Source organism: Aegilops tauschii, chromosome 2, assembly GCF_002575655.3.
Source record: "Aegilops tauschii subsp. strangulata cultivar AL8/78 chromosome 2, Aet v6.0, whole genome shotgun sequence".
Lineage (NCBI taxonomy): Eukaryota > Viridiplantae > Streptophyta > Magnoliopsida > Poales > Poaceae > Aegilops > Aegilops tauschii.
The window spans coordinates 557,232,223-557,304,311 of record NC_053036.3 but is presented as its reverse complement, the minus strand read 5'-3'; the positions used below and the strand labels follow the sequence as shown (position 1 = coordinate 557,304,311).

The window sequence follows — 72,089 nt, the reverse complement described above, 5'->3', positions numbered from 1 at the left end:
GCTTTCTGTGCTTATTTTGATGAATCTTTGGACTTTATCGGGGGGGGGGGGGTATAAGCCATAGAAAAGTTGGAATACAGTAGACATAATGGAAAAATAAAATATGAATGGGTTTGCGACAGTACTTAGAGTGGTGATCTGCTTTGTTATACTAACGGATCTCCCGAAGGTTTTGTTAAGTTTTGTGTGATTGAAGTTTTCAAGTTTTGGGTGAGATCACGATGGATGAAGGAATAAGGAGAAGCAAGAGCCTAAGCTTGGGGATGCCCCACGGCACCCCAAGATAATATTCAAGGATGAACAAGCAACTAAGCTTGGGTATGCCCCGAGTGGCATCCCCTCTTTCTTCTAACGACCATCCGTATTTTACTTGGAGCTATATTTTTATTCGTCACATATCATGAGTTTTGCTTGGAGCGTCTTGTATTATATGAGTCTTTGCTTGTTTGGCTTTTTGTATTGTGTCAAGTATCCTTGCGGAACACACCTATTTGAGAGAGCCGAAATTATGCTATGATTTGTTAGAATTGCTCTTTATGATTCACTTAAATCTTTTGAGGTATGGAATTGCTCTAGTGCTTCACTTATATCTTTTTGAGCATGGTGTGCTTTAATATTTTGAAGAAATGCTCTCATGCTTCACTTAGATCTATTTGAGAGTTAGTAATTTTTGAAGAAATTCTCTCATGCTTCACTTATATTATTTTGAGAGATGAAAATCTTTATGCTCATGTTCTTCACTTAAATTTGTTTGAGCTTATCAAAAAGCAATTGCAACATATGAAACTAGTCCCAAAGTGATAGATATTCAAGAGGGATATAATAAAAACTTTCATGAAGATCATTGCAAAAAATAAACTTGATTCGTTGTAATAGTTTTGCGATATGATGATAGTGATATGTGAGTCATGTTAATGAGTAATTATGCTTTAGTATGAATATTGGTGTTAAGACTTATGATTCCCTATGCAAGCATGAAAATCAATAGTTATGCAATGACATTACATCCTACTTGTGGTGCATTATTCGGTGTTAGTTATGCTCAATGCTCGCTTATGTGATTTTTCGTTTGCTTGGTTGGATGCTTCTCAATCTTTTTGCTAGCCTTCACTTGTACTAAGTAGAAATACTACTTGTGCATCCAAAATCCTTAAAACCAGTTTTGCCATATGAGTCCACCATACCTACCTATATGCGGTATTTCCGTGCCGTTCTAAGCAAATTTGTATGTTCCATCTCTTATTTTCAAAATAAATTTCCTTTTTGTGTGCTCGTACTGCTCATGAAGCGGCAGGGGGTGGCAATATTTTCCATGCTAGATGTGTTATTCTCAAGATGAGTATTTATTCACTTGTCATTGCACAAGAGTACGACAAAGGTATTAGGGATGCCCAGTCCCGAAATGAAAAATGAATTTACTTTATGTTGTCTAATAATAAATTCCTTGGAAAGTGTTGGTATGGAGGGCACCCGTGAATATAGCTAGCCATGGATTGTGAAAGAACGGTGGGAAAAGGAGTAAACTTTATTTTCTGTTTGGGAACCACCGATGATATATCTAGCATGGAAAGTGTTGGGAATTTCTCGGTCGTTTTCGTTGACGGGAAAAGTATACCACCCAAAATGTTTTTATCTCTCTTTTTCGCTTGGAGCTCTGGCACCTCTACAAATCTCTACTTCCCTCTGTGAAGGGCCTTTCTATTTGCTTTATGCAATTTTTATTTTTATTCAGTCTCCATATTCTCTTATAAAGCACCAACTAAGGGGCACTCTGATCGTACTTGAGCATTGGATGTAGCTAATATGCGATTGTGTTTCATGAATGGATCAATGATTGAGCATGATGGGCTAGGGATAACTTGCTTTTGCGTTGATATTTTGAAAGACATGGTTGCTTGTTGATATGCTTGAGTATTGAAATCTTCATGTCAAAACTAGACTATTGCTTCGAACCATATAAAAGTCCATATGTCCATGCTCCAAAAGAAAAGAATATGTGATGGACATGTTAGGCAGCATTCCAAATCAAAAATTCTGTTTTTATCATTTACCTACTCAAGGACGAGCAGGAATTAAGCTTGGGGATGCTGATACATCTCCAACGTATCTATAATTCTTGATTGTTCCATGCTGTTATATCATCATTCTTGGATGTTTTACAATCATTTTATAGCAACTTTACATCATTTTTTAGGACTAACCTATTGACATAGTGCATAGTGCCAATTGTTGTTTTTTGCTTGTTTTTTTACTTCGCAGAATATCAGTACCAAACGGAGTCGAAACGCAGTGAAACTTTCTGGAGAATTTTTCTGGACCAGAAGACACCTGTTGGGCCAAAGAAGTACCAGAGGGGGCTCCGAGGGGAGCACCACCCACCTGGGCGCGCCCTGGTGGGTTGTGCCCACCGAGGCCGCCTCCCGCACCGCCTCTTTGCTCTATAAATACCCCGAAAATCCAAAAAGCCTAGGGGAGTCGATGAAACACAATTCCAGCGGCCGCAAGTTCCAGAAACACCAGATCCAATCTATATACCATCACGGAGGGGTTCATCATCCTCATTGGTTCCTCTCCGATGATGTGTGAGTAGTTAATTGTACACCTACGGGTCCGTAGTTAGTAGCTAGATGGCTTCCTCTCTCTCGTTTGATTCTCAATACAATGGTCTCTTGGAGATCTATCTGATGTAACTCTTTTTGCGGTGTGTTTGTTGAGATCCGATGAACTTTGAGTTTATGATCAGATCTTTTATCCATGAAAGTTATTTGAGTTTCCTTGATCTCTTATATGCGTGATTACTTATAGCCTTGTATTTCTTCTTCGAATCTTTGGTTTAGGCTGACTAAATCGATTTTCCCTGCCATGGGAAGAGGTGCTTTGTGATGGGTTCGATCGTGCGGTGTTCTTTCCCAGTGACAAAAGGGGCAGCAAGACATGTATTGATCGTTGCTATTAAGGATAACAAGATGGGGTCTATTCCTACATAACTAGATTTTGTCTACATCATGTCATCGTTCTTATTGCATTACTCCGTTTCTCCATGAACTTAATACACTAGATGCATGCTGGATAGCGGTCAATGTGTGGAGTAATAGTAGTAGATGCAGGCAGGAGTCGGTCTACTAGTCTTGGACGTGATGCATATATAATAATCATTGCCTGGATATCGTCATAATTATTTGAAGTTCTATCAATTGCCCAATAGTAATTTGTTTACCCACCGTATGCTATTTTCTCGAGAGAAGAAACTAGTAAAATCTGTTGGGGAACGTAGCATGTAATTTCAAAAAAAATCCTACGATCACGCACGATCTATTCTAGGAGATGTATAGCTACGAGTGGGGAGAGTGTGTCCACGTACCCTCGTAGACCGAAAGCAGAAGCGTTAGCTTAACGCGGTTGATGTAGTCGAACGTCTTCTCGATTCAACCGATCAAGCACCGAACGTACGGCACCTCCGAGTTCTGCACACGTTCAGCTCGATGACGTCCCTCGAACTCTTAATCCTGCAAAGTATCGAGGGAGAGTTTTGTCAGCATGACGACGTGGTGACGGTGATGGTGATGTGATCCGCGCAGGGCTTCGCCTAAGCACTACGACGCTATGACCGGAGGAGTAAACTGTGGAGGGGGGCACCGCACACGGCTAAGAGAACAATTGATGTGCTTTGGGGTGCCCCCTGCCCTCGTATATAAAGGAGGAGGGGAGGAGGCCGCCGGCCCTAGGGGGCGCGCCATGAGGGGAAACCGACTAGGACTCCGAGTCCAAGTCGCCCCCTTCCTTTCTTTCGGAGGGGGAAAAGGGAAGGATAGGGAGAGGGACAGGGAGAAGGAAAGGGGGCCGCGGCCCCTCCCCCTTGTCCAATTCGGACTCCCATGGGGGGTGCCACCCCTTGCGGGCTCCCCTCTCTCTCCCCGATGGCCCATGTTGGCCCATTACTTCCCCGGGGGCGGGGGGGTCCGGTAACCTCCCGGTACTCCAAAAAATACCCGAAACATACTAGAACTATTCCGATGTCCGAATACCATCGTCCAATATATCAATCTTTACCTCTCGACTATTTTGAGACTCCTCGTCATGTCTGTGATCTCATCCGGGACTACGAACAATCTTCGGTCACAGAAACACATAACTCATAATACAAACAATCATCGAACATTAAGCGCGCGGACCCTATGGGTTCGAGAACTATGTAGACATGACCGAGACACCTCTCTGGTCAATAACCAATAGTAGAACCTGGATGCTCATATTGTCTCCCACATATTCTACGAAGATCTTTATCGGTCGAACCGTTATGACAACATACGTTATTCCCTTTGTCATCGGTATGTTACTTGCCCGAGATTTGATCGTCGGTATCCTCATACCCAGTTCAATCTCACCGGCAAGTCCCTTTACTCGTTCCTTAATGCATCATCTCGTAACTAACTCATTAGTCACATTGCTTGCAAGGCTTATCATGATGTGCATTACCGAGAGGGCCCAGAGATACCTCTCCGATACTCGGAGTGACAAATCCTAATCGCGATCTATGCCAACCCAACAAAACACCTTCGGAGATACCTGTAGAGCATCTTTATAATCATCCTTTTATGTTGTGACGTTTGATAGCACACAAGGTATTCCTCTGGTATTCGGGAGTTGCATAATCTCATAGTCAAAGGAATATGCATAAGTCATGAAGAAAGCAGTAGCAATAAAACTTAGCGACCATTATGCTAAGCTAACGGATGGGTCTTGTCCATCACATCATTCTCCTAATGATATGATCCCATTCATCAAATGACAACACATGTCTATGGTTAGGAAACTTAACCATCTTTGATTAACGAGATAGTCTAGTAGAGGCTTACTAGGGACATTGTGTTTTGTCTATGTATCCACACATGTATCAAGTTTTCGGTTAATACAATTCTAGCATGAATAATAGATATTTATCATGAAATAAGGAAATATAAATAACAACTTTAATATTGCCTCTAGGGCATATCTCCTTCAAAATCTACGGCCCCCTGGTAAAAACACAGTAGATTTATTTCATCATATTGCTTGAGTTTATCCCTCTACATAATGTCATCTTACTTAATGCGTTACTCTGTTCTCTTGAACTTAATACTCTTGAACTTAATATTGCCTCTAGGGCATATTGTTCTCTTGAACTTAATTCAGTCATTATGCTTCATATCTATATTGCTATTTGCCTTTTTATTTATTTGCATCTTTTATTTTTAGATCTATATTATCAAAAACCCAAAAATATCTCGCTGAATTCTATTTGCTTTTATTTGATTTGCATCTACCAATCTTTTACCCGAGAGGGATTGACAACCCCTCTTTTGCTTCGAGTTGCAAGTATTTGTTCTTTGTGTGCAGGTACCGTTTACATAGTGTTGCTTGGTTCTCCTACTGGTTCGATAACCTTGGTTTCATAACTAAGGGAAATATCTACCTTCGTCGTACTGCATCATCCCTTCCTCCTTGGGGAAAATGCTGACGCGGATACAATACAAGAAAGGATCATGACATACACATCAATACAATCAAGCAGGACGTAGGGTTTTACCTCTTCGAATCGGCCCGAACCTGGGCAAATACTGTCTCTATGTTCCTTGTTCCCCATCGATCCAAGATCTATAGCTCGGGAGCCCCTACCCCAGATTTGCCAGTTTTGACACCGACAAGGGGGTAATCATAAGTGGGAGGCTTGTTCAAGTAAGAAAAACACCCAAGCACCGGTCCACCCACATATCAAATTATCAAAGTAGCGAACGCGAATCAAATAAACATGATGAAGGTGACTAGATGCAATTTCCATTTGTCCTCGTCTCCTCGAGAACACTTTGCTTATTATAAGAGAATGTTCCAGCCTATCCTCTGTTGTAAAAGGATTGGGCTACCTTGCTGCACCTTTGTTATCGTTGCTACTTGTCACTTGTTACGGATTACCTTGCTATCAAACTATCTGTTACCGATAATTTCAGTACTTGCAGAGAATACCTTGCTGAAAACCGCATGTCATTTCCTTCCGCTCGTCGTGTGGTTCGACACTCTTACTTATCGAAAGGACTACGATTGACCCCCTATACTTGTGGTTCATCAGGGAGGGGCTGAGACTCCCACCTCTGTGTCCTCTCTGGGGTCGGCGACGATGACCAGCATGGCCACTGACGCTGACGGATCTGAGGTCTGCCTGCATCATCTCACCGTCGCGGCCGATCCGCCACTAGCGGGAGGAGCACGGGTAGCATCGGTGCCTCCTGAATCCACCATGAAGGTGGGGCTGATGAGACCCTGGCCTTCCACGGATTCAAGCGACCCCCGAGTTGCTCACCGGACTATGGCCACGACAGAGGGAAGGGATGCCGGAGTTGAATCCAGCGGATCTCAGGTAGGGGGTCCCTAGCTCGTGATCTTAGCTAGATGGTAACATGAGAAAAAAGGACACGATGCTTTAGCCAGGTTGGGCCCTCTCGAGGAGGTAAAACCCCACTCCTGCTCTTGTTTATATTGCGTGGATGGAGTACAAAGTACATTATGATCTAGCTCGAGGTCTTATGCGAATGTGTGATTCTCTACCCTATGATCTGAAACCCCTCGGCTTATATAGACACTGGAGGTTACTAGGGTTACAAGTAGGTCGGCTACATCAAGACATAAACATACGTACAATTCAAATGTGCCTTGCGGTTTGCGCCAAGTCTTCACAGGATTCCATCATGAGTACGTCATAGGGAAAACATGGCCCACACATCGTCTTCTTGGGGGTGCTCGGCCCAGCCCATGGACAAGGGGCCAACATGGTTAGCACCCCTTAGTCCAGGACACCGTCAAGGGGCGTGAAGGGTGGTGCGGTGCTACTTCTTGAGCTTGCGTTGGTTTTTCCCTTGAAGAGGAAAGTGTGATGCAGCAAAGTAGAGATAATTATTTCCCTCAGTTAGAGAACCAAGGTATCAATCCAGTAGGAGGCACAAGCATGTCTCCAATCTATGCACCTACACAAACAATCAAACACTTGCACCCAACGCGATAAAGGGTTTGTCATACCCTTCACGGTCAATTGCATGGTGAGATCAGATAGAGATAGATATAAAAGATAACTAAAACGTAAAACAAAATAAAAGTAAATAAATTGCAGCAAGATATTTTTGGGGTTTTTGGTTTATAGATCTGAAAATATATAAGGGAAATAGACCCGGGGGCCATAGGTTTCACTAGGGGCTTCTCTCTTGAAGGAAAATAATACGGTGGGTGAACAAATTACTGTCGAGCAATTGATAGAAAAGCGCAAAGTTATGACGATATCCAAGGCAATGATTATGAATATAGGCATCATGTCCGTGTCAAGTAGACCGAAACGATTCTGCATCTACTACTATTACTCCACACATCGAGCGACTCCTGCCTGATCTAGAGTATTAAGTTCAAGAGAACAGAGTAACACATTAAGTAAGATGACATTATGTAGAGGGATAAACTCAAGCAATATGATGAAAACCCCATCTTTTTATCCTTGATGGCAACAATACAAATACGTGCCTCGCTACCCCTACTTTGTCACTGGGTGAGGACACCGCCAGATTGAACCCAAAACTAAGCACCTCTCCCATTGCAAGAAATACCAATCTAGTTGGCCAAACCAAACCGATAATTCGAACAGAAATACAAAGATATCAAATCACACATATAAGAATTCAGAGAAGATTTAAATAATATTCATAGATAATATGATCATAAATCCACAATTCGTCGGATCTCGACAAACACACCGCAAAAGAATATTACATCGGATAGAACTCCAAGAACATCAAGGAGAACATGGTATTGAAGATCATAGAGAGAGAAGAAGCCATCTATCTAGCTACTAGCTATGGACCCGTAGGTCTGAGGTAAACTCCTCACGCTTCATCGGAAGGTCAATAGGGTTGATGTAGATGCCCTCCGTGATCGAATCCCCCTCCGACAGATCGCCGGAAAAGGCCCCAAGATGGGGTCTCACGGGAACAGAGGCTTGCGGCGGCGGAAAAGTATTTTTGTGGACGCTTCTGGTGGTTTGGGAATATTTGGGAATTTATAGGCCAAGAATAGGGTTAGAGGAGCTCCGAGGGACCCACAAGGCAGGGGGCACGCCCTGCACCCTTGTCGTCGCTTCGGGACTCCTTTTCCTTGGTCTCCAAGTCCTACGTGTGTCTTCTGGTCCAAGAAAACTCATCGTAAAGTTTTATTCCGTTTGGACTCCGTTTGACATTCCTTTTCTGCGAAACTCAAAAACAAGGAGAAAAACAGAAGCTGGCACTGGGCTCTGGGTTAATAGGTTAGTCCCAAAAATAATATAAAATAACATATTAATGCATATAAAACATCCAAAACAGATAATATAATAGCATGGAACAATCAAAAATTATAGATACGTTGGAGACGTGTCAAGCATCCCCAAGCTTAATTCCTGCTCGTCCTCGAGTAGGTAAATGATAAAAATAGAATTTTTGATGTGGAATGCTACCTAACATATTTATCCATGTAATTTTCTTTATTCTGGCATGAATATTCAGATCCATAAGATTCAAAACAAAAGTTTAATATTGACATAAAAACAATAATACTTCAAGCATACTAATGAAGCAATCATGTCTTCTCAAAATAACATGGCCAAAGAAAGTTATCCCTAAAAAATCATATGGTCTGGCTATGCTCCATCTACATCACACAAAGTATTTCATCATGCACATCCCTGGTGTTAGCCAAGCAATTGTTTCATACTTTTATTTCTCAAACCTTTTCAACTTTCACGCAATACATGAGCGTGAGCCATGGATATAGCACTATAGGTGGAATAGAATATGGTGGTTGTGGAGAAGACAAAAAGGAAGGAGATAGTCTCACATCAACTAGGCGTATCAACAGGCTATGGAGATGCCTCATCAATAGATATCAATCTGAGTGAGTAGGGATTGCCATGCAATAGATGCACTAGAGCTATAAGTGTATGCAAACTCAAAAGAAACTAAGTGGGTGTGCATCCAACTCGCTTGCTCACGAAGACCTAGGGCAATTTGAGGAAGCCAATCACGGGAATATACAAGCCAAGTTCTATAATGGAAAATTCCCACTAGTATATGAAGGTGACAATATAGGAGACTCTCTATCATGGAGATCATGGTGCTACTTTGAAGCACAAGTGTGGAAAAAGGATAGTAACATTGTCCCTTCTCTCTTTTCTCTCATTTTTATATTTTTTTCTTTCCCTTTATTCCTTTTTTCTTTTTGGTGGGCTTCTTTGGCCTCTTTTTTTTATTTGGGCTTCTTTGGCCTCTTTTATTTTCATAAAGTCCGGAGACTCATCCCAACTTGTGAGGGAATCATAGCTTCCATCATCCTTTCCTCACATGGGGCAATGCTCTAATAATGATGATCATCACACTTTTATTTACTTACAACTCAAGAATTACAACTCGATACCTAGAACAAAATGTGACTCTATATGAATGCCTCATGCATATGAGAACAATATGACAATGATGGTGTGTGTCATAATAAAACAGAACGGTGGAAGTTGCATGGCTATATATCTCGGAATGGCTATGGAAATGCCACAATAGGTAGGTATGGTGGCTGTTTTGAGGAAGGGTATATGGTGGGTGTAATGCACCCACGAAAGTTGCGCGATACTAGAGAGGCTAGCAATGGTGGAAGGGTGAGAGTGCGTATAATCCATGGACTCAACATTAGTCATAAAGAACTCACATACTTATTGCAAAAGTCTATTAGCTATCGAAACAAAGTACTACACGCATGCTCCTAGGGGAAGGGTTGGTAGGAGTTAACCATCGCGCGATCCCGACCTCCACACCAAGGATGGCAATCAAAAAATAAATCATGCTCCGACTTCATCACATAACGGTTCACCATATGTGCATGCTATGTGAATCACAAAATTTAACACAAGTATTTCTACCAATCCATAATTACTTACTAGCATGTCTCTAATATCACCATTTTCATATCTCAAAACAATCATAAGGAATCAAACTTCTCATAGTATTCAATGCACTTAATATGAAAGTTTTTATTATACCCCTCTTGGATGCCCATCATATTAGGACTAAATTCATAACCTAAGCAAATTACCATGCTGTTTAGAGAGACTCTCAAAATAATATAAGTGAAGCATGAGAGTTCAACAATTTCTATAAAATAAAACCACCACCGTGCTCTAAAAATATATAAGTGAAGTACTAGAGCATATCGCCTAGCTCAAAAGATATAAGTGAAGCACATAGAGTATTCTAATAAATTCACGATTTAAGCGTGTCCCTCTCAAAAAGGTGTGTACAACAAGGATTATTGTGGCAAACTAAAAATCAAAGACTCATATCATACAAGACGCTCCAAGCAAAACACAAATCATGTGGTGAATAAAAATATTGCCTCAAGTAAATTTACCAATGGATTGAAGACGAAAGAGGGGATGCCTTATGGGGCATCCCCAAGCTTAGGCTCTTGGTTGTCCTTGAATATTACCTTGGGGTGCCTTGGGAATCCCCAAGCTTAGGCTCTTGCCACTCCGTATTCCATAGTCCATCAAATCTTTACCCAAAACTTGAAAACTTCATAACACAAAACTCAACAGAAAACTCATGAGATCCGTTAGTATAAGAAAATAAATCACCACTTTTGGTACTATTGTGAACTCATAATTTATTTATATTGGTGTAATATCTACTGTATTCCAACTTCTCCATGGTTCATACCTCCCGATACTACCCATAGATTCATCAAAATAGGCAAACAACACATAGAAAACAGAATCTGTCAAAAACAGAACAGTCTGTAGTAATCTGTAAACTTCGAATACTTATTTAACTCCAAATATTCTGAAACATTAGGACAACCTGTACAATTTGTATATAAATCTTGTGTAAAAAATTCAGATCAAAAGCACACTTATGTGATTTCTAAAAATTGTTTTACTGGGCGCAAAAGTTTCTGTTTTTCAGCATGATCAAATCAACTATCACCGTAAGCCATCCCAAAGGTCTTACTCGGGTCAAACACTAATTAAAACACCAAAACACAATTACTACAGAGGTAACAATATGTATTTTATTCAAGAATAGAAGCAAAACAAAAAACATAAAAATAAAATTGGGTTGCCTCCCAACAAGCGCTATTGTTTAACGCCCCTAGCTAGGCATAATGCAATAGATCTAGGCATTGCCATCTTTACTATGCAATCCATAAGTAGCTCTCATAATAGATTCATATGGTAACTTAATTTATTTCTTGGAAAGTGTTCCATGCCCTTTCTTAATGGAAATTGAAATATAATATTTCCTTCTTTCATATCAATAGTTGCGCCAATCATTCTAAGGAAAGGTCTATAAAGAATAATAGGGCTTGTAGGATTGCAATCTATATCAAGAACAATGAAATCTACGGGCACATAATTCCTATTTGCAACAATAAGAACATCATTAATCCTTCCCATAGGTTTTTAATAGTGGAATCCATTAGATGCAAATTTAAATAGGAATCATCAAATTCACGGAAACCTAGCACATCACATAAAGGTTTCGGAATCGTGGAAACGCTAGCACCCAAATCACACAAAGCATGGTACTCATATCTTTAATTTTAATCTTAATAGTAGGTTCCCACTAATCATAAAGCTTTCTAGGGATAGAAACTTCCAACTCAAGTTTTTCTTCAAAAGATTTCATCATAGCATCAACGATATGTTTAGTAAAAGCTTTATTTTGATTATAAGCATGAGGAGAATTCAAGATGGATTGCAACAAGGAAATACTATCTATTAAAGAACAATTATCATAATTAAAGTCCTTGAGTGGGTTCATTGCTACTTAAAGTTTTGACCTCTTCAATCCCACTTTTATCAATTTTTGCATCAAGATCTATAAGCTCCGAATCATTGGGACGCCTTCTAGCTAAAGTTGACTCATCTCCAGTCCCATATTTATCAAGATTTATATTAGAAACCAAAGATTCAATAGGAGTCACATCAATCACCTTAAGATCTTCATCATTATTTTCTCGAGAAATTGAAGAACAAATTTTACAAGCCGATCTCGCTTAGCACGCATCCTAGCGGTTCTTTCTTTACATTCATCAATAGAAATTCTTATAGCTTTTAAAGACTCATTGATATCATGCTTGGGTGGAATAGATCAAATTTCAAAGAATCAATCTCAGGCGAAATTCTATCAACGTTCCTAGCCAAATCATCAATCTTGAGCAATTTTTCTTCAACCATAGCATTGAAAACTTTTTGGGAACTAATAAATTCTTTAATATTGTTCTCAAGATCAGAGGGCATCTTATTATAATTTCCATAAGAATTGTTGTAGGAATTACCATAATTATTAGAGGAATTACTAGGAAACGGCCTAGGGTTGAAATTACCTCTATACGCGTTATTACCAAAATTGTTCCTACCAACAAAATTCACATCCATAGATTCATTATTATTCCAATTAAATAATACAAAAGGCATATCATTAGGATCAATAGGAGCACTTTTACTAGCAAACAATTTCATTAATTTATCCATCTTTCCACTCAAAGTATTTATTTCTTAAATTGCATGCACTTTTTTACTAGTGTAAGATCTTTCGGTATGTCATTGAGAGTAATTTGCCATAATATTATCTAGGAATTTAGTAGCTTATCCTAATGTGATTTCCATAAAAGTACCACCCGCGGCGGAATCCAAAAGATTTCTATATGCAAAATTCAATCCGGCATATTTTTTTGTATAATCATCCATAAACTCAAACCATGCGTAGGGCAATTTCTGATCATCAATTTCATCCTCTCCCAAGATTGTGCAACATGCTCATGATCAAGTTCTTAAAATTCATTATAACGTTCCTAAGGGAGATGATCTTAGCAGGAGGAAAATACTTGGAAATAAAAGCATCTTTACACTTATTCCATGAATCAATACTATTTTTAGGTAAGATGAAAACCAAGTTTTAGCACGATCTCGTAGTGAGAATGGAAATAGCTTCAATTTAACAATATAATTATCCACATCTTTCTTCTTTTTCATATCACACAATTCAACGAAAGTATTTAGATGGGATGCGGCATCTTCACTAGGAAGGCCGGAAAATTGTTCTTTCATAACAAGATTCAGCAAAGCAGCATTAATTTCATAAGATTCCGCACTAGTGGCGGGAGCAATCGGGGTACTAATAAAATCATTATTATTAGTGTTGGAAAAATCACACAACTTCGTATTCTCTTGAGTCATCGTGACAAAGCAAGCAATCTAACACACAAGCAAACGAAAAGACGAATGAAGGAAGGGTGAATAAAAAGGCAAATCTTTTTGTATTTTTCTGAAACTCGTTTTAATTAGAAGTGGAGGAGAGGAAAACGAGAGGCAAATGGCAAATAATGTAATGAAAGAGATGAGAGTTTATGATGGGTACTTGGTAGGCTTGATGTAGAACCTCCCCGGCAACGGCGCCAGAAATTCTTCCTGCTACTTCTTGAGCTTACGTTGGTTTTTTCCTTGAAGACGAAAGGGTGATGCAGCAAAGTAGAGATAAGTATTTCCCTCAGTTATAGAACCAAGGTATCAATCCAGTAGGAGGCACAAGCAAGTCTCCAATCTATACACCTACACAAACAATCAAACACTTGCACCCAACGCAATAAAGGGTTGTCAATCCCTTCACGGTCCATTGCAATAGTGAGATCTGATAGAGATAGATATAAAAGGTAACTAAAACGTAAAACAAAATAAAAGTAAATAAATTGCAGCAAGATATTTTTGGGTTTTTTGGTTTATAGATCTGAAAATAAATAAGGGAAAATAGACTCTGGGGCCATAGGTTTCACTAGAGGCTTCTCTCTTGAAGGAAAATAATACGGTGGGTGGACAAATTACTGTCGAGCAATTGATATAAAAACGCAAAGTTATAACGATATCCAAGGCAATGATTATGAATATAGGCATCACGTCCGTGTCAAGTAGACCGAAACGATTCTGCATCTACTACTATTACTCCACCCATCGACCGACTCCTGCCTGCATCTAAAGTATTTTCAAGAGAACAGAGTAACGCATTAAGTAAGCTGACATGATGCAGAGGGATAAAGTCAAGCGATATGATGAAAACCCCATCTTTTTATCCTTGATGGCAATAATACAAATACGTGCCTCGCTACCCCTACTTTTTCACTGGGTGAGGACACCGCAAGATTGAACCCAAAACTAAGCACCTCTCCCATTGAAAGAAATACCAATCTAGTTGGCCAAACCAAACCGATAATTCGAAGAGAAATACAAAGATATCAAATTATGCATATAAGAATTCAGAGAAGATTCAAATAATATTCATAGATAATCTGATCATAAATCCACAATTCATCGGATCTCGATAAACACACCGCAAAAGAATATTACATCGAATAGAACTCAAAGAACATCGAGGAGAACATGGTATTGAAGATCATAGAGAGAGAAGAAGCCATCTAGCTACTAGTTATGGACCCGTAGGTCTGAGGTAAACTACTCACGCTTCATCGGAAGAGCAATAGGGTTCATGTAGATGCCCTCTGTGATTAAATCCCCCTTCGGTAGATCGCCGAAAAAGGCCCCAAGATGGGATCTTACAAGAACAGAGGCTTGCGGCGGCGGAAAAGTATTTTTGTGGACGCTTCTGGTGGTTTAGGAATATTTGAGAATTTATTATAGGCCGAAAAATAGGGTTAGAGGAGCTCCGAGGGACCCACAAGGCAGGGGGCACCCCCCCCCCCCCCCCCGCCGGCGCGCCCTGCACCCTTGCCGTCGCTTCAGGACTCCTTTTCCTTGGTCTCCAAGTCCTACGTGTGTCTTCTGGTCCAAGAAAAATCATCGTAAAGTTTTATTCCGTTTGGACTCCGTTTGATATTCCTTTTCTGTGAAACTTAAAAACAAAGAAAAAATAGAAACTGGCACTGAGCTCTGGGTTAATAGGTTAGTCCTAAAAATAATATAAAATAGCATATTAATGCATATAAAACATCCAAAACAGATAATATAATAGCATGGAACAATAAAAAATTATAGATATGTTGGAGACGTATCATGCGGCCGGGATGTGGTGAGGTGATGCAGGCGGGGTGTGGCAGGGCGGTGCCCAACTAGGGTTGGGGCAGGTGAATGGCACGGCAACGCACGAACAACAGCACAAAAGGATGGTTTGGTGGGGGTAGGGTGTGAGTGGCGGCGCAAATAGGTGGTCGGTTTTCCTAGGTGACGGGCGGGTAGATGACGCAACTTGAGGAGAGAGAAAAATCGAGAAAGGTGGCTAGTTTTCTACACTAGTCTAGTTTTGGACTAATTGTGTCTGGTTTTGAGACTTGAGGGACCAAATGTCGCTCAAAAATTGTTGAGGGACTAGATGTATACTTTTGGTAATCTTGAGGGTTGAAAAGTATACTTTTCTCTATTGTATATATTCATACTATGAAAATTGATATATTTTTATATACTCGACAAGAGTTTATAAAGTTTGAGCAAGATAATTAAAATCCCTACGCCAGCATGGAACCGGTGCGCCTTCACCTCCATGCCATCCCATAACGTCTGCAACCCGCGTCGCCGCACCGCGAGGCAGCCATGTTCGCGCCAGTCCACCACACTAGTCCCTCACGCACATCCCTCTGCGAACACCGTGGCCTCTCGCGTCCACCATTGACACGCCTAGCACCTCTGAAGCCTAACGTCACCGCACCGAACCCAGGCCCCCGCCTAGTTGAGCTACCCGCACCACTTGAACTGTGCGAGAGGGAAACGAACAAAAGACCGCACTGCCGCCGATGCCAGGCGGGCTTTGCTTGGCAACGCCCTCTGGCAGTAGCGAGGGGAGGTGGTTGATGTGGGAGGTGGTAGCCGGTGGCAGCAAGGGTTCTCGGGCTGACGGGAGAGATTCGCCTAATTTTTCGATAATTAACTGGGCAACTCTTTTCTTCTAAATTAATGGATGACGCAAATATTTTGTTGGCTCTTGAAAAAAAATGTCATTTTTTCGCAGAAACAACGATAGAAGAGGAAAATGTGTTAGTTTATCAAATCACTCAAGAATCAAGGGAATTTTGCTCCAAAAAGAATCAAGGACAGATTACTACGTTCTCTTTTTCTCGTGGTGGATATGGAAGAGGGACCGTTATGGATACGCCCTCCCGTCCGGCTCCGTACTTTTGACAGTCCTCGTCCCGTACTTGACTAGGCAAAAGGTCCCAGCACAAGCAGCTGCCCGGGTGTTCTTGGAAGAAGAAGAAGAAGAAGGTCTAGCTCCTACTGTCAGCATCGCCTGTCGTATCCAAGCACTCCGGCGTTTCTCTGCGGCGGTTAGCGACTGGCACATCCTCCAGGTTAAAATCAAAGCATATCATTACAGTCTCACGGTCACAGCGACAAAGCCTTCGCCTGACCTTTTTCACATGGAAAACGCACCGCACGCATAACATTCCCCTGCGGGAGCGAGGAGCCACCGAGGTCCGAGGGCTACGTCCGCCAGCCGGTACAGGTACTGCATAGTGGTTTGGTTGGCACGTCGGCGTCGTCGCTTCGGTAAACGCGGCGTGCGTGCGTGCGTGAAATCTCTCGCCGGCCGGCGACGGCGAGACGTGCGTCGCCATTTTTCAAGGTGCATGCGGTGGTGACCCGACGAACGGCAGTCAAATACGTTTCCCTTTATCAGCGACCCGATCCATCAGTTACTGTTTTTTAAGGTTTATTATAGGGTTTAGCAGAGGGGTAGCTTCGGGTAGAATCTTCACCGGTTGCCCGCATTCACAAGCATTTTGCAGTTCGTGGGGGTTTCGTGCAGGGCTAAGTAAAACAGATATTTCGCCATCGTTCCTCCTGTCTCCCTTCGTCAATTGTTGCCGTCATCATAATCCCATCGATCATTTTCACCGATCGAGACCATGTAACGCCATCATTTTGTGCGTCTACAAAAACTCTCCGCAAAAGATTCATGTTGACTTCGCTTAGATTCGCCGTTTCACCTTTTACCTCATTGATCATAATTAGCCAATATGACCACAGGCTAGGTCCTGCTAAGTGTCAGTTTTCGGTCATTCACACTGGAAAATGCCTTTGCCGCTCAATAGTGAAATACATGCGATCATGCCCTTGGCCATTCAGCATTCTACACTTCCTGTTGCCGTTCAGAAAATTCTTCGTAGCCAAAATAGAGTTGCAGATCGGCTAGCCAAATATAACCGTACCGAGAGTACAACTGCTGTGTGGTTGGTCTCGGCTCCACCTTGTATTGAGGATTTGTAGCCTTTAGACTATAACACTTACCTTGCAATAAAACTCCCTTTACCTCGTAAAATAAATAGTTCCACTCCATTTCCTATTCAGCTCCAAGAAGCCCAGCGGAGAGGACATATAGTCTCTAGTTTGCACGAGCAGCAAAAGTCAGCACAGTTCGTTTAACCTTCTGCTTAAAAAATGCTACCAGTCATTATCCATTGAAACGACACAAAGGACTTCCTTAAAGCTCGAAGGACAGAATAACCCAATAATCATATTGATCAATCACATCAATCCTTCTCCGTTCCTTCTTTTGTTGGGACAAGTCAATGGCTTCAAACATCGGGCAAGCCTTTAACCTACCAAACTGCTAACTATAAACGAGCTTTTGCTGCGATTGTATGGATCAGATAGAGCGCCAAGTCACCGATGAAGGCATCACTTGTACAGACTTAACACTGTCATTAGATTTAATCAATGTTGTTACATGACCGGAGATAGTACTCTTCGTCTATCCTTCGGTGTCAGCTCTAGAAGGCCGCGCGTCGGTCTCAAGGTGCTTGAGCTAGCTCCATCACCTTTCAACACTGCAAAAACAACTTCCTACCCCAACTAACAAGATATCAGACAGAAACAGGACAATGCATCAATTGGATGGTGTATACGTCCATAAAATGTAAGCCTCATAGAGAGATAGATCACCCATAATTAATAACTCGGAGCTTTTACGTTATATCGGTTGAGATGGTAACGTTAGCTCATTTTGTAGTTTTATTCCTCTACATGTTGATGTTCATTAGAACAAAATTGTAGATCAATTGTCTCGGCTAGGGTACAAATAAGTTTAACAGATTGAATATGATATTTGTGACAAAGCAACATGTTGAAGCATGTTTCTTTGTGTCACTGCATCAGATTAGCACAATTAATTCTTTTTATTTTGAAACACATTTTTTAGGTTAAAGGATGTTTTCGTGTGTCACTGCATCCGACTTAATAGATTTTTAGGTTGCCTAGGACTTGAAAGAACTGGCCCACATACCAATGTATTATGGCGAAGGCATGTGTAATGTGGACCGACCAGTCTTGAACCAAATTGTTGTTTTCTGTTAGAGGCTTAGAGCATGGTTAATAGTATAGCCAACAATAGACTATATGGAGTTGCCATGTCACTTATGGACAATCCGATAGCTCACTCATACAATAGTTAGTCAAACTAGTAGTGTTTATACCATTAATATATGGTCCACCTCCTTCTCTCACAAAGGGTGTTAGAGTTCATGCTACAGCCGACTGTAAGTTTATAGCTCGTTTCACTTATCTCTCATCTTTTCTCCCCTCCAACTAAGCATAAATCTTATGTGGCATCTCTTATCTCCCGCTTATGTCAGTCTATTGTACTTGCTCTTAGGGCAGGTTGGGGTTAGCCTTTTGCTCTTGGAGTTATAAGCTGGCCTTGATTACATGTTGCCCACCCATAGCCCCAGGTTGGAACAACATCTAAGAGTGATAATATAGATACAATGAACCAACCAGAACGGCGGGGGTTAGACGATTTGGCTTTCACTAGTAGAAAACAGGGCTTTCGTTTGGGCCTGGCCAGCCCATTAGTCCCGGTTCTGCATGAACCGGGACCCATGGGGTGCATTAGTCCCGGTTCGTGAGCCCAGGGGGGTGGCCGGGCCACGTGGGCCACTGGTCCCGGTTCGTCTGGACCTTTTGGTCCCGGTTCCACGCACGAACCGGGACCAATGCGCCTCGCCCCTGGCCCATGACCATTAGTCCCGGTTTGTGCCACAAACCGGGACTAAAGGGTTGGTCCTCGTTGCGGTTAGAGTTTAGTCCCACCTCGCCAACCGAATGGCGCTCACACCGGTTTATAAGCCCGTCCCTCTCTGCCTTGTTGAGCTCCTCTCAAAATGAAAATAGATGCCCTTATACAGGGAATTTGACCTAAATTCAGAGTGAATTTCTCTGAAATTCACAGAAATTTATTATGAATTTAGGTTGAATTCTCTCTATAGGCGCATCTATGCTCATTTTTTTATGTTGGGGTTGGCGATCTTTACAGACTTTTTGTGTGTTGAATATGCACCATTCAAAATCAGTCTCTGCTTTGAATGGTTCATTTTGAACACACAAAAAGTATGGAGTTCAAATAAGTTCAAGAAAATGAAATCCCTTTGTAACAGATGAGTTTTCGTCCGAAACCCTCATACTTCGAAAGAGATTGTCCATTTTGTTCACGAAGTGCATCCACCTTTTGTCGGGGCCCTCTCAACTTTTTAGCACATGCTATGTGGGTGAAATGATGATACCATGCCAACTTTCAACCTTGTCAGAGTTCATTTGAAATGCTTTTCAATTTTAGGGTCTTATAGCTCAAACTAATTACTAAATGCATGAAAAATAACAAATGAAGTCAGAAAGGATTGAAAAAGATGATGTGGCTTTGAATGGTGCATTTTGAACACACAAAAAGTCAGGAGTTCAAATAAGTTTTTCAAAAATGAAATCTCTTTGTAACAGACGAGTTTCCGTATGAAATCCTGATACTTTGAAAGAGATTGTCCGTTTTGTACACGAAGTGCATCCACCTTTTGCCGGGACCCTCTCAACTTTCTTGCACATGCTATGTGGATGAAATGATGATACCGGCCATGCCAAATTTCAACCTTTTCAGAGTTCATTTGAAATGCTTTTCAATTTTAGGGTCTTATAGCTCAAAATAATTAGTAAATGCATGAAAAATAACAAATGAAGTTGGAAAGGATTGAAAATTGATGATGTGGCTTTGAATGGTGCATTTTGAACACACAAAAAGTCAGGAGTTCAAATAAGTTTTAAAAATTTAAATCCCTTTGTAACAGACGAGTTTCCGTATGAAATCCTGAAACTTCGAAACAGATTGTCCGTTTTGTACACGAAGTGCATCCAGTTTTTGCCGTAACCCTCTCTACTTTCTTGCACATGCTATGTGAATGAAATGATGATACCATGCCAACTTTCAACCTTTTCAGAGTTCATTTGAAATGCTTTTCAGTTTTAGGGTCCTATAGCTCAAAATATTTAGTAAATGCATGAAAAATAACAAATGAAGTCAGAAAGGATTGTAAAATGATGATGTGGCCTTGAATGGTGCATTTTGAACACACAAAAAGTCAGGAGTTCAAATAAGTTTTAAAAAATGAAATCCCTTTGTAACAGACGAGTTTCCGTATGAAATCCTGATACTTTGAAAGAGATTGTCCGTTTTGTACACGAAGTGCATCCACCTTTTGTTGGGACCCTCTCAACTTTCTTGCACATGCTATGTGGCTGAAATGATGATACCATGCCAACTTTCAACATTTTCAGAGTTCATTTGAAATGCTTTTCAATTTTAGGGTCTTATAGCTCAAAATAATTAGTAAATGCATGAAAAATAACTAATGAAGTCAGAAAGGATTGAAAATAGATGATGTGGCTTTGAATGGTGCATTTTGAACACACAAAAAGTCAGGAGTTCAAATCAGTTTTTAAAAATGAAATCCCTTTGTAACAGACGAGTTTTCGTATGAAATCCTGATACTTCGAAACAGATTGTCCGTTTTGTACACGAAGAGCATCCAGTTTTTGCCGTAACCCTCTCTACTTTCTTGCACATGCTATATGGATGAAATGATGATACCATGCCAACTTTCAACCTTTTCAGAGTTCATTTGAAATGCTTTTCAATTTTAGGGTCTTATAGCTCAAAATAATTAGTAAATGCATGAAAAATAACAAATGAAGTCAGAAAGGATTGAAAAATGATGATGTGGCTTTGAATGGTGCATTTTGAACACACAAAAAGTCAGGAGTTCAAATGAGTTTAAAAAAAATGAAATCCCTTTGTAACAGACGAGTTTCCGTATGAAATCCTGATACTTTGAAAAAGATTGTCCGTTTTGTACACGAAGTGCATCCACCTTTTGCCGGGACCCTCTCAACTTTCTTGCACATGCTATGTGGATGAAATGATGATACCATGCCAACTTTCAACCTTTTCAGAGTTCATTTGAAATGCTTTTCAATTTTAGGGTCTTATAGCTCAAAATAATTAGTAAATGCATGAAAAATAACAAATGAAGTAAGAAAGGATTGAAAATTGATGATGTGGCTTTGAATGGTGCATTTTGAACAAAAAAAAGTCAGGAGTTCAAATAAGTTTTAAAAAATGAAATCCCTTTGTAACAGACGAGTTTCCGTATGAAATCCTGATACTTCAAAACAGATTGTCCGTTTTGTACACGAAGTGCATCCAGTTTTTGCCGTAACCCTCTCTACTTTCTTGCACATGCTATGTGGATGAAATGATGATACCATGCCAACTTTCAACCTTTTCAGAGTTTATTTCAAATGCTTTTCAATTTTACGGTCTTATAGCTCAAAATTATTAGTAAATGCATGAAAAATAACAAATGAAGTCAGAAAGGATTGAAAATTGATGATGTGGCTTTGAATGGTGCATTTTGAACACACAAAAAGTCAGGAGTTCAAATCAGTTTTAAAAAATGAAATCCCTTTGTAACAGACGAGTTTCCGTATGAAATCCTGATACTTTGAAAGAGATTGTCCGTTTTGTACACGAAGTGCATCCACCTTTTGCCGGGACCCTCTCAACTTTCTTGCACATGCTGTGTGGATGAAATGATGATACCATGCCAACTTTCAACCTTTTCAGAGTTCATTTGAAATGCTTTTCAATTTTAGGGTCTGATAGCTCAAAATAATTAGTTATGCATGAAAAATTACAAATGAAGTCAGAAAGGATTGAAAAATGATGATGTGGCTCTGAATAGTGCATTTTGAACACAAAAAAAGTCAGGAGTTCAAATAAGTTTTAAAAAATGAAATCCCTTTGTAACAGACGAGATTCCGTATGAAATCCTGATACTTCGAAACAGATTGTCCGTTTTGTACACGAAGTGCATCCAGTTTTTGCCGTAACCAGCTCTACTTTCTTGCACATGCTATGTGGATGAAATGATGATACCATGCCAACTTTCAACCTTTTCATAGTTCATTTGAAATGCTTTTCAATTTTAGGGTCTTATAGCTCAAAATAATTAGTAAATGCATGAAAAATAACTAATGAAGTCAGAAAAGATTGAAAAATGATGATGTGGCTTTGAATGGTGCATTTTGAACACACAAAAAGTCAGGAGTTCAAATAAGTTTTAAAAAATGAAATCCCTTTGTAACAGACGAGTTTCCGTATGAAATCCTGATACTTCGAAACAGATTGTCCGTTTTGTACACGAAGAGCATCCAGTTTTTGCCGTTACCCTCTCTACTTTCTTGCACATGCTATGTGGATGAAATGATGATACCATGCCAACTTTCAACCTTTTCAGAGTTCATTTGAAATGCTTTTCAATTTTAGGGTCTTATAGCTCAAAATAATTAGTAAATGCATGAAAAATAACAAATGAAGTCAGAAAGGATTGAAAATTGATGATGTGGCTTTGAATGGTGCATTTTGAACACACAAAAAGTCAGGAGTTCAAATGAATTTTAAAAAATGAAATCCCTTTGTAACAGACGAGTTTCCGTATGAAATCCTGATACTTTGAAAGAGATTGTCCGTTTTGTACAGGAAGTGCATCCACCTTTTGCCGGGACCCTCTCAACTTTCTTGCACATGCTATGTGGATGAAATGATGATACCATGCCAACTTTCAACCTTTCAGAGTTCATTTGAAATGCTTTTCAATTTTAGGGTCTTATAGCTCAAAATAATTAGTAAATGCATGAAAAATTACAAGTGAAGTCAGAAAGGATTGAAAATTGATGATGTGGCTTTGAATGGTGCATTTTGAACACACAAAAAGTCAGGAGTTCAAATAAGTTTTAAAAAATGAAATCCCTTTGTAACAGACGAGTTTCCGTATGAAATCCTGATACTTCGAAACAGATTGTCCGTTTTGTACACGAAGTGCATCCAGTTTTTGCCGTAACCCTCTCTACTTTCTTGCACAAGCTATGTGGATGAAATGATGATACCATGCCAACTTTCAACCTTTTCAGAGTTCATTTGAAATGCTTTTCAATTTTAGGGTCTTATAGCTCAAAATAATTAGTAAATGCATGAAAAATAACAAATAAAGTCAGAAAGGATTGAAAAATGATGATGTGGCTTTGAATGGTGCATTTTGAACACACAAAAAGTCAGGAGTTCAAATAAGTTTTAAAAAATGAAATCCCTTTGTAACAGACGAGTTTCCGTATGAAATCCTGGTACTTCGAAACAGATTGTCCGTTTTGTACACGAAGTGCATCCAGTTTTTGCAGTAACCCTCTCTACTTTTTTACACATGCTGTGTGGGTGAAATGATGATACCATGTCAACTGTCAATCTTTTCAGAGTTCATTTCTAGTGCTTTTCAATTTCAGGGTCTTCTAGCTCAAAATAATCAGTAAATGCATGGAAAATAACAAATGAAGTCAGAAAGGGTTAAAAATTGATGATGTTGCTTTGAATGGTGCATTTTGAACACACAAGAAGTCTGGAGTTCAAATAAGTTCAAAAAATGATATCCCTTTGTAACAGATGAGCTTTCGTCTGAAACCCTGATACTTTGAAAGGGATTGTCCGTTTTGTACACGAAGTGCATCTAGTTTTTGCCGTAACCCTCTCAACTTTCTTGCACATGCTATGTGGGTGAAGTGATGATACCATGCCAATTTTCAACATTTTTGGAGTTCATTTGAAATGCTTTTCAATTTCCGGGTCTTATAGCACAAAACATTAATAGCAAAAAGAATTTAATAGCAAAAAAATTAACAAAATCTGGTTTTGATTAAAATAGATATTTAAAATAACCTAAAATTACCAAATTGAGTATAATGATAAAACATATTAATATTAAATAGCAGGAAATGGAATCACTCAAAAATCTATTTTTATAGTAAATTTATTCATAAAACTAGTTATTCACATACATTTTAAAAAATAAATTTTAAAACTAATTGCATTAACAAAAACTTTATAATTTTTGTGACCTAAAAGCAAAAAAGAAATCACTAAAAAACTATAAGTATTCAGTTTTAAGTAGAAATAAAAAAAAGAAAAAGAAAAAAAGGAAAAAATGCCACCTACTGGACCACCACGGCCTGAATACGACTTGAAACCCTACAATGGGCCAGGATTCAGGCCCGCAAAAGGCCCAATAGGCCCAACAGGCATGGCAAAGTAGAGATTAGGCCCGTAAGCCTGCAATAGAGAGGAGCTCGAGAGGGTGGCGGCAGCAAAGCTTATAAACCACTCCGAGTCCCTCTCAACTAGCGAGGTGGGACTAAACTTCCCACCGCACCGTGCCAGCACAAGGCCTATGGTCCCGATTCTTGCCACCAACCGGGACCATAGGTGGGCATTTGTACCGGTTCGTGGCACCAACCGGTACCAATGGTCCCGGTTCGTGGCACCAACCGGTACCAATGCCCACCAATGGTCCCGGTTCGTGCCACCAACCGGGACCATAGGCCTCAGTTTCCCGCCCTTTGGGCTGCCGAAAAGAGACCTTTGGTCCCGGTTCGTGGCACTAACCGGGACCATAGGTGGGCATTGGTACCGGTTGATACCACGAACCGGTACCATTGGTTTTGCTATATAAGGTAGCACTTGTGAAAATTTCGCCAACTGCTCCCATTCCCCCCGACGCCGCCAGGCCGTTCCTCGTCGTCGTCGTCGTCGCCGCCCGGAGCCCCTGCCCCGATGCCGTCGCCCCGCCCCTGACCCGCTGTCGACGTCGTCCTCACCGTCGCCATCGCCGCCCCCGAGCCGCTCCTCCCCGAGCCCTCGCCGCGCGCGTAACCCCTCCCCCACGAGCCCGCCGTCCTCGTCGCCGTCATCGTCGCCGGCCTCGTCGCCGTCCTCGTCACCGGCCTCGTCGCCGTCCAGCCTCGAGCCCCCAGTGAGCCCCTTCCCATCCCGATCCGTGCGCTGCCGCGGCTGCCGCCGCCCCTGTGTGCTGCCGCCGCCCCCCTGCGCCACGCCGCAGCCCCTGTTTTTATATGTATCTATGTATATGGATGTATGTATGTATGGATGGATGGATGGATGTATGTGTATGTGTTCATAGTTTTTTTTTGTTCATAGCATTTTTAGGTTGTATAGTTTTATTTTTGTTCAATGTTTATGGTTAGAAGAGGAGAGGAAAAAATTGTGTTGCAAAAGTTACATTTAAGGTTAGTTGATTTAGTGCATTTTAGGTTATTAGTTCTACTGTTAGTGCATTTAAAGTTAGTTTATTTTTAGTTGAACTAGTTTATTAATTAATAAAACTACTTTATTTTACTATATATAGAAGTAGTTTATTTTTAGTAAGTACTACTTTATTTTATTTATAGTAAGTGCTTAATTAGTAGTTGAACTAATTGATTTAACAAAACTAGTTTATTTTACTATAGAAGTAGTTTATTTTTAGCAAGGAAATTAATAAAACTAGTTTGTTTTTAGTTAAAGCAATTATTCCCGCATCGACGTCGACGATGCCTATCCCGCATCCTCGTCGTCGACTCGGCGGAGGAGGCCGGCTTGATCAGAGGGGCCATGTCCGGGACTGGGCTCCGCCGGGCTGGTTTTGGGAGGTGCTACCTTCCAGTGGGCGTTAGGTTGGTGAGGAGCCAGCCCGCGTTGACCTGATCCTTGTTTGGTGGCGGTCGCGTGGGCCAGTGACGGTGCCGAGGCTTCCGGACACTGCAGAGGTGGTACGTCACCGTGTCAGCGAGAAGGACCAGCACGTCCGTCGCTACATGGTTGCGTTGGAGGGCAGGTTCGACAATACCTGGCAGGTTCTTCAGGGGTCTCACTGGAGCTATGATCCTATGATGGTTCCGTCCCTTTGGGTGTCCACCGCCCACGCCGATACCCGTCGGGCGCTACGGTTCTAGCTGTACTAGCGATGCTATATGTATGATAGTATTCGAGGTGTATTAGTGATAATATTCGACGATGTACGGACGCATGGAGATGATGTAGTTTTGCTTATAATTGAATGCATCCTAATTTGAATACTACTTTATTTTGTGATTTGATTTTGCTTATTGAATGCTCAAAGTGGAAAACTACTCCTACTTTGAATGCTAAAATTGGAGAGCACTATGCAAGGCGTATGCATATGATTAGTTGATAGCTTATAGGGTTTTTGTTTTCGCAGAAATCTAGGAGCCCCCGGCCCCTCCATCATCCCCGCCGTCGTCCCCGTCACCGCCCCCTCCGACATCGAGGTGAGACCAGCCAAATCCTCTTTTAGAAAGATAATTAAACGATATTTCGGGTTGACTTTAAGTCTGTCGAGTCTCCACCATATATGAGAGGACGAAGAATCCCGACTGTTGTCGTGGGGGTAGCTTCTCCTTCGTTCCCGTGTGCTAGACAATTTGGTGTAAGGCACTCGAGAATGAAAAGAGGAGCTACCATCACCGACGGTCGCAAATGTCAGAGAGGAATCAGTGAGGGAGAGTTCCACCACATTTATATGAGAGGACGAAGAATCCCGACTGTTGTCGTGGGGGTCGCTTCTCCTTTGTTCCCGTGTGCTAGACATTTTCGTGTAATGCACTCGGGGACAAATGGAGGAGCGACCATCACCAACGGTCGAATGTATACACCACGTGAGCTGAGAGTTTTCAAGAAAAGACTCGACAAACCGATAGTCAACCCGTGATGAATAATAATGATCTAACTTAGGTTTTTTAGTACATATATTTAATTGTAGACGTTTAATATTTGAATTATGAACATAGGAAATGTCGTACTCGGACGACGAAAGTCTCCCGGGTGAGTGCGACTGGTGCCACGACGACCGAGGTCAGTGCGACAGGCCTCACTTGGACGAAGATCGGCGCTTCAGTATTAAGCTGGAGGAGACCTTCGATGTTGAAATGGTATGCAACGACGACAAGTGTTATTTTTTCATAATTAAGCACGACTTCAACTATTTCAACGTGTACATTTCATCTTTTACAATTCGACTAGCTTATCCCATGCCATGCAAGACGCTACGTCTTGGAGAGGATGGGTTTTGAAGACCATGGAAGTATGGAAACAAAGAAAATTCACCTAAGGACCCATCATGATATAGATTTTGAAGTAAATCTGTATAATTCTAAGAGCGTAACCCATTTTGGTTGCAAAAAATTGGGAAGCATTTTGCAAGATGTATGGTTTTGGTGAGGGTATGCTTGTCACCATGGATCTTGCTGGTCCTGACATCGAGCAAGACAATATGGACATTTGGGTCCTTGTTGATACGCCTCCAATTCTACCGCTATGTGAGTTTCTCAAACATAGTTATTAGCTAATTTATATTGTTCATTTCAAAATAATTGACAGCTTATTTTCATTGACAGCTTATTTTGATTGTTCAAACAATGTGCGGAACATGGTAGACAGAACCTACTACACCGATGGCTCTGAGTTAACTTATAAGGAGAAAACTCATCTGGTCGGATTTTGTACTGATCTTGAGAATTACAATATGTATTGTAAAACTCCTCCACATTATGGTCAATACGTGCCACTAGTGCACGTGTTGAACTACGGTAACTACTATGGAAATACCCTGGTAAGATTTCTTACTATTACGACATCCGTGCATCTTTTGCATACTTCTAAAACTAGTACATCATTGCTAACTATGAAGTTATTACTATGTTTTTCAACAGATAAGCCCAGAGGATTGTGTGCCTCATTTGATGTATCAGAATGGTAGGCTTGATGTTTTGAACATACAACCAGGTCATCCTACGAATCTCAACTGTCCATACCGGATTTCTAAAAGAAGTGGAGACATGAAAATCAAAGAATGGAAAAAAATGTATGGACAGTCGCAAGGAGGTTCTTGGAAGCAAAAGGAAGCGAAGCGCAAAAATTGGAGACAGGATGATCTCCATTCTCCATAATGGAGAGTCGGGGTCTATATTGTTTTATGCTATTTTACCTTAAAGAGGGTATTTAGGTCCTACCTAATACTGATGATCATGTGCTAAGAACAATTAAGTAGGGTTGGTTCGATGACTATGAGGATGATGATCGTATGACTTGTTATTAATAACGAGTAGAAGTTGTATGATGATGGTTAGTAGGACTTGTTATTATGATGATGCATGATGCGGGCATGAAGAGTTATTATATATCAGTGGGTGAAATGAACATGGATTGGAATGAAGTGAAGGCAACAAGCATGTAGTGCATGTCGAAAGTAGTACTAATCCAAACTTGATCAAGTTAGGATTAATATTACTTTCGACATGCACCACATGTTGCCTTCACTTTAATCTAAGCCATGTTTAGGCATAGCAGTAGCGTTGGTAAATCAAGCACAGAAATAAGAGCGGACAGTTCTCTCTGTTAGCTAGCTTACACACCCTAAATTACCCCCTAAACCCTCCCCCCTTTAAAAAAAACAAAAACCCCAGCCACTGAAATGCTGACGCGTGGATGCCTTTTGGTCCCAGTTGGTGTCACCAACCGGGACCAAAGGCCCTCCTGCCTGGGTTGGCCGCAGCGGCCACGTGGAGGCCCATCTGTCCCGGTTCATGTAAGAACCGGGACTAAAGGGCTAGGGCATTAGTAACGACCCTTTAGTCCCAGTTCAACAACCGGGACAAAAGGCCCTTACCAACCGGGACAGATGACCCTTTTTCTACTAGTGTTTATCTCCTCAAACCAGCCACACCGAATGTGTCCTACAAAAATAGGCTTCTATTTCGCCATGTGCCCTCTGCGACATGTCCAATCGAATGCGTCATGTTACTTTGAATGTGACCATCATGTGAAAACTGTCCAATTGTTAAGTGTGGTTCTATTCAAAATGGTTTGGACTAAATTTGGCTTTAAAGTTGCCACTGAATTTGCTAGAAATTACAAGATTCCATGTGGAACTTTTTTAGGAAACTACGTTAGACGAAAACCATCCTGAACCAATTTTAAATCCGGAAACAAAAGGTGGTTTTGCTATTTTCAAGGTGACCGAGGAATGTCTATTTATTTTAAATCATCGCTACTGTTTTCCGTATGGTTATCTTGTGAATATGTTTGTAAGAAGAAATGTACGGTTTCGGCAAGTTTGCCTCAAAATTTGCAGCTCTATAGATAAATTTTCCTTTTCTTCTTTTATGAAAATGCAATGCTCTTGTTGGTTCCTCGAAATAAAAGTTTTGTATTGAAAATGAAATGTACTCAGCTTTTTAATACTTACATCTTAGGTCCGTTCGTATTAGCTAAATGGGCTGTGAGTAAGCCAGTATAACACTATCGCTAAGGCCGGATTGTAACCAAATTATATCTTAAGCGCCACCGTTATTGCGACGAAAATGTTTCAGTTATCTTGAATCTCATTTTACTTAGATGGTCCTCGCGTTTGTGTCAACTGGCAACATGTTAACTTATAAGAGCATCTCCAACATGCGCCCAAAAAGAGCTCCGCGCACTAAAATTTTGTTTTTCGACGCCGAACAGCTCCAGCAGATGCTGTAGCACTAAAAAGTTTTGGGCGCGCGCTGAAAAACGCTATCGCGCGCAGCATATTTTGGGCTCCGGATTGCGCGCGCTTCACAATTTGCACTGTGTGCTTTTTGTGCGCGCGTTTTTGGGCGTCTGCTAAAGTGATGTTGGTCCAGGCGCATTTAAAGTGCTAAGAGCATCTCCAGCCGTTGGCCCCCTAGGCGGCGCTTTTACGCGCCCCCTGGGGGCAAGCCGGTGCAAAAAATGGGCGAGGGGGCGAGCGGGTTCCCAGCCGCTCGCCCCAGGGTCGCCCCAGACGCGGTTTTTTTTTAATTTTAAAAAATCAGAATTCGGCGAAGTTCGGCTAAAATTCGGCAAACTAGACATTCATATTCAACATGTTCGGCGTTTTCATAAATTATTTAAAAAAAAGCATCTACGGGGCGAAGAATTCGATCAGCCGTGCCCAGTCGCCGACGTCGCCGTCGTCCTCCTCGGAGTCGTCGGCCTTCTCCTTCTTGATGGTGCGGCCGCCCCTGCTGGACCCCTCCCCGACGTCTCCATGGCGGACCGGTGGTGGTGGCGCGTCATCGTCGTCGTCACTGTCCTCGAGGACGACGATGCCTCCCTCGTGCCGGCCACGGCGACGAGCTTCGAACCGCGCGAAGGCGGCATACTGGCGTTCCCTCTCCGTCTACAGCCAGTCGTCGCGCGCCCATTTGAGGGCCGCTTCGTCATCGAGCGCCTCCTCCTTGACGCCGCCGGCGAGCCCCAGCTCCGTCTTCACGATGGGGAGCCCCGGCTCCGTCTTCGGCTTGACGAGTCGGGGAGGAGCCGAGGACGAGGCGCGGCCGCCGCCTTCGTTGATGACGATGTCGGCCGAGCGGGTGCGCCGGCCGAGCGCGGTCCCCGCTGCAGGCTCGGCCTTGACACCGAACACTGCCGGAGAGCCGGAGGAGTGGGAAGAGGAGTGGGAGGAGGAGCGGGACGAGGACGACGAGCCAGAGACAAACCTCCTTGGCATCCATTGCCCTGCGCCGCGGCGGGGGACCGGGGCGGCGGCCGGGTATGTGAGCGGTGGGTTGTTGCCGCCCTCTAGGTGCGCGAGAACCTCGCGGAGCGTCCGGCCGGAGACGGACCACCACAGGCGTCGACCGTCGCTGTTCCACCGGCCGCCCCCCACCACCGGTGCCCCGTTGGTGGAGGCGAGGCGTTGCTCCTGACGGCGCTTGAAGTACGCCGCCCACGCCTCGTGGTTGTTGGCGGCGTACTGCGGGGAGGCGCACTGCTCCTCGGTCAGCGACGACCGAACGCGGTCGACCTCGCCGACGAAGTAGTCGGGGCGCGCGACGGCGTCCGGTAGGGGGGAATGGGGACGCCTCCGGCGCTGAGCCTCCATCCTGTCGGCCCAGCGCGCATGTCTGGAGGCGTCGGGATATTGGCCTCGAAAAGCAGGTGCGCCTCCCACGATTGCAGCAAACGGCGGCCGAAGCCGTTGGCCGCCGCTCCGTCGCCGGGGAAGCGCTCGCACATTGTCGTGGCTGGGGCTGGGAGAGAGGAGAGATTCGTCGGTGGCGGATAGAGGCAGAGAGCACGGCGTCTGTGGCCAGCTAGCGGGGGGGGGGGGGACGCTTTTTATAGCCGCCGGGGAGGCGTGTGTACGCGGGGCGGGGAGTGAGGCATCGTCGCGCTGCCCGTGAAGAGCCGCCCCGTGAGGAATCACTGGAAGGCTAACCGGCGGCAGCCTTGGCATTGATTCCCCGCGGGAAACCGAGGCGCTCTGAGGACGACGAGGCGAGTGTCGCTGACTCGGCGGGCCTGCGGCTCTTTTGCACCAAAAACGATTCGCCCGGCGCCCCCGAGCGTCCCCCAGCGCGCCGGGTTCGGCCTAGGTCCGCCGGCGCCAATTTCGGCCCAAGCCGGCGAAAAAATGGCCTCTGGGGGCGCGACTGGGCCGATTTTTCGGCGCCGGCGGTCAAAAAATCGCCTGGGGGGCTTTGTTGGGGGCGCGGCTGGAGATGCTCTAAAGTGGCGCGGTATAACTTTTATTGGGCGCGAAATTTTGTGCGGCCGTTGGAGATGCTCTAAGGAAAGTGTAGCACGAGTCACATCAAATCAGCAATTGACAACCTTCAACTTTACTGAAAAATCTATTGAAAGAACCACAATGAACACAAACAAATCAATGAATGTTGTAGTACACCGTTATGATGGATCTAACTCTGTACAAAACTGTCATACACAAGACATCTATAAACGGTAGCTCTCTTCCAATATGTCCTTCCAGAAAGAGTCACCATCGAGAGAGCACAGCCCGGGCAGCTCCATCATTGGCTCCAGCAAGCCGCCGAACTCCTGCGCTGGCGACCAGTCACCCGCAGGTGCAACATCATATGAAGCGGCAGTGTTGCAGAGCTGATCAGCCGGTTCAGCTGCTGCAAAGGAGCTTGTCCCCGGAGACGTATCATAGGTCAGCTGCTGCTGCACCACGTGCTGCTCTACAAAATTGGAGATGTTGCAGAGGTAACCCGGCTGTAGGTAGTTCATCTGGTTCGAAACGATGCTGCTGCATGAGTTCAGCACTGTGTTTGCTGCAGCCAGGTTGGCTATGAGGCCGGTGGTACTGTTGTTAGAGCCGATGGCCTTGAACAGCTGCTGCAGAAGCTGCGCCTGCATGAGGGCGCCGGTGCCCAGGCCGCCGAGGCTCGTAGCCGCCGCCGCCCAGAGGAGCGCCTCGGGGAGGAGCGCGGCGGCGGCACCGTTGACGTGGTGGTTGGTCTGGTCGGGTGGCAGCTGCTGGTGCGTGACAGGGTCGACGCCCATGCGCAGGAGCTTCTTGCGGATGTGCGTGTTCCAGTAGTTCTTGATCTCGTTGTCCGTCCGGCCGTCCAGGTGCGTCGCGATCGTCGACCACCTAATAACGCCCAACAGAAATTTATCCATGTCAGTGTCAAACTCAAAGATTATGGCAAAAGGTCCACGAGGAAATTGACAGTCTCCGTGCATGGGGCATGGCGGCTAAGCTCTGTGTGTGTGGAGTAGTTGGACTTGACGTGAACTACGTACTTGTTGCCAAGGCCGGCGTGGAGGGTGATGATGAGGCGCTCCTCCTCCTCGGAGAAGTTGCCGCGCTTGATGTCGGAGCGGAGGTAGTTGGTCCACCGGAGGCGGCAGCTCTTGCCGCAGCGGTTCAGCCCGGCGGCTTTGGGAAGGCCGCGCCAGCTGCCGACGTTCCCGCCGCGCTTCTGGATGTGCTCCACCAAAGTCTTGTCCTCCTCCTCCGTCCACGGCCCTTTCTTCACGCCGGCGTCGTGGCAGCAGCACGGAGACCTCCCCATCAGATCGATTTCCTCGATACAAGCTCTGCTAGCTGGTTACCTAGGATCGACTACTGGTGTCTGTGATGGACAGAAGTCAGAACTCAGAATCTATGTTCGTGTACCCTTTCGTTGGCCAGGTATATATAGAGGACACAGCCATTCAGTGGTCGTAGTCCATGACAGATTGACAGAGCACGCACGAGAGGTGCCGCGGAAGCTGCGAATTTTCCTTCCATTCTGCTGCTCTCATGTCGTGGCCACTAGTACTGAACCCTTTGTGTATGTCGGATATACTCTTTAGAAAAAGTCGCGCGTACGATGTAAGTCAAAGAGGGCGGTTGCTCCGGAGATTTAGCCACGTAAGACCAGATATATTCTGCACGCTGCACTTCACACATGATGGGAATGCATGTCGCAAGGCAAGGTAACAAGGAGGAATAAAGTGATCACTCTCAACAAGTGGCAGGCTGCAGCATAGAAAATGTGTTATGAGGTCAGTCCGTGTAGTGTAGCACCTGTAATTCATGATCTGGTTAAGCACGCTAGTGCCTAGGTAGATCCTTAATGTTGGAGTAGGCACCTTCCTCGGTTCCTTCCTTGGAGTGCTGATCGACACAGTGATATCACTGCTAAATAATGTTCCAAATTACGTTACGTCCAAGTTTTGGTCTCTCCATGCAAGAAAATAATAGCCTACGATTATCATCCTACTACTATACTATTGCATTTTCTTAACTAATCCTGCTGGCTGCTTGGCTGTGGTTTCGCCAGATGATTTGGGTCGTGAATTCGGTGAAGAATCGGATTAGAATACTCGTGGAAAACCGGTGCCAAAAGTTAGGCCTGCGTTCGATGAAACATGACCGATGTTTTTGGACTATGAACACACGGCACCATGGCTCTTGTAGCTCCTGTGCTGCTTCTGGATACGCAAGAGCTTTGCGTATGATTCATTAACGGCATCTCCAACGCCGTCCTGCAAATTCCTCTGGTATACGGGAGAGAGCAATCCAACGCTTTGCAAAGTATCCGGCTAGGAGGATAAAAAGTAGGTGAAGACTATGCATGTGGTGAAATATTTATGGGTTGGGAGGAGAGAGAGAAGAGGGGGGCCATGCATGTGCGGATGGGAAGAAGAGAGAGAAGAGAGGGACCATGCATGCGATTGATCAATTACATGTCCGGACTCCGGCAAAGCTCTTCATGTTTTCTCGGAAATACCGGAATTTGGATGTCCGGACAGTTTCACAGACTTATACAGATCCTCATTGGATTACAAAAGTGAACAAATACATCCGGCCAGACATATACCGGTGTTTTTTGGGGGGTCTTCCTTGAAGATGCCCTATGAATGGAGCAACGTTTACAATATGTCAAATCCGGTTACAGAGGATGCTTCTGAATGTGAGTGCTCATGACCATATTGCCGGGTGTTCTCTCGTTGTCAAATTTTCCACGGGACTCGAGACCGTGGCTCACCGGCCATTTCTTCCCGTGGAAAACCACACGTTGCCTTCCCATTCAGACCGCCACCTGATCCACTAAGAGCCCGTGAAGGAGAGCCTGCATCTGCCCGCCTAGCAACTAAGCTAGGCTGAGTAGGCGAGTAGCCGAGCCGTGCACACATGCCCGTCTAATCATCTGCCATGGTCGTCTTTGTTCATTGGTGCCAAAATCTATCTACCTGATGACTGTTAAGCCCGAACCCATCCCTCTCTGGCGCTCTCTGTCTTTTAAGACCAGCTCCACGTAGCAGCACCTTGGAACGAGTCTCTTGCATGGTACCGTTAATTGACGGCCACCGGCTCCACGCCGCCATGGTTAGGAGACTGGCGGATACTTAGCAATGGCCCGTACATTATCAAGCGGAGAGCACCAACTGGTTGTGCGTGCGGGGAATGGCCAGGGGAAGGTGAGGTAGACAGCCCTGTCGAAAGTGTATATACCGGAACAAGACACATCTCGCATGTTGCAATATCTCGTCTGTTGGAACAACTCCAACAGTAGCAAAAATTGCTCGGAGTAAAATATAGGGCACAACAAAATCCACGGCTCGAACAGGTACCCAAAACTCGAAGCCTTATATTTCTTTACAGAGGAGTACTATCTATATAATATAGAGTGAATTCCGGTTTTTACCCCCTATTTTGACATTTTTGACACTAATTACCCCATTTAGCGAAATTTCATCCGTTCTACCCCATTTAGCAAAAGTTCTGCCACGATTTACCCTGTTTAAAATTTTGCGAATGTTCTGACCGACAGGTCCCAATTGTCAGGTCCAGCTGGCATGCCAGATCGATGTTTTTTTCTGCCTATTTTTCTCTCTCCTGAACCGGTCCTCGCAGCTTCTCCCAACCAGACCGGCCTGATGAAGGTCGCTCGTTTCGCATCCAATGCACAATCCCTGAGTCGACCATGCTCCAAATTCACGCCCAATCGATTGCATCGCCCATCCAAGCTTCTGACCACACGTACCCATCGGGCTCACTCGAACATAGGGTTAGGGATTGTCAGGCGGCGGCAATGGCGACGGCAGCAGCGGTGCGATTTCATACCTCCTCGAGCAGCGTTGGATGGCCGCGACATCAAGGCAAGAAATGACCCCATGGAATCCGGCTCCGTCAATCTCGCCGACGTCTGGCCGCGACATCAAGGCAAGAAACGACCCAATGTAATCCGGCTTCGTCAAGCTCGCCGACGTCGGTGTGGGCACGTCCATGTACATGACCCCATCAGGTTGTGCTCAGTTGATGGTGGGTCTATGGCGACCGCTGGTCCGACAAATCAGTGAGGTTGGTGAACAAACAAGCCCTCTCAGTCGTATCCCGTTCCACATGATTTTGACCATCTCCATCAGATATAGCAATTTGTGTATTATGAGATTTTCCCGACTCATGCATTGGCCGGTGAGGCCTTTGATTCGGACAGAATTAAAATGCTTATTAGAAGATCACGTGTATACATATCACCCTTCTATAACTGACGTTCATTGATTTAAAGTTTTTTTCCAACATTTTGAATATTGTCGAAATTCTTTTACTTCTTTGTTTGCGGCAGGATCGTGTGTGTGAATTGTGGCAGAACCCTCACAAAATTTTAAACAGGATAAATTATGACAGAACTTTTGCTAAATGGGGTAAAATGGATGAAATTCCGCTAAATGGCGTAATTAGTGTCAAAAATATCAAAATAGGGGGTAAACCCGGAATTCACTCTATAATATAATGTTTGAAAACAAAGTTTATAATACATAATATAAGACTTTTATGCAGAATATGATGTTAATAGGTTTAAAATCATCGAAAACAAAAAGATACACGACATATTAGACATGTGAATGACATTTCTTTTAAGAGTAAAATACACTGAAGGTCCTAAAAGTATTTCAAGTGTGTCAAGTAGGTCCTAAAAGTTTAATATCCTTCACCGCAGGTCCTATATATGTATTTTACACGCGACTTCTAGGACCTACTTGACATACTTGGAATACTTTTAGGACCCATGGTGAATGACTTACACACATTTAGGACCCGAGGTGAACGACTTACACACATTTAGGACCCGCGGTGAACGATTTTCAACTTTTAGGACCTACTTGACACACTTGGAATATTTTTAGGACCTCAACTGTATTTTACTCTACTTTTAATAAGGCACAACCAGTAGGTCTTTCTAACCTGGACTAAACTCTTACCTTTATGACTCCAGCAATCCCTTTTCTTATTAACAAACACAAAAGTTAGAATTTTTCAAATGTAAAACCCATTGAAGAGAAATAATAATGTTGCCTATTTATATCTACTCCTTTGCACACTAATTGTATGTGCTCATCTAATTTCAGGCAGAAAAAACTTATGCTTAATAATATCGAGAAGTGCCTCTTTTCATACGGATCTTATACATACTTTGAACCATGATCACACACGAATATGAATATATAACATACAAATTTCAAGTATCGACCGACAGAATTAACCGGATCAATGTGGTTGGCTCGATACTCACTTGGTTTCAAATATCAGGAGTTTAGATGAATATCCATGGTTCTATTATGTTTAAGAATAATAGATTGTGTTTTCCTATGATTCTTCAATGGTCATGCCTAATGTTCTTACAACTTATCCTTATTAAGATGTGCTAATTTTTGCAAAGACGATGAAAGAAGAAGCAGAAAAATGAGTTTTCCCGCCAAAAAAATGAACATTATGTTAAATCAGTCAACAAAAAAGGGGAAGTTTTTCGAAAAAGAACCGATGACACATGACATCATATTATACCTTCCCTTTTTTCTCCTGGTGGGATACTGGGATATGGAAGAGGGGCCGGCGGTATGGATACGCCGTCCCGGTTCCGTACCTTTTTCGCTTTGACCGTTCTTGTCCCGTACTTGACCACCCAAAAAGTTCAAGCACAAGCAGAATCCGAGGTGTTCCTGGAAGAAGAAGGACGCCTTCGACTGTCAGCATTGCTTGTCTTATCCTAAAACACTGCCGGCGTTTCTATCCGGCAGGTAGCGGCTGCCACACCCTCCTCCAGGTTAAAAATCAAAAGCACATCATCACAGTCTTGGTTGAGCAAAAATCCTCGCCGATGACCTTTCTCACATGGAAAACGCATCGCACGAAGTACATTATTCCCTTGTGCAAAGGGAGCCACCGAGACTACATCCGGCAGCCGGTACGTCGGGGTCGTCGCTTCGGTAAACACGGCGTGCATGCGTACGTAACGGAATTCTCTCGTCGCGTCACGTAGGGGAGACCTGCGTTTTCTCAGGGTGCATGCATGCATGCCGGTCCCTCTGGAGAAACGGCAGTCAAATACGTTTGCCATTGTGCACCAACTGATCCATCCATCCGCTAGCTACTGTTTGTTTGCCCGGCCTGATGATTGGTTCAGCGAGGCAGGGTTAGAATCTTCCTCCGTTGCCCGCGTTCACAAGCATTTAGCAATTCGTCGATGGTTTCGTGCATGGGCAAGTAGAGCATCAGCAACGATATTCCACCATCGGCCCCGTCTCCCGTCGTCGTCGTCAATCATTTCCTTTGAGACAAGGAATGTAATGCCATCGTTTCTGTGTTTGCAAAACTCTCTGCCTTATAATAAGATATAAAGTAGATAAATTCGTTTCATAATTGAGTTTAAATTCACCACTTTCACCTTCTACTTCGTTGGCCAGAATTACTCAATATGACCAGCGGCTCCAGCTGTGCCAATCCCCTCATATTCACACTAAAAAAAGGTGTACCAAGGCTTGGAGGACGGCGGGCCTCCTCAAGTCGGACTTAGAAAGTTTCTTTGGGCGGATGCATAGGTGGGAGTCTAGCGAAACGTAGACATATGTAAACGGTGGATTGGGTGTGTAACACCCTCAACAGAGGCTTCTTGTACCCTTCTCTTTCCCATTAATGAAAGATACGCATGCTTTGTGTATTTGAGAAAAAAAACGTGTACCAAGTTCAATTGTTCCACTCTGTTTCATATTCAGCTCCAAGAACACAAAGGAAACAATATCCTCAACTAGCTTGGCACCTGGCACGAGCAGCAAAAGTCAAGAGTTCGTTTTACTTTCTACTTACAAAATGCCACCAGTCATTATCCATTGAAATGCCACAAAGGACTTCCTTTAAGGTCTAAGATCAGAATAACCTAACGATGATGATTTATCACCCACATCGATCCTTCATTGTTTCATTATTTTGTTGGGAAAAGTCAATGGTTTCAAACATCGGGCAAGCCTTAAACCTACCTAACTTCTAACTACTCCCTCCGTAAAAAAATATAAGAGCCTATAAGCAGGCATTTTGCTGCACTTGTAGGGATTGATCAGCTAGCTAGAGCTTCAAGTCATCACTTCTTTATGCTTAGCACATCTAGCCATTAGATTTAATCGATGCCGTTACATGATCGGCGGTAAAACCCTTCGTATGGACTTCCGTCTCAGCTCTAGAAGGCCGCAGGCCAGTCTCAAGGTGCTCGAGCTAGCTAGCTCCATCACATTTCTTTTGAAGTCCAAGCTCCATCACCTTTCAAGTCTGCACAAACAACTTCCTACCCCAACTAATAAGGTATCAGAGAGGGGCAGGACAATGCATCTATGGGATGATGTTACGTCCATGAAATGCAAGTCTGGTAGATCATTAGATCACCCTTAATTAATATCTCGAGCTTGCCTATTACATTGATTGGGACTGTAACATTTTCTAAATTTAGTCCTCTACATATGTTGATTCCGCTAGGGCGCAAATAGTTTAACAAAATGAATCATGTTCGCTTGTTCATCTATACTTGTGACAAAGCAACATGCTGAAGGATGTTTTATTTTTGTGTAAAGTCACTACCATGGATTTAGTACAATTTTTCGATTGAATCAATTTAGCACAATAAATTATTATTCTGGTACCAAACACATTTAGTGGTCATCAAACCGGATGCACCATGTCATGTTGACTGTGGCCATAATGTAAAAAATTATCCAATAGTTAAGTGTTGTTCTATTCAAAATGGTATTGAGCTAAAGGCTTCAAAATCGTCAATTAAGTTGGTAGAAAATATATGGTTGTTAGCGGAACTGTTTTTAGGAAACTGCGGCGGGAAAAAACCACCATGAACAAATTTTTATCCAAAAACAAGTCTTTGCAAAAGGTGGTTTTGCTATTTCTGGGGCATTTATAATAGCTATTTATCTAAATCACCGCTTAAAACATTCCCTACTAACGTATTTACAAGAAACTGTACGGGAGGCGAATACATTATTGAAAACATAGGGTTGCGGCTAGTTCTCTTCAAAAACTTCGCCGCAGCCGCCGGTCTCGTCCTCGCCGCAATCACCGCACCGCGCCACCAGGGACAGGGACCAGGAGGCCCTTGCCTCCCTTCCCGGTGCGCCCCACCACCACCGGCCAGCCAACGGCACCCGCCGAGCCGCCTACGTCCATCAACAGGCTGCCACCGTCCGCCACATCCACCAGCTGAGGAGCAGATGAGAGAGGGTCGACCACCACCATCACGGCGCAACCTCCACCGCCCGGAAGACGAGGTAGGGGCCGCCGCCCATGACCCGTGCCATCTGGAGGGTCAGATCTGGAGGAGCCACGACCAGAACTGGCCCCCAGTCACGCTCCTCCAGGACGCCGCCTGCCACGCCGCAGCCCCAGCACCGTCGATCGGTTCCAGCGCGCCACCGCGCTACGGCGCACGCCGCTAGCGTGACACCCCGGCCTAGCCGCCTCGGCCCGCTCTGAACCTGCCGAGCGAAGGGGCGAGATCTCCCCGCTGCTGCCAGCGCCGACCAAGCTTCGCCTGGCCACGCCCTCTCGCGGCGGCAAGGTGGAGGAGGAGAAAGTAGGGGACCCCGCCGGCGGCGGCTAGGGTTTCCTCCTGGTCGCGAGCGGGGCGACCCGGGAGGAGGGAGGGAGGTCGGGCCTATAGAGGGGCTTTCCGTGCGCCACTCGAACTATGGGAGAGGGGGACGAACAAACAACCGCACCGTTGTTGATGTCGGGCAGGCTTTGCCTGGCAACGTCCTCTGGTGGCAGCAAGGGGAGAAGGATGTGTTGGGAGGTGGTAGTCGGTGGCGGTAGGTTTCTCTGGCCGCCGGCAGGAGAGCGACATGGGACAGATATGCCAGGTTTTCTGATAATTAACTGTGCAACTCTCTTCTTAATTAATGGATGAGACAAATTTTTCGTTTGCATTCGAAAAAATGTGTCATTTTCACAAAGACAATGAAAAGAAGAGGAAAATGTGTTAGTTTATTAAATCACTAATAAAGAATCAAGGGAATTTTCCTCAAAAAAGAATCAAGGATACACCATTACGTTCTCTTTTTTCTCCTGGTGGATATGGAAGAAGGGGCCGGTATGGATACGCCGTCCCGGCCGGCTCCGTACTTTTGACAGTCCTCGTCCGGCAAAAAGTCCAAGCACAAGCAGCTGCCCGGCCGGCTGTTCTTGGAAGAAGAAGAAGAAGGTCTCGGAATGTCAGCATCGCCTGTCTTATCCGGAAACCCTCCCGGCGTTTCTCTGCGGCGGTTAGCGACGGCCACATCCTCCACGTTAAAATTCAAAAGCTTAACCTCCAGGTTAAAATTCAAAAGCATATCATTACAGTCTCACGGTCACAGGGACAAAGTCTTGGCCTGACCTTTTTCACATGGAAAACGCACAGCACGCAAAACATTCCCCTGTGCGAGCCACCGAGGGCTACGTCCGGCAGCCGGTACACGTACACGTACTGCATAGTGGTTTGGTTGGCACATCGGGAGTTAATTGCAAGGCACTACCACACTTCGGCACGTTGTGACAAATCAGTATCAGTAGTCATTTTTTTTTGCCATGCAGTGCAAACTCTAAGCCTAAGTGTTGCAAAACGGTCTGATAGCCGTATAAGCTCGTATTGATCACGTATCTGACCGACCCGGCCTACTTGTCAGGTGCCACGGTGGCATACCCGCGCGCACCCGTTCGGTAACTCTCGCACCCGTCTCGGTCGCTCCATGTAGCCGGGTCCGGTCGAACCCAACCGGAGCCAGCCGCACTCTATCACTCTCGTCGCCTCATCGCCCTCATCTCTCCAGCCGCCGCCGCCGCCGCTTGCCGCGCAGACCGCCGCGTCCGCCACCGCCGCCGCGCCATGGTCTTTGTCGTGGAATTGTCACGGCAGATGTCCTCGAGCTAGGACTTAGTCGTGGAGTCATCGCAACTAGGAAGCTTAAAGGGGTTAAACGGGACAAGGAACGCGGGGTTTATTCTGGTTCGGCCCCTTACGGTGAAGGTAAAAGCCTACGTCCAGTTGAGGTGGTATTGATTATGGTTTCGATGACCAGGGAGCTTAATTGCTATGCCTGGTTCTCGACGAGATCTTACTCATCCCTAAACCGCCGCCGGGTCGTCCCTTTATATAGAGAGGTTGACGCCCAGCGGCTCTCAGAGTCCCGGCCGGCTCATAAGAGTGTCCGGCTCGGACTCTCAACTATTCTTGCCTTACACTACAAGTCTTGCCATACGGCGGTTTATCACTACGGGCCTTAAGCAATCTCCGGGTCTTAGGCCCATCATTGACCCGCCGTCTTCAAGCTCGGTACTGGGCTTCGCGTGATGACCATTATGAGTAACCCGGTCCCTCCTGGCGGGTGACTCTAAGGGTTATATCCTCAACATTAGGCCCCAGATTGATTTGAACCGGTTCATGTCAATCTTCAATTCTTTTGAGAGAAAAGATCTTCCGGCTTATGGTCGTGTGAAGGTTATAACCCGCCGTGACGTCATCTTCTGGGTTCCTGGTAACCCGCCATGACGTCATCTTCCATTAAGTCCATTTTTTATCCCACCATATCCTCAACGGATCTTATCTTTAAAGGCCATCCCGAAAATCAAGGCGTTTTTGTGGTGAGATAATCACGCCGTGGCCTCCTCGTTTCTCGCGCCCACTTATGAGCCTCACCTTATAAATAGCCCGGCCCATGAGGCTCCAGTTACTTGTCGCCTCCATCGTCTTCCTCCTCTCACCACTGTACTGCCGCTCGAGCTCCACCGCCGCCGCCGCCGCGGGTCTCCTCGTCTTCACCAACTCAGGCCGCTGCATCAACCTGACGTGACCAGATAAACGGCGGCGACCTCCGCAACTCTCCAGCACCCGTAATCCCTTGCCACTCCATAAAGTAGATCCACATTAGGGTTCTTTGCTGTTCTTCCCGTGTTCGTCGCCGTTCATCGCGAGCTCTTGATAGATTCCATTATTACCACCTTTTCTTGATCTTTAGACTGTACAGAACTGATGCGGTACCTGTTTCATGCCCGTTCCCAATATACATAGATCCCCTTTCATTGCATAAAGGCTCCGTTCAAACCCTTGAACTTTTCATGTGTTTGTTCTAGGTCTAGAAATTTTTTCCTTTTAGCCAACCGTTTGATCCAAAATAATTACTGCGATCTGTGAAACTTGTTTTCACCACACTTAGTCAAAAATTGCATCTGCTGATCTATGGCGGCTCAAATTTCCGGCTTAAAAGAAACCACGCGCTGTAAAATTTCCGGCTCATTTATGATAAAGCTGTAGACAATTTGAATTACTCACGATACCTTCAGCGGCTTAGATAACCCGATGCACTTAACCATATGTCATTAGGCCCCTCTCATAAGCCGCCATTTGAGTATTAAATTATAGACTTCTGCCGGCTTATAATTGAACCGGACATTTTCCTTTTTGTCATAGGCTTCATCTTTCACAATGCCTCCCAAAGCTCCCAAGACACCCATCACGTGCAACTGGATGAGATCCAATGTCACCGACGACACTTTAGCTGATTTCGTAAAGACGGGTTACTTGCCCAAGAAGGAAATCATGTCTTATCGTGCCCCTGACCCGTCGGAGGAAAGACCCCAACCAAGAGATGGTGAGGTGGTGATATTTGCTGATCACATGAGCCGGGGCTTCGCACCGCCCGGCTCAAGATTCTTTAGAGAGGTTCTGAACTTCTTTGATCTGCGGCCACAAGACATAGGATCCAATTCCGTGTCAAATATATGCAACTTCCAAGTATTCTGCGAAGTCTATCTTGGAGAAGAGCCCAGCCTGCTGCTCTTTAGAGAGCTATTTTATCTGAACCGCCAGAATGAGTGTGCCAACGGGCCGAGCCTGGAACTTGGTGGAATCTCCATTCAGCGCCGGAGAGACTGCCTCTTTCCTTATGCTGAGCCGCCAAGCCATCCAAAGTACTGGAACCAGACGTGGTTTTATTGCTAGGACACTTCTCCGGCTGACGAGAGCCCTCTGCCTGGCTTTCGTGCCCTGCGTCTGGAGCCAAATCACCCTTTGCCAGACAAACTCTCTCAAACTGAGCGTCAACCTCTGATCCCCACCATCAATAAGATCAAGGCTCTCCTGGGAAACGGCCTCAACGGCATTGATCTGGTTCGGGTTTGGATCTCTTGGCGGGTGATCCCCTTGAGCCGCCGCCCCGGCTTAATGTGTGCTTACACGGGCCGGAAAGATGACCCTCTGTGGCAGAACCGCAACGATCTTCCTGAGGACGTTGTGGATGACATGACCAAGTCTCTCCTGAATGAGAGCTTAGCCGACTGTGGGAGAACCGGCCTGAACCCCTTCTGCCAAGCTAACCCGGCTCCGGCGGTAAGCCACTGACCTGAACACCTTGGTTTTCTTTTTAATAGTTTCCATCTGAACCTTAAAAAATCTTTGCTGTATGTTTCAGGCTAATGACAAGTTCTGGAAGGTCAAATATGACCATGAAGCGGCCAAAAAAGCCAGGAAGGCTAAGAAAGCCGCCAGGAGAGCCACTCCCCGCAAGAAGGGAAGCAGGCCTACTGCCTCAGAGCTTGTCATTCAGCTAAGTGACAGCTCCGAGTCAGAGGTAACCCCTGAATCTGTAGGCTCTTGTTTTGTTTCTTGTTTATTCCTATCCACCTTATCGATACTGATCATCAGCAGGATGACACCGGAGCAAGTAACCCAGTGACTGAAGAGGTAACGATACTTTCCTCCGACTCGGAGCCCTTGCCAAGGCTGAAAGTCCGAAGAGTAACCCGGAAAGTAAGATTTTCACATCCTTTAGCTTATCAAGATCCTCAATTTCTTTTGAAGCAACACATTCATGAGAGCTGGCGGCACACCCGGACCAACAAGGATGCAGACCTCTCCTCCGGCTTACCTGAAGCATCAAGGAAGCGCCGGACCGAGGTTATCTCCAACTTATATCCTTTTCACCCTTTGGCGGGCGTTACTCGTCAACCGCTCAATTCTTCTGATTCAAATTATCAGGAAACTTCACCTTCCTCTGGTGATTCTATGCAATCTAACCTGCCGGCTTTCAAGACCACACCCGGGTAACAATGATCATCTTATGTTGTACTTATCTTTACTCATGCTTCTGTACTAACCTTTTGTCCTTTCAGTGCCCAGGCAAAGCTCAGCAAGAGGGCGAAGAAGAATAAACCGGTCGAAGAGCCGGTCTTGACTGAGCCGGAGGTTTCAGCTCAAGAGCCGCCAGCTGCCTCTGCTCCTGAGGCCACTGCTCCAACCGACGAGCCAATCACAGAGACTTCTGCTAACCCGGAAATCTCCAGCCCAGCTCAGCCGGCCGATGACCCGGACGTGGTAATCACCCGGACGGAATTTGTCGAGCCGGGGAGACCCACTGCGCTGGCTAAGTGCTCTGCCAAGGAAGAGTTGCTAGAGCGCCGCAGGGCCAAGCTGGACATCACCAACTACGCTAACTTGAGCATTGGAGATATCATCTCCGGCTATGTCAATTAGGTGCACAACAGCCGGGACCTGGAGATCGACATGGTGAAGCAGATACAGCAGAAATCTGAGATACCACTCTCTTGCTTACTGCATAGTCATCTTTACCATACTAGCCCCCAAGTCTACTACTTATGATAGAATATGTTGTAGACTTAACTTCCGGCTTACTTTCATAAACCGGCAATTTGTAGATAGAACCTTTCAGCATACATTAGCCCTCAAGTGCCAAGTGTCTTTGCTTGGAAACTGCTTGGGACTTTAAACTTGTATAATAATTATTCATACTATAACCCGGAAATTGTACAGGCTGCTTGCAACACTACTAGAAAAAGGGCTATAGATGGGATTGACACTAATGGCGCACCAGACAAGCGGTGCGCCATTAGTATATACTAATGGCGCACCACCTTCTGATACGCCATTAGAGTTGAAACTACTAATGGCACACCAGGCTCAGGGTGCGCCATTAGTATCAATTTTTTTTAACTAGTGCGCCTGTCCAAACATACTAATGGCGCATCCAGACACAGTGCGCCATTACTAGTTGTAACTAGTAATGGCGCACCTGGCCCAGGGTGCGCCATTAGTATCAAATTTTTTTTAACTAGCGCGCCTGTCCAAACATACTAATGGCGCATCCAGACACAGTGCGCCATTATTAGTTGTAACTATTAATGGCGCACCTGTCCCAGGGTGCGCCATTAGTATCAATTTTTTTTTAACTAGTGCGCCTGTCCAAACATACTAATGGCGCACCTGGCCCAGGGTGCGCCATTAGTATCAAAAAAATTTTTTACTAGTGCGCCTGTCCAAACATACTAATGGCGCACCACCAGAAGGTGCGCCATTAGTAACCTGGATTACTAATGGCGCATTTAGAGTTGGTGCGCCATTAGTAAGTGGGCAGCAACAAGATATTTTGGACAGCCTCTCCTACCCACACTCACTTTCTCCCCACTTCATTCTCTCCACCTCCTCCTTGTCTCGGGTGCCTCCTCTTTTTCACCTCATTTCCACCATAGATTCATTCAATTTAAGTGGTTAAATTACCTTGTTTTGATAGGTAAGTAAGGGGGGAAGCTATATTTATGTTGTTCTCCCTACAACAATGTGCACATGCACTTTTTATGGCCTAGCTAGATCTATGTATGTTCGTGGTGTTGCATATGTTTATGGTGTTGCATATGTGTTTGTGTTTGGAGGTGTACCGGTATTTGTAATGCGATAGTTGCCAATATTTTGCCGGAATGTTGATTCATTTCCGTTTCGGCGAGAATTTTGGCATTAAGCATTCTTTTTGGTCCTATTTTTAGGGAAAGTCATGCCAAATTTTTTCTTGGTTCTAAAATATCGTTTTGCTCTACCCCGCAGGCGACCATGGTCCGCATGATGACCGAAGGCATCGTGAATAGGTTTTTGAGGTCCGCGAAGGCCGAGATACTTCAAAAGAACGAGACGGAGATAAGATGTCCGTGTCGGAGATGCAAGCTGAAGAGCCTTATTGCGGACCCGGAGTCCTGGCAGGTGCGGGACCACCTGCTCTTGCGTGGTTTCATGGATGGCTATCGGTGGCAAGGTGATGAAGATGACTACGAAGTCGTCCATGGGGGCCGGGCAAGAAATGAGGAAGGGCAGCAAGACAACCACCGCGGCTCGGGCGGGCGAGAAGACGAAGAATCCCCAGGAGATGATCACGACGGTGATGCTGTACACAGTCATCATGTAGAAGATGCAGGACATGATGATGAGGAAGATGCCGGAGCAGACGACGGGCATGATCATGAAGATGATGATGCCGGCGGAGCAGACGACGCTGGACCATCGATGGGCTGGGTGCAGGACCCTCATATTCAAGAGCTGCTTCTCAAGCAGACGGATAACGCAAGAGCTGCCGCCCGAGAGAAAGCCAAGATGGATCAACTTGAGTTAGACGCGGTTACTCCATTGTATGAAGGATGCAGGCCCGAGGATACCCGCCTGAAAGTAACGCTCATGGCTCTGGAGATGAAGGTAAAACACAAAATGACCGACGCATGCTTCGACGAGAACATGTCATTCTGGCACGAACGTCTTCCCAAGGGGAACAAGTGCCCGACCAGTTTGGAGGAGACGAAGAAAATCGTGTGTCCTCTGGATTTACCGCACGTGAAATACCATGTGTGCATGAACAATTGCATCATTTATCGGGACGAGCACGCGGAGTCTACCATATGTCCGGTGTGCGACGTCACTCGATACAAGAAGAGGAAGAAAGCTCCTCGAAAAGTGGTGTGGTACTTTCCGATCACTCCTCGTCTGCAGCGGTATTTCGCGGACCCTAAGGTAGCAAAGCTCCTGCATTGGCACGCGGATAGGGAGGAGAAGAAGCGAGAAGATGACGCAAATGATCCGGAGATAGATAAAAAAGACAAGATGCTGAGTCACCCTAAGGATGCGAGCCAGTGGCAAGCGTTGAACTTCGAAGACCTAGAATTTGGGAACGATCCAAGGAACATCGTGCTGGGCGCGAGCACCGATGGAGTCAATCCGTTTGGCAGCCAGAGAAGCACACATAGCACCTGGCCTGTGTTTGTGTGGATGTACAACCTTCCCCCCTGGTTGTGCATGAAGAGGAAGTACATTCACATGAGTATGCTAATCGAAGGACCGAAACAACCAGGGAACGACATCAATCTGTATCTGGGGCTGCTGAAAGAGGAGCTTGACACGATGTGGAAAACGCCAGCCAATACGTGGGACGCCGCAGAGAAAGAATATTTCCCTATGAGAGCCGCGCTGCTCACGACGGTGCACGACTATCTCGGTTATGGATATGTCGCGGGGCAGGTGGTCCACGGATTTTCTGGATGCGTCAGGTGCATGGATGACACAACGTATCGCCAGCTAGATAGAGATCCCGGGTCTTCGAAAACCGTGTTCATGGGACATCGAAGGTGGCTTCGCGACGATGACCCGTGGAGAAAACGCAAGGATCTATTCGATGGTGAAACCGAACCCCGAGGACGCCCGCGTACGAGGAACGGCGAGGAAATAGACGAGCTGTTGAAAAATTGGAAAGACTGCCCACTGCCGGGAAAGAAGCAAAAGGCGCCAGAGCCGGGAAAGAAGCGAAAGGCGCCAGAGCCGCTGCTGAAGGTATGGAAAACGAGGTCTGTTTTCTGGGACTTGCCGTACTGGAAGATCCACCGTGTGCCTCACAGCCTTGATGTCATGCATATCACGAAGAACGTGTGCGAGAGTCTGCTTGGTACCCTGCTCAACATGCCAGAGAGGACCAAAGATGGGCCGAAAGCAAGGGCAGACTTGAAATCAATGGGCATAAGGCAGGAGCTTCACGCTATATATGATGATGATGATGATGATGATGAGGCAAAGCAGGACACGGAAAGTCGTCGCAAAGGCAAAAAGGCCAAGAAGACCGGAAATGACTACCCTCCCGCGTGCTTCACTCTAAGTCAGGAGGAGATCGAGCAGTTTTTCACCTGCCTCGTAGGAGTAAAACTTCCTTACGGTTACGCGGGGAAGATAAGCAGATACCTAGACCTAGCGAAGCTGAAGTTCAGCGGGATGAAGTCTCACGACTGTCACGTGCTGATGACGCAGATACTTCCAGTTGCAATCCGTGGGATCATGGACGCGCACGTCCGTGAAACGCTATTTGGCCTATGCAACTTTTTCGACGTCATCTCTCGGAAGTCTGTTGGCGTGAGGCAACTCAGAAGGCTACAGGAAGAGATCGTGGTGATACTATGCGAGCTTGAGATGTACTTCCTGCCCGCATTCTTCGACGTTATGGTGCATCTGGTGGTCCATATCGTGGACGATATCATCCAACTCGGGCCGACGTTCCTGCACAGCATGATGCCGTTCGAAAGGATGAATGGTGTCATCAAAGGATACGTTCGCAACATGTCACGTCCAGAGGGAAGCATAGCCAGGGGCTTTCTGACCGAAGAGTGCATATCCTACTGCACGAATTATCTAGGCATCGAGAACCCCGTTGGTCTGCCCGTCAACAGGCACCTCGGCAGGCTCGCTGGATGGGGTCACCGTGAGGGTCGCCGCGAAATGCATGTCGACTTCGAGGGTCGACTCGCCGACTTTGAAAGAGCAAACCTAGTCGCGCTACAACTCATATTCGCCTTTACATGAGGATTCTTCCGCGGAAGAACAACTCATATTCGCCTTGTCACAGGGCACCGAGCACAACCTGATGACCTATGAGGCGTACGATATCAACGGCTACACATTCTACACCGAGGCCAAGGACATGAAGAGCGATGGTTATCAGAACTCTGGGGTAACGATGGAATCCTACACCGGTAACGACAAGGACAGATACTACGGAAGGATCGAGGAGATCTGGGAGCTGAGCTACGCTGGAGAGAAGGTCCCGATGTTCCGTGTCAGATGGGCCAAGAGCGTCCTAAAAGAAGACCGGTATTTCACCACCATTGTTATACCCGAAGCCAAATCCAAGACCGCAGGCGCAAACGTCACCGCGAAAAATGAGCCATGGGTACTGGCTTCCCAAGTGGACCAATGCTTCTTCATTACCGACCCGTCAAAGCCCAGTCATGTTGTCGTGAGGAGACGCAAAAGGAAGATCATCGGAATGGATGGAGTAGCCAATGAGCAAGACTTCGACAAGTACGGCGACCCGAGAATCGAACATGACGACGATGATGAAGTAGCAGCATACACCACAAGAAGAAGCAGGACCACCCTACCTAAAGGACGCCCGTTCCACAGAAGAACTCCATTTGCGAAAAAGAAGGGCAAGAAGATTGTGAACAGATAGCTAGCTAAGATCGATTGTATTTAAACCGTAGCCTTCATTTCTCGATTGTATTTCATGGGAACTTTTTGAACTATCATGAATATTTTTAAATTTCATGGACACTCGATCTCGATCCCCCTCCATCTCGATCGCTATCCCACCTCGCCAGATCCGGTCCCCCTCGCGGCCGAGCACCCCCCGGTCCACCGGCCCCCCGCACCCCGCGCACCCTCCCCCGCTCCACCGGCATTACTGTTTGATGATATTTTTAAATAATTATTACTGTCTTATAAAAAAATATTACTGTTATGATTTAAACAAGTTTGAACATATTTAAACACAAATAAATATCAAACAGCATTTTAAATGCATACAAAAAATTTGTGGAGCCTGGGAATCGAACCCAGGACCTCCTGGTGTGAGAACTGGCTGCTGACCAGTCGAGCTAGTAGAGGGAACTTGGTGTGGATCGGGTCAGGTGGAAGATAACCTGTTGGCTCGAGCAGAAATAAAAAAATAAGTACTAATGGCGCACCAGGGTGAGGTGCGCCATTAGTATGGATGTACTTATGGCGCACCGAGGGGTGGTGCGCCATTAGTATTGTGCCCTCGCCCTCGCCTATCCTCGGCCCAAACCTATCCCCTCTCTCTCTCCCTCGCCCTCGCCCTCGATCCCCTTCCCCTCCCCTCTCCCGACGCCGCTGCCCCGCCGCCTCGACGCCGCCCCGTCGTCCTCGTCTCCGCCGCGACGCCCCGACGCCGCGACGCCGCCCTCTCCTCTCCCGACGCCGCCGCCCCGCCGCCCCGTCGTCCTCGTCTCCTCGGCGCCGCTCTCCTCGTCTCCTCGGAGCACCACCACCACCCGGACCTCGTCGCCTCCCGGACCTCATCGCACCACCACCAACATCCACAGCGTCGACGTCTTCGTCCCCGACGACGCCCCCGTCTTCTACGCCCGCAGGTACCCCATCCAAATCACCCCCGCCTCCATTTCCCACCTCTCCCTCTCTGCTCCTCCCTCCTTGACCTCTCCCTCTCTGCTCTCTGTAACAGGGTCGTAGTACTGGTCCCCTAAATTAATTGCTTAAGTAGCCTATTAATCATGATTTCGTGTTCATCTTGGTGATTATAGGTATTTAGGGCATCTGTATTTGTTGATTGTGATGCCAAGATTGGTCCTTATGTATGGGCTATACTCATGGTAAGATTAGCCAACAGTTCAAGCCCTATCTGGAATGCGGGAATTTCCTTGTACTTAGTTGTGGAACAGTTTAATTACCGCAAAAACCTAGGGCTGTGTTCCCAGTTTGAGTAAATGATGTCATTGAGATGTCTGTAGCTTTATTATTCTAGTCTTTCACTGATCAGTTGTGTAATTGCATATGTATCGAAGCACTAGGGGGTAAACCAAGAAGGTAGATAGCACAAAATTCTTCACTAGGACAGTGACAACAGTGACTTTCTGTTATCCCTACTATTCCCTTGGTAAAACGTATAGGATGTACTTCTCACGATCAGGACTGCAGCTAAGATGAACATGCAATCTCTCTTTTCTTTTAATTTTCAGAACATTTACAGTCTTGCTCACTACTCTGATTCTTCTTTATCAATGGATGCAAAGTCAAAAACAAGAGCTTTTAGGACTTCATGTTTTGAAACCAGTTAAATCATATAGTTTCTGTTATTTTTTCTCATGCTCCTGTTCTCTGAACATATTAGCTGGAAGCATCACATAGTTTGTTAGCTTTTTACAGACAAGTGTGCTTTGATTTTTGTTTAAGATTGCAGCTATCTTTATGTTGTTTGTTCCATAAATATTCTTATATACCATCAAAATAACTTCTGTTAATTATGTTCAGTACTGATGAATTTTTCATTGACTATTTTGAACACTGTCATTCTCAAGTTAAGTTTGTACTCTGTAACCTCATAACCTCATAAAGAGCAATATATTTGTTTGGCTGTCTTCTGTTAACAATATTTACCCCTGTTCTTTCATGTGCAATTTGTAATCATCTATCTAACCATGTTTTCCATTAGAAGTTAGAACGTGTCTGTTTGTCTATTCTAAAACTAAGGTGTAGCATCCAAGAGCTTGTCTTCATTTAGTATGCTTCAGTTTATCTATTGTGGATTACTCTCTCCATTCCAAATTAATTGAAGTTCTAGCTTTGTCCTTATTCAAATTTGACCAAGTCCATAAGAAAAATATATCAAGACCTACAACGCCAAATTAGTTTCATTACACTGAAAACTAAGTTTCTGATTTATTTTGTTATAGAAGTGTATTTAGTTAGTTACTTACTCCTGGTAGCTAATAAGTGGTTACTCTTTGGACTTTTGTGGTGTATGTATCAAAGCATGTTGTAAATATAGCAGCTCTGTTCCTTTTGTTGTAATGCCTAATGCCTTCATATGATACTGAAAAATCATCCTGAAATATAGCTAGGACAAACTTCAGTCTTTTTTTTGTTTGTAACAGAAACTACAGTAGTAAATATTTCCTGAAGTAAATATTTTTAGTCATTACAAATATGATACTGCTTGGAGATGCATATATTGTTTCACCTCTTCACATGCCAATGTATTTTCCATGTTGTGATGGAGGCCTTTTTTGCCTTGTCCACCCGAGAGGCCCTTGAGTTTGCCGGAATGTCGATTAACTCCTGTTCCGGCAAATTCGGGTACTCCATATGTCCTATTTTCAGCAAAGGTCATGCTGAAATTTTCCGTGAATTTTAGCATGACTTTGCTAAAAATAGGACATATGGGGTACTTGTGGCTAATGCATGGGCCGGGGTATCTTAGTAGTTAATTAAGTAGGATCAAGTGCCCCGGCGTACTTGTGACTAATGCATGGCTTTTAGGGTGCCTCGGTGTCGATAAAAACCGAAATGATGAAAGCTTAGGCTTTTAGGGTGCCTCGGCGTCGAAAAACCCTCAATGATAAAAGCTTAGCTTTTAGGATGCCTCGGTGTCGACAAACCCTACATGATGAGACCATGATCTTGTTCCTTGACAATAACCAACTTTTTGACCAAACTTTGTTCCTATTTAGAGAGAAACATGGCCAACAACGATGAGGCCGGGGGTTCGGGCGTCGACAAGCCATTCTGGAAGCTGTCCCAGGAGCTGGAGGAACAACCTCACTTGTATGAGGACGCCACCTTCCCCACCGATCCTGAGACCACTGATGGTACCGCCGAGGATGACCCCACTGATGCCACCGCCATTGTGCCTACCTTGATCCAGGGGATTAATGCGTGGATTGCGGGCGGCCAACAGGGGCCGCCCCCGATTCCTAGCTTCACGGCCAGCAACTCGCAGAACGCGATGGCGGGGCCATTGGTGTCTCCGGCGGAGCCGGCATTGGTGTCTCCGATGCCGGCACGGGAGCTTAATGCACCCGGGTGTACGCCGGCCGGCACCTCTGCAGCAAGCGGCCCCTCCGTCAACTGCACGCCCGCCGTTGGCGGTGCCTCGACATTAGCCGAGCTCGACGCCATCATCACGGTAACTAATTAAGCCTCTCTCGGCCGAGGACTTCATCTCCTTGCCTTTGACTGGGCATCCCTAACGCCCTACATGTTTTCGCAGGGCGCCGCCGACGTTCCGTGCACTCTCCTGCACTTCGTGAACAATGAGTTGGTCGATGTCGCCAAGGGCAAAATCGTTCAACCGGGCAACCCCTTGTTCCACGGTACCCAGATGCCACCCAACTTGTTTAGGGTTCAACTGGTTCGGGTGCTGCCAGGCTGCGACGAGGTGTTACCTCCGATTCGACCCATCGGGGCCGACGATGATGACGTGATGAACCTCAGTGCCTGCCTGAGCTGGCCCCTGCTTTGGCCGAAGAGCCAGATTCGTTTGGGGACGGGGGACACCACCCCAAAGACAACACCGCCAGTCGTGCCGGCGCCATGTCGGCCCCATGGCAAGACCGCCGCAACGGTGCCGGACATCCCTATGCCACTGGATCCAAACATGCATATGGCACAGGATCAGAACGACGACGACAACGATACATTTGCCAACGTCGATCAGTACTTTGCCGATCATGGGGACGGTGGCGACTTCATGGGGCCTCCTTCTCAAGAACCCAACCCAACAAAAGACGTGTGCGATCTAGCTGGTACCATGGAGAAGCCAAGTGGCAACAGGCGTCGTCTTCAGTTCAGCTCTCAGGAGACGCCTCCAGCTGCCGACTTCACCGAGCCTCAGATAGGCGAGGTGCGAAATATGATCAGCCCCAACACACTCAAGAAGGCGGTCTGTGAGCAGAACTCGGTCCCATTACAGGAGATCAAGAAGAAGGCACACAAAATAAAGACTAACAAGGGTGCGGGCCAGCCGGCACCGAGTACGATCCGTGCTCAGGACGGGCCACCTTCAACTGCGGATATCTCGAGGAGGGTGCATGTGGCGGGTAGGCCGATGCTACCGAGAAATATGCTCGATGCTGCAACCGGTGCTATGCGGAGGCTGCATGACAGTGTTCTTTCTTTGGAGAAGCGGCGTCTCCGAGAGAAGGATGTGGCATACCCGGTTTTCACGGCCAAGGTGCCAGAGGGCGAGGGCTTTGTGGATAACTCCATCGGGGGTACGATCGTCCTGCGGTTTGATGACATCCACGCTATGTTGAACCTTCATCCGCTGCACTACACCTTCGTTCGGCTATTTTTGCTGAGTATGGAGATGCGGATCATTCGCGACAAGACCTCGGACATCGTGATAGTCGACCCCTTCTACATGCGTGCCAAGATCTTGGGCAGCGCTGGGGACCGGCAAGTCGCGAGTTCTTACCTCGAAGGCGTCATTCTGGCAAACCAAGATAAGGACAACTTCCTCGTGCCTTACTTTCCCGAGTAAGTCCTCCCCTCAACCGCCCCGTAACATATGAATTCTTAGATTTCGATCGTTTTTCTTTTAACATTCCGTGTTTTCTGCAGTGACACACATTGCACGCTCATCCTCCTAAGCCCCAAATATTCCATGGCCACGTATTTCGACCCGGACCGTTAGTCAAACGTAGACTACACAAATGTCAAGAAGGTTCTTGATGATGTTCTCCCCGGCTACGTCAAATCTGGAGGCACCTTCACCAGGCCTATTCGTAAGTACGGCAAGCACATGTTCTCCCACAATACGACGTTCTGCTGCGTCAAGCAGCCGCCTGGCGGTCAGAAGGGTGCCTACTACGCCATCCATCACATGCGGGCGATCGTACGGGACCATCATCAACTACTGCTACCGAGTAGACTCAAAGATTGGGCCGCGAGCGTGTCGGCAATCCAGGACGCGGACATCAGACAAGAATTCTTTCGCATCCAGTCGGAGTTTGCGGAAATCATCCATCAAGATGTCCTTCGTACCTCGGGGCAGTTCTACCTCAGAAATCAACCGTCCAATAGTGACATCGACACAATCCTACAAATGCAGGCTGACAACGCCCGTTGTTTCATGACTCCCATGATAGACGGCGGCTTCATCCACACTCCGGTCACTTGAGTCGAGTCGAAAGCAGTGATGCTGTGTCTAGTTCTGAAACATCGATTGGCTCATGTTGTAATTAAACTTTAATGAACTTGTAGTATGTCTCTTTGGTTTCGAGAGTCCTTCAACTTAGATGTAATCGATGCTATTAATGTCTTGCTTTTCTCTTCCGATCGTTCTGTTGCATACTTATATATTGCTTATGTATTGTCTGTGAATTGGTACTAACGTTTCGTTTGGCTACTGCATAGCGATGCCGTGGTATGTCGTGTACAAGGGTAAGGTTCCCGGAGTCTACGACGACTGGGAGGAGTGTCGGAGACAGGTTCACCGATTCAGCAGTAACAGTTACAAAGGGTACGCCACTAGGGCCGAGGCCGAATCTAGATATGCCCGCTATCTAGCGGGAGAGGGGAGGGAGCGTTGGAGGAACCGGATGAAGACGAGTTTCATCGTGATGATGCTCATCGTGATGATGCTCATCGTGATGACCGCAGCTCTCTTCTATGTGATGGTAGTTTAGATGATCGATATCGACTTGTAATGTGAAGACAAACTCGCGGTCTCGAGACTTGTAATATAATGTTCTATCTTTGTTCGGTCTTTTCAATTCGGAGACTAATATGATGAATTGTATTCGGAGACTAAAATAATGAATTGTACTCAGAGACTAATCTTCTATTGTATTTGATGAATCTGTTGTTGATGTGTGCTGTCTATATTTTGTCCAATTATACATTTTGTAACCTGTGCAAAAAACAGAAAATAAAAAAATAAAAAAAACCTAATATTCATACTAATGGCGCATCACATCATAGTGCGCCATTAGTATGCCAGAGGATACTAATGGCGCATCACTAAACAGTGCGCCATTAGTATGCCGAAGTTACTAATGGCGCATCCAGTTGTTGTGCGCCATTAGTATGCCAAAGCACCTGGGTATAGATGGCCCCCTGGGAGGCATACTAATGGCGCATCTGGGGTGCGCCATTAGTATACCAGATACTAATGGCGTGCTACTAATGGCGCACCACTAATGCGCCATTAATGTCCAAATTAGGTGCGCCATTAGTAGGCCTTTTCCTAGTAGTGCAAGAAATTTGAAGCTGATATCTCTGAGCTGAAGAACCGTCTGAAGACTCAGGAAACTAAGACCCGGAAGGCCAACGCTAAATTTGAGTCAAGTGTTGCTGCTCAAGAGAAGCTGAAGAAGAAGTTTGAAACCGAAAGGAAGACTTGGGCCGAAGAGAAGGCTGCTCTGGTCAGCCGGGCCGAACAGGCGGAGGCAGCTCTGACGGAGAGAACCGCCGAACTCTCCGGCTTAAAGCGCCATGTGTCACAGATGGTCGCCACAATCTTTGGTAAGTCATTATGCAGACTTTCAACAAGTTTACATTCTCTATGTCTCATAAGTCCCATCATTGCTAGCGGCTTACCTGACGTTGTAAAGCAGGTCCCAGAAGCGCCAACCTCAATCAAAATGTGCTGACCAAGCTGAAGGCCGTGTACACTTTGGTGGAGCAACTCTACACTGGGTCACAGCGCGCCTTGGCCGTTGTGGCCCTGTCCAATGAGGTTTTGACTCACCTGGCGGACATACTTCACCGGCTTGCCGTTCTTCCTCAGCGTTTCCAAGAGCTGCGACGGGCCTCTACAAGAGCCGAAGCCATAGCTGCTCTGAGTCGGGCCAAGGCTTTCCTTCCAGAGCTAGACCCAGCTGACATCGCACTTGGACACCCCAGCCTGAAGGAAGACGGCACCCCTTCGACCAAAAAGACTTTGCTGCCTGTGTGAAGATCGTGCGCCCGGTGACCACCCTGATTGGGAATGACACCGACCTTACCAAGTACCAGCCGGGCTACGACGCAGAGAATCAGAGGATACCCCCTCCGCGTTATGAAGCCATCAGCTTGGTCCCGCCGACTCGTAAGCACACCTTTGCCCCAGAAATTGACCCGGCCGGGTTAATTGACGAGGAGGCTCAATTTGAAGATTTGAGCGGCATTGACTGGAAATCGTCAACCTTCCAGGTCATGGGAACAGCCGGAGGAGCGGAGAGGGATGAGCCGGAAGCTTCGACTCCACAAGCACCTTGATCTTTAGACGGCTTATGGTTGCACCTTAGAGCAATGCCTCACCTTTTGGACTCGGGGAGTCTTGTAATAGAGTAAGATAAACACTTAATTTTGTCGTGCCATCGTGCACGTGTTGAATGCTTAACTCCATTGAAGCTGCTTCTTCTTATTCCTCCGGGTTATAATTGATCAGTTATTTTCCTTAAGCGCGAATAGCTATCTTTAACCATCCTGCATAGAAAACAAGTCACAAGTCTCTAGGCGGCTTACCGCACTGAGAATCATAGACCTTATATATATAACCCGGAATATGAACCAAAGTCACTAAAGACTGGCCCTCAATTATGTCTTTGATGTAACCATGATTGCATACTTACAAGCCTTCAAGTATGCTTCCGGTTTATGTAACCCGAATAATGAGATGAAGATCTCAATTCCGGTTTACTAGCATCAAGAATACTTACTATGTGCTTATCAACGTTGTGAATCAAAATTAAGTCGGCAAAAATAAAAGCCGGCCTTGCACACTGTTGATGTGACCAACAGAACTTGTTGTAAGTCAGAAGATCAAAGACTTTAGGGGCTTCCGGTTCGAATACGACCAGAGAACCGTCGCAAAGGGGTTAAGCTAAGATTTGAATGCGATCATATAGCCCCCAGTGGCTTTGGCGATGCCAATCAAGAGGGTACCGACAGCTATGTTCTCTTTGGTTCGAATACGACCCATGTTTGAACAGGAAGCCCCCAAATGACCTTAAGAATTGTTTAACGACGCTGATTCGAATACGATCCACGTCGGTTCCCAAAGGGGGTTGAGCTATGATTCAAATATGATCAAAGAAAACTCCCCAATGAGCTCGGCACTTTGCCAATCAAGTGGGTACCGATAGCTATGTTCTCTTTGGTTCGAATACGACCTATGTTTGAACAGGAAGCCCCCAGGTGATTATATTGCTTACGGCTAGATTCGAATACGATCATAAGCCGGATCCACCTCCAAGTGACCATGTGATGGTGTAATGGAAATAATACGTTTACCTTTGGAGGAGAAAAGGACAGAGGTCTTGCTTTATTATTTAACATAATATATACATGGCTATAGAAATATGTACATTATGAGAGCCGGTGGCTCAAGTGTAATAAGGCCGAAGCTGAGCTATGTTCCACGGCCGACGGGTTTCTTCCTCCGACTTGCGTGAATCTTTATGCTCCCGAACGTCAATAAGGTAGTATGACCCGTTGTGCAAGTTCTTGCTGACCACAAAGGGCCCTTCCCAAGGCGGGGATAGCTTGTGTGCATCTGTTTGATCTTGGATGAGCCGGAGCACCAGGTCACCTTCCTGGAAGACCCGGGACCTAACCTGGTGACTGTGATAACGGCGCAGGTCTTGTTGGTAAATCGCTGAACGAGCTGCTGCCACGTCACGCTGTTCGTCCAACAGGTCAAGAGCATCTTGGCGCGCATGTTCATTATCCGCCTCAACATAAGCCGCCACTCGAGGCAAGTCATGACGGATGTCACTGGGGAGGACTGCTTCCGCTCCATAAACCATGAAGAAGGGCGTGTAACCCGTAGACCTGTTAGGAGTAGTATTGATGCTCCATAACACGGAGGGTAGCTCCTCCACCCAACAACCCGGCGTCCGTTGCAAAGGGACTAAAAGCCGGGGCTTAATGCCCTTCAAAATCTCCTGATTAGCTCTCTCAGCTTGACCATTGGATTGAGGATGAGCCACTGATGAAACATCAAGTCGAATATGCTCCCGTTGACAAAACTCCTCCATGGCGCCTTTAGACAGATTGGTACCATTGTCAGTTATAATGTTGTGTGGAAAGCCAAAGCGAAATATCACCCTTTTCATGAACTGAACCACCGTGGCTGCATCACACTTGCTAACTGGCTCTGCTTTAACCCACTTTGTGAATTTGTCAACTGCCACCAAGAGGTGGGTCTTCTTATCCTTGGACCTTCTAAAAGGCCCAACCATATCGAGCCCCCTGACCGCAAATGGCCAAGTAATTGGAATCATCCTCAGCTCCTGAGCCGGCACATGAGCCCGTCGCGAGAATCTCTGGAACCATCACATTTACTGACTAAGTCCTCCGCGTCAGCATGAGCCGTCAGCCAATAAAAACCATGACGAAGAGCCTTGGCCACAAGGGATTTTGAACCGGCATGATGGCCACAATCCCCTTCGTGAATCTCAGGTAAGATTTCTTGACCCTCCTCAGGGGAAACACAACGCTGGAACGCTCCCGTAACACTGCGGCGATGCAGCTCTCCATTGAAAACAACCATTGACTTAGACCGCCGGATTATTTGTCTGGCCAAAGTTTCATCTTCAGGCAAATCTCCCCGGGTCATGTAAGCCAAGTATGGTACTGTCCAATCTGGGGTGACGCGGAGGGCCGCCACCAACTGTGCCTCCGGGTCAGGAACAGCCAAGCCTTCCTCTGTAGGTAACTTGACAGAAGGGTTGTGTAGGATGTCCAAGAAAGTATTAGGCGGCACCGGTTTTCGCTGAGAGCCCAGCCGGCTTAATGCATCAGCCGCCTCGTTCTTCCTGCGATCGATGTGCTCTACTTGATAGCCCTGAAAGTGTCCAGCAATGGCATCAACTTCACGGCGATAAGCCGCCATGAGAGGGTCCTTGGAATCCCACTTGCCTGATACTTGTTGAGCCACTAAGTATGAGTCGCCGAAGCACCTTACCCGGCTCAAGCTCATCTCCTTAGCCATCCGAAGACCATGGAGCAAGGCCTCGTACTCAGCCGCATTGTTGGTGCAAGGAAACATCAACCGTAGCACATAATGAAACTTGTCACCCTTAGGGGAAGCTAATACAACTCCAGCCCCCGAGCCTTCCAATTTCCTAGACCCATCAAAGTGAATAGTCCAATATGCATTATCCGGCTTTTCTTCAGGTACCTGTAGCTCTGTCCAATCGTTGATGAAATCCACCAAAGCTTGAGATTTAACAACAGTGCGTGGTACGTATTTCAGACCATGAGGCCCAAGTTCTATAGCCCACTTAGCCACTCTCCCTGTGGCTTCTCTGTTTTGGATGATATCTCCAAGGGGAGCAGAACTAACCACCGTAATGGGGTGGCCCTGAAAATAGTGCTTAAGCTTCCGGCTTGCCATGAACACACCATAAACAAGCTTCTGCCAATGTGGATACCGCTGTTTGGACTCGATGAGCACTTCACTGATGTAATAAACCGGCCGCTGAACCGGATATTCCTTACCCTCTTCCTTGCGCTCCACCACCACAGCCACACTGACGGCTCGTGTGTTGGCAGCTACATACAGTAATAAGGGCTCCTTGTCAACCGGAGCAGCAAGGACTGGGGGCTCAGCCAGCTGTCTCTTCAAATCCTCAAAAGCAGCATTAGCAGCATCATTCCAGATAAAGTCATCAGTTTTCTTCATCAACTGGTACAGTGGCATGGCCTTCTCACCCAAACGGCTTATAAACCGGCTTAAAGCAGCGATACGACCCGCCAGGCGCTGGACGTCGTTTATACACGCCGGCTTAGCTAGAGAGGTGATTGCCTTGATCTTCTCCGGGTTAGCTTCAATGCCTCTATGAGAAACCAGAAAACCCAAGAGTTTGCCTGCAGGAACACCAAAAACACACTTGGCCGGGTTAAGCATCATCTTGTAGACCCGGAGATTATCAAAGGTTTCCCTCAGATCATCTATCAAGGTTTCCCTCAGATCATCTATCAAGGTTTCCTTCTCCCTGGACTTAACCACAATATCATCCACATAGGCATGAACATTGCGCCCAATCTGGTTATGAAGATAGTTCTGCACGCAACGCTGATAAGTCGCCTGTGCACTCTTGAGTCCAAAAGGCATAGACACATAACAGAAGGCTCCAAAGGGCGTGATGAACGTCGTTTTCTCCTGGTCTTTAACTGCCATTTTAATCTGATGGTATCCAGAAGCATCCAAGAAACTTAAGCGCTCGCAACCCGCCGTAGCATAATTGATTTGATCAATACGGGGGAGGGCAAAAGGATCAGCCAGGCATGCCTTGTTTAAGTCCGTGTAGTCCACACACATCCGCCAGGTGCCATTCTTCTTGATCACGAGCACCGGGTTAGCTAACCACTCTGGGCCACCTCCTCACCAATGGCTTTCCGCCTCTCTTCATTAAACCGCCGAAGGAATTGCCTGACCGGCTTAAATTTCGGATCAACATTGAGAGTGTGCTCAGTGAGTTCTCTAGGTACACCTGGCATGTCAGAAGGTTTCCATGCAAAGATGTCCCTGTTCTCACGGATGAACTCGATGAGCGCGCTTTCCTATTTTGGATCCAAATTGGCACTGATGCTAAACTGCTGAGATGAGTCACCTGGAACGAAATCAACAAGTTTAGTCTCATCAGCTGACTTAAATTTCATTGCCGGCTCATGCTCCGTGGTCGGCTTTTTCAGAGATGTCATATCTGTTGGGTCAACATTATCCTTGTAAAACTTCAGCTCCTCTGTTGCACAAACAGATTATGCATAAGCCGCGTCACCTTCCTCACACTCCAAGGCTATCCTTCGGCTACCATGAACCGTAATGGTCCCATTGTGACCCGGCATCTTGAGCTGTAGGTATATGTAACACGGTCGTGCCATGAACTTGGCGTAAGCCGGCCGCCCAAATATGGCATGATACGGGCTTCTTATCTTGACCACCTCAAAGGTCAATTTTTCCACCCTGTAGTTGTACTCATCTCCAAAGGCCACTTCCAATTCGATCTTACCAACTGGATAAGCCGACTTACCTGGCACCACACCATGGAAAACAGTATTGGACTGGCTGAGGTTCTTATCAATCAACCCCATATGACGGAAGGTCTCATAATAGAGGATGTTGATGATGCTGCCTCCGTCCATGAGCACCTTAGTGAACTTATATCCTCCCACCTGAGGAGCCACCACCAGGGCCAAGTGACCTGGATTACCAACCCGGGGAGGGTGATCCTCCCTACTTCACACAATAGGCTGCTCAGACCATCTTAAATAGCGTGGAACCGCCGGCTCAACAGCATTCACAGCCCTCTTGTGAAGCTTCTGATCTCGCTTACACAGACTGGTGGTAAACACATGGTACTGTCCACCATTGAGCTGCTTTGGATTGGTCTGGTATCCCCCTGTTGCTGTTGATGGCCCTGGCTGGACTGCTGATTAAAGCCCCCTTGAACATTCTGAGGATTGGAATTTGAGCCGCCGCCCGGGCCATAAAACCGCCAGCGCCTGAGCCGCCGCCGGAGCCATTATTGCCATTAAAGGCATTGGAATTCTTAAAGGCTTTCATGATTGCGCAATCTTTCCATAAATGAGTAGCTGGCTTCTCCCTGGAGCCATGCCTTGGACAAGGCTCATTCAACAACTGCTCAAGCGTTGGGCCTGAACCGCCGGCTCGGGGAGGTGGCCTCCCTTTACGTCGCTGGTTGTTACCCCGTGAGCTGGCATTGGCCACAAACTCCATGCTGCCATCAGCCTTACGCTTGCTACCTCCTTGGTTTGCCGGGTTATGCTGAGGACCCTTGCCATTGCCGTTCTTTTTTCCCTTCCCTGTCCTTTCATCATCTGAAGCGGGGTCCTTGGTACTATCAGAGTCGGCGTACTTGACGAGAGCCGCCATCAGCGTACCCATATCATTGCAGTCGCGCTTGAGCCGCCCGAGTTTCATGTTCAGGGGCAGGAAACAACAATTCTGCTCCAACATTAAGACTGCAGAGCCGGCATCCATCTTATCAGATGAATGTATTATCTCTTTGACCCGGCGAACCCAATGTGTCATAGACTCACCCTCCTGCTGTTTACAGTTAGTCAAATCCACAATTGACATAGACTGCCTACATGTATCTTTGAAGTTTTGAATGAACCGGGCTTTCAGCTCAGCCCAAGACCCGATAGAATTCGGCGGCAGCCCTTTCAACCAAGTGCGGGCAGTCCCATCTAACATCATGGTGAAGTACTTGGCCATCGCCGCTTCGCTGACCTCCAGCAATTCCATGGCCATCTCGTAACTCTCGATCCAGGCTCCGGGTTGTAAATCAGCCGTGTAATTAGGCACCTTCCTAGGCCCTTTGAAGTCCTTGGGTAGACGTTCATTGCGGAGAGCCGGCACTAAACAAGGGACACCTCCAGTCCTCGTAGGGATACCCACGTCGACGGAAGCCGTCGGATAAGCCGGGGGTGCCTGGTAAGCCGTCAACTGAGGCACCTGCTCCGCCTCTTGCCGTGCTCTGTCTTGGTCTGCTGCGTGAAAGGCCCCGTTATGAGCCGGGCCGTGGCCAGGTGGCAAGTCACGGCGTCGGACATTACTTGAGCCGGTCGCTGAGACCATGTGTCTGCTATAACTCGGGCTCCGTCCTGGACGAGGGGTTGAATGGACCCTGTCCCGGCTATAAGAGTACGCCTCTTGCTGCGCCAGAGCTGTCTGAAGGAGTTCTCTGACCCGGCGGGTTTCAACAGCCGTTGGAGAGTCGCCATCAATTGGGAGAGCCGCCAGCCGTGCCGCCGCGGCAACCATGTTTTCCAGCGGGTTGGCATAGTGACCCGGTGGTATTGCCACGTACCGAGGCGGGGCAGGGTTCACCCGGGGAGGCCCCATCACTTGGGGCTGAATAGCTGTTCCAGCCCCGGGCACTATGATCTCTGGTGGGTTACTAGACCCTGCACCCGGTGTGTTGAAGAGATTTCGAGGATCGTAAACCGGAGGGAGTCGAGATTGGGCCTTTTGATGCCTCCATCTCATGACCTCATTGGATGCGTTTTGATCCATCGTGAGCCGGAAGGACTGTGCCTGAATCAGCTGAGTCTGGACGTCGAGAGCCGCCCTCTCTGCAGCCATCTTGATCCCCTCCGCCGCCAGATCCTCCTTGGCCTTTGCTAGATCCAACTTTAACTGTGCCACCTCCGCGTCATGCTGAACTTGATCCGCCGGAGCCACCGTAGCGGTCAACAGGACCGTCAGCTTGTCTGTGAGATCCATCAGCACCTGAGCCGGTGAAGGCACCGGGCTTCCTGACCCGGAGGCGGGGTTTTGAACAGGTTGCGCGCCGGCCATGAAGATTCCAACCCGGCTCGGCGGTTCAAAAGGGTCCGGAATGCTGTCGCCATCGGAACAACCCCTGAGCCTGCCGTCCTGAAGTTGATACAACGAATTTGACTCATCCGTAGACGACTCGCCGTCAGAGCCGGCAGCCGTCTCATCGCCAGATCCAGACCCTTCAGAGAGTCCTCCATGAACACATCCCACAAAAGCATGCTTCAAGGCGGGTAGAGCCCGGGCGGGTCGTGCACGCTGAGCCGTCTCGATGAGATCGGCGCAGAGATCCGGCTCAGGGCCCGGCTCACCAATCTTTCCAATGAAGACATGAATTCCGCCAAAGGGGACCCGGTACCCGTACTCAATTGAGCCGGCGTCGGGGCCCCAGTTTGCATCGTCGATGTAGAGCTTGCCGCAACGACTCTTGGTCATCCGGCCCACAGCGTATCCCTTGAGCCCTTCGAAGCTGCCCTTCAAGAACTCAAATCCACCGTGCGCTGGCCCCACGGTGGGCGCCAACTGTCGTGGAATTGTCACGGCAGATGTCCTCGAGCTAGGACTTAGTCGTGGAGCCATCACAACTAGGAAGCTTAAAGGGTTAAACGGGACAAGGAACACGGGGTTTATTCTGGTTCGGCCCCTTACGGTGAAGGTAAAAGCCTACGTCCAGTTGAGGTGGTATTGATTATGGTTTCGATGACCAGGGAGCTTAATTGCTATGCCTGGCTCTCGACGAGATCTTACTCATCCCTAAACCGCCGCCGGGTCGTCCCTTTATATAGAGAGGTTGACGCCCAGCGGCTCTCAGAGTCCCGGCCGGCTCATAAGAGTGTCCGGCTCGGACTCTCAACTATTCTTGCCTTACACTACAAGTCTTGTCATACGACGGTTTATCACTACGGGCCTTAAGCAATCTCCGGGTCTTAGGCCCATCATTGACCCGCCGTCTTCAAGCTCGGTACTGGGCTTCGCGTGATGACCATTATGAGTAACCCGGTCCCTCCTGGCGGGTGACTCTAAGGGTTATATCCTCAACAGTCTTCGAGGATGAGAGCAGCGACGACTTGTCCGGCCTGCAGATCTCCTCCGACGACGACGGGATGCATTATCAGGTCAGTGGTAGAGCTAGGGTTAGGGTTAGGTGATTTGGGGATTTGCGGATTTGATGATCTGGTTTTCTGATTTGAGGATTTGCTCTCTGTAGATTCCTGCTAGCATTGAAGACCAAGACTACAATGGCTTGGAGAATGCACCAGAGGGGCTCTGCGTGGAGCATCAGCTGCCAACTGAGCGCCGTGTAGCTTTTGAATCATTTGAGACGGGCAGGAGGTTTCTAGTTTGTGCTCAGCCTGTAAGATTCATGCTCTATTTATGTTCACTGTAATTTAGTTGTAATATAGTTCTTAGTACTGATGATGAAGCACATGGTTTACCACTTAGTGGTTTTGATGCTTCTAGTACTCATGCTCACTGCAATAGCTTAGTTGGCTTTGTTCACTGTAATATATTTATGGTTTAGTTATTTATTAGTAGTTCTGATGATTATGGTTTTAATGCTTATGTTCACTGTAATATGTATATGGGCAGCAGCTTAGTTGGCTGTGTTCACTAGTACTGATGATGAAGCAAATTGTTGGCCACATGTATAGGTTGAGGCAGTATAGGTTGCAGTTGAAGTAGCATTGTTTAGTTGGCCACTTAGTTGGCAGTGTAGTTGCTAAATTTTAATTGAGGCAGTATAGGTTGCAGTTGAAGTAGCATTGTTTAGTTGGCCACATGTATAGGTTGTAGTTCTGTAGTTGTTAGTTCATTTTTTAAAAGTGCCCTTTCATAATGGTAATTCTTCAGAGAGTAACAATATAAGTGTTTGCTATATTGCAGGAAGCTGTCAATTGTGGTTTCCTTGCTTGGGTTGACCCAGGGTGGCCTCCCACAATGCAAAATGCATTGTTGAAGCTTTGGGAAATGTTTGAAGACAACAGGACTGCTAGGAGGAAGGATAACCTGGAAAGTTCACTTACTATCCACCACCTTAAAGAAGGGATAAGGAATCTGGATGCCAACTATGACAAACTAGTTGAAGATGTCCATCAACTTCTCAATGCCCAGGAGGACAGGGTGTTGGATTTATCCAGTAGTAGTTTCTGGAAAAAAAATCCAGTAGCTGTCTTAACTCATTGACAAGTGGGACCAATTCACTTACAGGTGGGACCTATTTGACAGCGTGGGGACAACTTGTCAGCGAGTTGTGTGTTTGATACTTGACTGGTTTGATGATTTTTTTGAACATCAAAATGGATGAAAACAAGATCAAAATGCTCACTGACAAAAACAGCTCTGAAACAACAGCTCCATCAAAATCCAGTTCAAAAAAGCATCTTCAAAATGATCACTGAGACACATAACTACAAACTTGTTCAACATAACAAAAGCAAACTTGTTCAACCACATAACTACAAACTGAGACACATAATAGCACAAGCACAAGCACAAGCAACTCATTGTCCCAAGTAGCTAGTAGGGGTCATCCCAATGCTCCTCCGCCTCTCGCCATTGCTTGAAACCTTCTCTGGTGGTTTCGATTTTCTTCCATGCCTCGTAGGTGACGTACGCATCTTTCGCTGCATACTTGATGAGGTACTTTGGCAGTGGGCTGATCCCCCATAGTTTGTGGTCCTCTTCATTGTTGATCTTCTGCTTCATTTTCTTGTAGGATGGGTGGATGAGGCTGGCTGCAAACTCAGCCAAAGACTGCCACCTCTTTCCATTGTTTGGAACTCTCCATTGGCGCTGCATGTCGACGAACTTGTCGGGGTTGATCTCCAAACCAGACAACTTCAGCTTCTCCTTGTCACCTCCAATGCAAAAGCCAACAAAGGTGTACAGCTCCTTCTCCTGCAGGAGCGGGCGGAGTTCCTTGGGCCTGCATCAAATTAATCTGGTGCATCAAATTCATCTACTTCAGAAACTACACTAGTACAGCCAGTTCCGAAACTTCAGAACTTCAGAACTAGTATTGCATCTACTTCAGAACTATTGCATCTACTTCAGAAACTTCAAAAACTTCAGAACTGCAGAAACTTCAGAAACTTCAGAACTACAGAAACTTCAGAAACTACTAATTAGACAGAAACTTCAGAACTTCAGAAACTTCAGAATTGGATCTTTTTACCATTTGGTTGCCGCGGTGATGTGGTATACCAGGCAGAGATCCTCCACGCATAACTGCAGAACTGCAGCCATTTGCGGAGGTTCCTCTTCGCTGGTATACTCGACATCAACGCCGATCGACCGAGGAAGCATGCCGCCGAGCCTCTTCCTGATCTCGCGGATCCTCTTTTTGGCTTCATCTGGATTGCTGGTGCAAATGACATCCAGCGGCTCCTTCAGGTGGGTATCAACCTTGAGCGGCACGGTGTAGTCCAGCTTCTGCCCGGGGACCGGAACGTCGTCGTCGACCACCATCGGCTCCTTGCCAGACGCCTCACCACGGTGATGCTTGGCAGACGGAGGGGAGTTGCTCCATGATGCCTCCGCCATTCTCTTGGCAGACGGAGGGGAGTTGCTCCACGATTCCTCCGCCATTGCCCTCCTGGCCAGCGATGGCAGGCTTGAGATAGAGCAGAGGGGAGTTGCTTGATGGTGGAGGCAGAGGGAGGCAGATGGAGCAGCAATGGAATGAGGAGGGAGGCAGAGGGAGGAAGATGGAGCGGCAATGGAATAGGAGGGGAGTTACCTGGACTGGAAGAAAACCCAAACTCCCTCTGCATCGTGGGGAGTTGCTAGTGGGGGGAGACATGGGGCGCACGGTTGCCTCGAAAACTCAAACGTCCCCGGCCCTTTGGTTTCTCGCAAGTGTCCAAACCCCGGCCTTCTCCTGTTTCCGAAACAAAAAAATAGCCATATTTTGCTCTAAAATTAATGATCACTGCAGCCATATTAAGAGATCAATCTTCAAGCATTAAAACAGCACCAAAACAATCACTGCAGCCATCCAAAATGGCACCAAAACAGCACCAAAACAACATTCCTTGATGACTCAGTGCTGCTAGGGCAAGTGTGCTCCAGCCTCATCATTTTCTTAATAGCAAAAGTCTTCTCCCCTTTGATAACTGCAGCAACTATGCAAAACTGGCAGTGCTCTTGCTTACAACAGGCAATGATCCTTTGGTCTGAATTCCTGTGATACCTGAAGTCTCTGGCCTGTGTGATGTGCAAGCTCAACAAAGCATCTCTGAATTGCTGTTGATTCTTGAAGCACATGTACAGACATAACTGCTGATGTGGTTGCTCAAGTTTGTCATTGTACCAGATCCTTGGTTTTCTTTTCTTGGCCCTACTCTTCCTCCCTTTAGGTACAACAAAGGACATTGGCTCATGTCCATCATCATCATCCTCAAACAGCAACCCATCATCTTCTTCATCTGATGAAGGAATGAAATCAGGTTGCACCTCCTCCAACACACTTGAATGTGTCCTAGTAGTAGGGCCTCTCCTAACTGCCAGCTTCTTCCTCTTTTTTGGAGGTTTTTGCATTGGTGCTTCTTCTGTTGCAACAACATTGACCGCATCCTCTTTCTCCTTCTCCTGCTCCTCCTCCTCCATCTCAAACAAGTCCTCAACCTCAGTGTCACCCTCATAATGTAATTGTTCCTCTTCTGAATCCTCATCATCTTCATCTGAATCTTCATATTCAACTTCTTGCTCTGCTAGTCTATTCCCCTCAATTATCTCTGTGTCTTCAATTATCCTGTACTTCTCCATGCAGAAAGGATTGTTATCACTGTCATATGCAGCAGCCTCAGAGTCATCACTGTTATTATGTCCCTCCTCTAGCACTGCCTCTTCTTCCATTACAGCTTTGAGATTCTCCTTACTGAAATTTATGCTCTCTTGTGTGCACTGACTATGAAAAACAACACCTTGTTGATCAACAGCAAGAACTGCAGGCTCATTAAGATCATACACAACAGGTGGTCTATACAATATAGTTGCTAAATTTTCTTCTCTCACTAAATCTGCTTCTATCTGACATACAAAAGGTGCTGTTGCCCTCACTAGCAAATTCAGAACTAAACTATGCTCATATTCCTTCTTAAGTTGCTGCAGTTTGATGTTTGTGTCAATTAACTCTAACGCATGCTCTCTTTCCTCTCCTCTGCCTAAATTCTTCATGTGATATAGTTCGTCAGAGAAAGAATAACCTTGTGTGTGCATCAGTGCATATAAGTTTAGAAATGTAACATCTGAACTGCATATCTTCCTATCCAGATTGTGTTGTGCGCATCAAAATGAATCCGAACATCCCAAACAGCATCATCCAAACTACAATTGACAGCACAAATTTATACTGTCATGAGCAACACTAACCCTAGCACCCTGTTTTGGAATATACAGAAAGAAGCAGAAGCAGAGAAGAGAACGACTTACAGCACGCCGCCAGCAGCTCCACTGGTCCACTAATGGCTACTGGTAGGGTGGGCCACCCATATCTCTGCCAGCTTCACCCTGTCCTCCATTGACAGCGCGGCCTCCTCCTCCAAATCCGCGTCGTCTGCGCTGGAGTAGTATGAACTGGAGCCGTCGACGTCGTCCAGACCTAAGTGGTCATCGGGGCCGAGGCCAGGAAGGTCCCCGTACCCGCCCGCGCCGTCGACGCCGCCGGGAGTCGCCGCCGCCATCGCCTGAGAGGGGAGAGGAAGACGAGGGCGGGGGGGGGGGGGGGGGGGGGGGGGGAGAGGAAATCAGGGTTCGTCGCGTACGGGTTCGACCAGACCGGACCAAGCTACTTGGTGCGACCGAGCAGGCTGGCACGAGTGACCGCGCGGGTGCGGGTGCGCGCGGGTATGCCACCGTGGCACCTGACAAGTGGGCCGGGTCGGTCAGATACGTGATCAATACGAGTTTATACGGCTATCAGACCGTTTTGCAACACTTAGGCTTAAAGTTGGCACTGCATGACAAAAAAAATGACTACGGGTACTGATTCGTCACAACATGCCGAAGTGTGGTAGTGCCTTGCAATTAACTCGCACATCGGCGTCATCGCTTCGGTAAACGCGGCGTGCGGGCGTGCGTGAAATCTCTCGCCGGCCGGCGAGACGTGCGTCGCGTTTTCTCAATGTGCATGCGTTGGAGACCGGATGAACGGCAGTCAAATACGTTTCCCTTTATCAGCGAACCGATCCATCAGTTACTGTTTTTTAAGGAAGAAAAGCTACTGTTGTTGTTTTGCCCCGGCGAGATGATTGGGTTGCTTCGGGTAGAATCTTCCCCGGTTGCCCACATTCACAAGCATTTTAGCAGTTCGCGGGGGTTTCGTGCATGGGCAAGGTAAAACAGGTATTTCACCATCCTTCCTCCTGTCTCCTTTCGTCAAGTGTTGCCGTCATCATAATCACATTGATCATTTTCACCGACCATGTAACGCCATCATTTTGTGCTTGTACAGAAACTCTCCGCCAAAGATTCATGTTGACTTGGCTTAGATTCACCGTTTCACCTTTTACCCCATTGATCTTAATTAGCCAATATGACCACAGGCTAGGTCCTGCTACGTCTCAGTTTTTGGTCATTCACACTGGAAAATGCCTTTGCCGGTCAACAGTAAAATATATGCGATCATGCAAGGGATGGCCTTGGCCATTCAACATTCTACACTTCATGTTACCGTTCAGTCGAACTCTTCTTAAGCACTATCTTGCATGTCGAACAATGGACTGGAGCATTCTGCGTATGGTCACTTGGTTCAGGAGATTAAAGAGTTAATAAGTAGTATGGAGTTTTATCCTCAGAAAAATTCTTCGTAGCCAAAATAGAGTTGCAGATCGGCTAGCCAAATATAGCCGTACTGATAGTACAATTGCTTTGTGGTTGGTCTCGGCTCCACCTTGTATTGAGAATTTGTGGCCTTAAGACTGTAACACTTACCTTGCAATAAAATTCCCTTTACATCGTAAAGAAAAAGTTCCACTCCTTTTCCTATTCAGCTCCAAGAAGCCCCAACGGAGAGGGTAGTCTCAAGTTAGCACGAGCAGCAAAAGTCAGCACAGTTCGTTTAACCTTCTGCTTAAAAAATGCTACCAGTCATTATCCATTGAAACGACACAAAGGACTTCCTTAAAGCTCGAAGGAAAGAAATACAGAATAACCCAATGATCATTGATCAATCACATCGATCCTTGCCTGTTTCCTTCTTTTGTTGGGACAAGTCAATGGCTTCAAACATCGGGCAAGCCTTTAACCTACCTAACTGCTAACTATAAACGAGCTTTTGCTGCGATTGTATGGATCAGCTAGAGCGCCAAGTCACCGATGAAGGCATCACTTGTATAGACTTAACAC

General features: G+C 46.1%; 2 protein-coding genes across 2 annotated transcripts; one reads left to right on the top strand and one right to left on the bottom strand.

The window, feature by feature from the left end:
• Window positions 1–31,928: 31,928 nt before the first annotated feature.
• LOC109764634 (uncharacterized) lies at window positions 31,929–33,131 on the bottom strand. The gene is made up of 2 exons (XM_020313662.3): window positions 32,817–33,131; window positions 31,929–32,664 (listed from the first exon to the last, which is right to left on the bottom strand). The coding sequence occupies exons 1-2, from the start codon at window positions 33,086–33,088 to the stop codon at window positions 32,001–32,003; spliced, it is 936 nt and encodes a 311-aa protein (XP_020169251.1). The 5' UTR covers window positions 33,089–33,131; the 3' UTR covers window positions 31,929–32,000.
• Window positions 33,132–56,952: 23,821 nt separating this feature from the next.
• Window positions 56,953–66,965, top strand: LOC109754751 (uncharacterized). Its single transcript, XM_020313655.1, has 5 exons — window positions 56,953–56,971; window positions 65,784–65,857; window positions 65,950–66,096; window positions 66,627–66,863; window positions 66,951–66,965. The coding sequence occupies exons 1-5, from the start codon at window positions 56,953–56,955 to the stop codon at window positions 66,963–66,965; spliced, it is 492 nt and encodes a 163-aa protein (XP_020169244.1).
• Window positions 66,966–72,089: the final 5,124 nt, after the last annotated feature.

Bases quoted from the DNA above. Each gene is read 5' to 3' on its own strand.
- LOC109764634 (XM_020313662.3), bottom strand. From the start codon at position 33,088: ATGGGGAGGTCTCCGTGCTGCTGCCACGACGCCGGCGTGAAGAAAGGG. The intron at 32,665-32,816 runs GTACGTAGTTCA...GGGCGTTATTAG, and splicing joins CACGCCGGCCTTGGCAACAA to GTGGTCGACGATCGCGACGC.
- LOC109754751 (XM_020313655.1), top strand. The intron at 65,858-65,949 runs GTCAGTGGTAGA...TGCTCTCTGTAG, and splicing joins ACGACGGGATGCATTATCAG to ATTCCTGCTAGCATTGAAGA. The intron at 66,097-66,626 runs GTAAGATTCATG...GCTATATTGCAG, and splicing joins TTCTAGTTTGTGCTCAGCCT to GAAGCTGTCAATTGTGGTTT.